Raw genomic sequence first — 72089 nt, 5'->3', positions numbered from 1 at the left:
TATTTTTGTATAGCTGCCATCGTTGAGTAGTTCTTGAAGTTTGTTGTTATATTCTGTTTTGTCCATGATGACAGTGGCATTGCCCTTGTCGGCTGAGAGGACGACAATATCATCCCTCTTTTTTAATTGAGATAATTCAAAACGTTCGTCTTTGCTGATGTTGCTGGGTGGCAACTTAGCGTTTTTGAGGGTTGCAGCGATTTCAGATCTTGCTACGTCTGCAGAGATGTGACTCAAACCCTTGAGTGCAACGTCGACATGGGCAATGATATCATTAACCGGTAAGTGTCTTGGTGTGACTGCAAATTTCAGACATTTAGCTAAAACGGATTTCAGACCATCAGAAATGGAACTGTTACTGCGATTAATTACGACTTTGTTGACGTCTATCTTTTCGGTGTGTGGATCCAATTTTTTGCTGGAGAGGTGATTGAATTTGGAAATCAAATTGTCCCTACATTTGGTCGACATAGTGGCAGCCGAAGAGGTAGTCATATTGTCTACATGTTCCGAATCCGATGTAGACATTGTTGCTGTCAATTTTAAGTGTGATTTGTAGAGTGTCTTGTCTAACTGATCGAGTTCGGTGCGTGTAAGTCTGATTTTTTCCGAGATAAGAGCGAAGCTAGTTCTAGCTAGAATTCGTTTTGCATTGAGAGAAGTGCAACAGCAGAGGTTAGTGTAAATGCGGTTGGTATTACCTTAGAGTCGCGGCATCTCTTCAGAAAGGTGAGAGACTCGATTAGTTGAGCCTTCTTATCCCAGAGTCTGTTGAATGATCTTAAGGATGTGTGGAATCCCTCCCCGTAGAGGCGGTTAAATTTCGATTTAAAGCTTTCGTGACTGCAATATTTCATCTTCTTTGGTTCTTTCGGTAAAGTCACGTAGAATGAGAATAAAATAATAAATTGATAAAATAAAATAACACAATAATATTCTCACGACGTTTCGGCTACAACACAAACGGCCTTCATCAGGTGAAGGGACGAGACTGTCTGGTAGGACAGCGCTGGAGTGAAAGAGCCACGTTCAGATCACGACCTTTAAGCTGTATGAGAGGAAACAAAGCGCCTTGACAAAGGAATTAGCATATAATTTAGCATTGAAATGGCTGAGTGATTAGCTTGTGACTGGTCACAGAAATAGCTATGTTAAAAGTTAAAGCATACACATCCGCAGAGGCACCCCTTGATGAAGGAATTAGCATAGAATTTAGCATTGAAATAGCTAAATTAAAGCATACACATCCGCAGAGGCACCCCTTGACAAAGGAATTAGCATATAATTTAGCATTGAAATAGCTGAGTGATTAGCTTGTAACTGGTCACAGAAATAGCTACGTTAAAGTCAGAGCATACACATTCACCGAGGCACTTATTACAAATCAAACAGGAGAATTTAGCATTGAAATAACTAGGCGAATTTAGCATTGAAACAACTGAGTGATTAGCTAGTGACTGGTTACAGAAATGACTATGTTGAAGTCAAGGCCTACACATCTGAGCTATTCACAGTACTATATAGTGAACCAATAAAAAACTAAAATATAAATTACCTTAATGTTATCAATAAACTCTATATTCTCCAATCAGCTAAGCTACCAACAATAAGGCGTTATTATTACGAGACCTCCTTTGCCAGAAACAAGATATAAGAATAGGTTTTACCCTTTTAACTGGCACAAAAACTGACACCTTTATTCAAGGCATCATGTTTGCAATAACCGCAACACAAGCAGTCAAAATGCAAACAAAAAAGACAACTCTGATAATATTATGCACTGTCCTTGAATTTGATTGGTCCACACCCGAGACAGCTTTTCTTAGAGCCTAGTCTCCATTGGTGTGGGACCAGAAGACGCCAAAAGGCGTACAACTCAAAAACAGCGCACTATCAGAGTATTGAGGGCTCGGGGTGAGCATTAACATTATGAGACCTCCTTTGCCAGAAACAAGATATAAGAATAGGTTTTACCCTTTTAACTGGCACAAAAACTGACACCTTTATTCAAGGCATCATGTTTGCAATAACCACAACACAAGCAGTCAAAATGCAAACAAAAAAGACAACTCTGATAATATTATGCACTGTCCTTGAATTTGATTGGTGCACACCCGAGACAGCTTTTCTTAGAGCCTAGTCTCCATTGGTGTTGGACCAGAAGACGCCAAAAGGCGTACAACTCAAAAACAGCGCACTATCAGAGTATTGAGGGCTCGGGGTGAGCATTAACATTATGAGACCTCCTTTGCCAGAAACAAGATATAAGAATAGGTTTTACCCTTTTAACTGGCACAAAAACTGACACCTTTATTCAAGGCATCATGTTTGCAATAACCACAACACAAGCAGTCAAAATGCAAACAAAAAAGACAACTCTGATAATATTATGCACTGTCCTTGAATTTGATTGGTCCACACCCGAGACAGCTTTTCTTAGAGCCTAGTCTCCATTGGTGTTGGACCAGAAGACGCCAAAAGGCATACAACTCAAAAACAGCGCACTATCAGAGTATTGAGGGCTCGGGGTGAGCATTAACATTATGAGACCTCCTTTGCCAGAAACAAGATATAAGAATAGGTTTTACCCTTTTAACTGGCACAAAAACTGACACCTTTATTCAAGGCATCATGTTTGCAATAACCACAACACAAGCAGTCAAAATGCAAACAAAAAAGACAACTCTGATAATATTATGCACTGTCCTTGAATTTGATTGGTCCACACCCGAGACAGCTTTTCTTAGAGCCTAGTCTCCATTGGTGTTGGACCAGAAGACGCCAAAAGGCGTACAACTCAAAAACAGCGCACTATCAGAGTATTGAGGGCTCGGGGTGAGCATTAACATTATGAGACCTCCTTTGCCAGAAACAAGATATAAGAATAGGTTTTACCCTTTTAACTGGCACAAAAACTGACACCTTTATTCAAGGCATCATGTTTGCAATAACCACAACACAAGCAGTCAAAATGCAAAGCAGGTCCCATAATGTTAATGCTCACCCCGAGCCCTCAATACTCTGATAGTGCGCTGATTTTGAGTTGTACGCGTTTGGCGTCTTCTGGTCCAACACCAATGGAGACTAGGCTCTAAGAAAAGCTGTCTCGGGTGTGGACCAATCAAATTCAAGGACAATGCATAATATTATCAGAGTTGTCTTTTTTGTTTGCATTTTGACTGCTTGTGTTGTGGTTATTGCAAACATGATGCCTTGAATAAAGGTGTCAGTTTTTGTGCCAGTTAAAAGGGTAAAACCTATTCTTATATCTTGTTTCTGGCAAAGGAGGTCTCATAATGTTAATGCTCACCCCGAGCCCTCAATACTCTGATAGTGCGCTGTTTTTGAGTTGTACGCCTTTTGGCGTCTTCTGGTCCAACACCAATGGAGACTAGGCTCTAAGAAAAGCTGTCTCGGGTGTGGACCAATCAAATTCAAGGACAGTGCATAATATTATCAGAGTTGTCTTTTTTGTTTGCATTTTGACTGCTTGTGTTGTGGTTATTGCAAACATGATGCCTTGAATAAAGGTGTCAGTTTTTGTGCAAGTTAAAAGGGTAAAACCTATTCTTATATCTTGTTTCTGGCAAAGGAGGTCTCATAATGTTAATGCTCACCCCGAGCCCTCAATACTCTGATAGTGCGCTGTTTTTTGAGTTGTACGCCTTTTGGCGTCTTCTGGTCCAACACCAATGGAGACTAATCTCTAAGAAAAGCTGTCTCGGGTGTGGACCAATCAAATTCAAGGACAGTGCATAATATTATCAGAGTTGTCTTTTTTGTTGGCATTTTGACTGCTTGTGTTGTGGTTAATGCAAACATGATGCCTTGAATAAAGGTGTCAGTTTTTGTGCCAGTTAAAAGGGTAAAACCTATTCTTATAATAAGTCGTTATATATCACAATGCTATATGTCGAAAATTGGGTGGATTCTTACCCTCAACTTTAGCACCACGGATAGCTACGGGCACCTTTCAGATGGACGAGTTCATCCATGGTCGGAACAGAGGAGGGGGACAGAGACAGCTGCGAGGCGCTATTATACTCCATGTTGTAAACCATACCATTAACCATGGTGTGAGAGGTATTAAGAGTCAATGCTGGCGAAAGAGCTGCGGTCTGAAGGTCATCGTAAAATACAATTAATTAAGAACAGAAATGGTTTAAAACATCTTTCCAATGGTTACTAAGTCAGAATCCATCTTCTCGGTTGAAATTGTCTCTGTGCTTGTATATGTGAATGGCCTCATGAACGAATCTCTCATGGTAGCCGGTTGGTTTGCAAAGAACCTCCGTCTTGGAGAAGTGAATGTCATTTTAGCCCATTGAATTATAACAGTGATCTGCCAAGGCAGAGGAGTTCGTCCTACCGTGTTTCAAGTCTGCTTTATGTTCGCGGATGCGGTCCGAGATATGTCGTTTGGTTTCTCCAATGTAGCTACTACCACAGAGGCACTTTAGTTTGTAATCGCCCGGGTACTGTATGTCTGGAACAGCATCTTTTACAGATGGAATTAAATCACGGATTTTATGTACTGTGTTGAATCGGACCTGGATCTTGTGTTTATTCAGGATTTTGGAGATCTTTTTAGTGACCCCTGCAATGTAGGGTAAGGTGATGGATTTGAGTGGCTCCACAAGAGGATCCTTCTTCATGACTGGAGTGATGGCTTTGCGGATTGTGTAGTCGGAGTAACCATTAGCCCTGAGAGCCTGGTGTACGTGCTTGGGTTCACTGATAACGTGTTCCTGGTCAGAAATGCATTGGGCTCTATGGTATAGAATCTTGATGAGCAACAATATCTACATCGGATTGGGAACCTGTAGACAATATGACTACCTCTTCGGCTGCCACTATGTCGACCAAATGTAGGGACAATTTGATTTCCAAATTCAATCACCTCTCCAGCAAAAAATCAGATCCACACACCGAAAAGATAGCCGTCAACAAAGTCGTAATTAATCGCAGTAACAGTTCCATTTCTGATGGTCTGAAATCCGTTTTAGCTAAAGGTCTAAACTTTGCTGTCACACCGAGACACTTACCGGTTAATGATATCATTGCCCATGTCGACGTTGCACTCAAGGGCTTGAGTCACATCTCTGCAGACGTAGCAAGATCTGAAATCGCTGCAACCCTCAAAACGCTAAGTTGCCACCTAGCAACATCAGCAAAGATGAACGTTTTGAATTATCTCAATTAAAAAAGAGGGATGATATTGTCGTCCTCTCAGCCGACAAGGGCAATGCCACTGTCATCATGGACAAAACAGAATATAACAACACAATTCAAGAACTACTCAACGATGGCAGCTATACAAAAATAAAAAGAGATCCCACCAACAGCCTGGTCACCAAAACGAACAAAATCATCTCTGATTCAACAGCATTAATTGATGAGATCAAACAGTTCTCGTTGAAACCCTCTGCTGCCAGACCACCAAGATTTTATGGCCTTCCAAAGATACACAAAGAAGAAACACCCCTTCGTCCCATCGTCTCTACTATCAACTCCCCCACCTACAAACTGGCACGTTTTCTTGCTGATATACTGCGACCTTTCACTGGAGAAACCACCTCTGCGGTACTAAATTCTACTCACCTGGTATCGACAATCAAAGGCATTTCCCTGTCCCCAGACAAACTGCTTGTCAGTGTTGATGTGGTGTCCTTGTTCACCAAAGTCCCGGTACCTGACATCATCGCTATCATTGAAGACCTGGTTCATCAAGGACTGCATACTGATGTACCCCCCCTGTTGAGACATTGCTTAACCAACACATACTTCACCTGGAATGGAACTTTATACAAACAAACTGAGGGCACCCCAATGGGCTCCCCCCTATCTCCGGTTGTAGCCAACGTATTCATGGAAAATTTTGAAACTGACGCCATCCAGACTGCCACTCTACGCCCGACCTTATGGAAGAGGTACCTTGATGACACCTTTGTCATCTGGCCACATGGCCAGCCTGCACTAGACCAATTCCGCGACCACATCAATTCCATACACCCAGCCATCAGATTTACCATGGAGGTCGAAAAAGATGGCAAACTACCCTTTTTTGATGTCTTAATTAAAAGGAAACATGATGGTTCAATGAGCCACTCTGTCTACAGGAAAGCTACCCATACACATGCTTACTTGAAACCGGATTCCCACCACCATCCATCCCAGAAGAACTCCCTCATCAAGACTCTATACCATAGAGCCCAATGCATTTCCGACCAGGAACACATTACGAGTGAACTCAAGCACGTACACCAGGCTCTCAGGGCTAATGGTTACTCCGACTACACAATCCGCAAAGCCATCACTCCAGTCATGAAGAAGGATCCTCTTGTGGAGCCACTCAAAACCATCACCTTACCCTACATTGCAGGGGTCACTAAAAAGATCTCCAAAATCCTGAATAAACACAAGATCCAGGTCCGATTCAACACAGTACATAAAATCCGTGATTTAGTTCCATCTGTAAAAGATGCTGTTCCAGACATACAGTACCCGGGCGTTTACAAACTAAAGTGCCTCTGTGGTAGTAGCTACATTGGAGAAACCAAACGACATATCTCGGACCGCATCCGCGAACATAAAGCAGACTTGAAACACTGTAGGACGAACTCCTCTGCCGTGGCAGATCACTGTCATAATTCAGTGGGCTCACATGACATTGACTTCTCCAAGACAGAGGTTCTTTGCAAACCAACCGGCTACCATGAGAGATTCGTTCATGAGGCCATTCACATATACAAGCACAGAGACAATTTCAACCGAGATGGATTCTGGCTTAGTAACCATTGGAAAGATGTTTTAAACCATTTCTGTTCTTAATTAATTGTATTTTACGATGACCTTCAGACCGCAGCTCTTTCGCCAGCATTGACTCTTAATACCTCTCACACCACGGTTAATGGTATGGTTTACAACATGGAGTATAATAGCGCCTCGCAGCTGTCTCTCTCCCCCTCCTCTGTTTCGACCATGGATGAACTCGTCCGTCTGAACGGGGCCCGTAGCTATCCGTGGTGCTAAAGTTGAGGGTAAGAATCCACCCATTTTTTCGCCATATAGCATTGTGATATATAACGACTTATTGTTGGTAGCTTAGCTGATTGGAGAATATATAGTTTATTGATAACATTAAGGTAATTTATATTTTAGTTTTTTATTGGTTCACTATATAGTACTGTGAATAGCTCAGATGTGTAGGCCTTGACTTTAACATAGTCATTTCTGTGACCAGTCACTAGCTAATCACTCAGTTATTTCAATGCTAAATTCGCCTAGTTATTTCAATGCTAAATTATCCTGTTTGATTTGTACTAAGTGCCTCGGTGAATGTGTATGCTCTGACTTTAACGTAGCTATTTCTGTGACCAGTTACAAGCTAATCACTCAGCTATTTCAATGCTAAATTCTATGCTAATTCCTTTGTCAAGGGGTGCCTCTGCGGATGTGTATGCTTTAACTTAGCTATTTCAATGCTAAATTCTATGCTAATTCCTTTATCAAGGGGTGCCTCTGCGGATGTGTATGCTTTTACTTTTAACATAGCTATTTCTGTGACCAGTCACAAGCTAATCACTCAGCCATTTCAATGCTAAATTATATGCTAATTCCTTTGTCAAGGCGCTTTGTTTCCTCTCACACAGCTTAAAGGTCGTGATCTGAACGTGGCTCTTTCACTCCAGCGCTGTCCTACCAGACAGTCTCGTCCCTTCACCTGATGAAGGCCGCTTGTGTTGTGGCCGAAACGTCGTGAGAATATTATTGTGTTATTTTATTTTATCAATTTATTATTTCATTCTCATTCTACGTGACTTTACCGAAAGAACCAAAGAAGATATTTTTCTCACTTATGCTCACACATGCCTTTGGGACAGCACAAGAGGGAGTCTTTCTCCATACAAGAACTGATGGCAAACTGTTCAATCTTGGCCATCTCAGATCCAAAACCATAGTTCGCAGAGTCCTCATCAGAGAACTCCAATTTGCCGATGATGCCGCACTGACAGCTCACACAAAACAAGGTCTGCAGATACACATGGACCACCTTGCCAATGCCTGCAACAACTTTAACTTGACAATCAGTCTGAAAAAGACCAATGTCATGGGCCAGGATGTCAAAGACACCACTTCCATAAACATTGGCAGCTACACCCTGGAAGTCGTTCAGGACTTCACTCACTTGGGTTCCACCATCACCTGCAATTTGTCCCTTGTCACAGAGATTGACAAGCGCATTGGGAAGGCGTCTACAGCTATGTTCAGGTTGACCAAAAGAATGTGGGAGAACAAATCTCGAACGCTCAACACCAAAGTAAAAGTGTATCGGGCCTGCGTCCTTAGCACCCTCCTCTATGGGTCTGAGTTCTGGACAACATACGCCCATCAAGAACATCGACTAAACACATTCCACCTCCGATGTCTCAAGACGCATCCTCGGTATCAGATGGCAAGATTGCATTGCCAACACCTCAGTCCTCAACTTGGCCAATATTCCCAGCATGTACTCTCTACTCAGTCATAGGCGCCTGAGATGGATTGGACACGTGCGCCACATGCAGGATGGCAGAATACCCAAGGATGTCTTGTATGGCGAGCTGGCATCAGGCACACGGGTCACTGGTCGCCCAGTCCTGCACTTCAAAGATGTCTGTAAACGGGACATGAAGAGCTGCGACATAAACCCAAATGACTGGGAAAAAACTGCCGTCGACCGACTCAGCTGGCAGCAGGCTATGAAAACAGGCCTCAGGAGAGGCAAGGAGAAAAGACACTGCTTGGCAGACCAAGAGAGAGCGACGTAAATAAAAAGCAACAAACACCTCTGGAGCTGCCACCGCCTTCACTCGCAATTGCTGTGGCAAGGATTGTAACTCAAGGATTGGCCTACTAAGTCATTATAGACGCTGCAAAACCTACAGCTGACCTCCTAAGGTGCAACCGAATTGTCTCTCGAAACACAAAGGCCGATGTATCTTTAAAAGTAGTTTGATGCTTACACACATCTCAAAAAGGTTTTTCGAGAAAATGTAACAATGAAAATTAAATCAAATGTATATATGCAGGTGATCACATATGCTAACAAAACACTTAAAAATGAGCAACATCTGCCGACTTATGTACAAGTGTGCATGATAAAATTAACCTGTCAGGCAAAAGTCTACATTTGATGGAAGGCACTGGCATATTTAAGATTCTATGAAAGTCACAATGCAAGCAAAAAGGGAAAAAAATCTGGATTGTTTCACAGCGGCCAGGGTAGAACATGTTGACACGTAATTACAAGGAGGAATGTATTGTAAAGGCAAGACTGGAGTGTGGAATCTATTTACGCAATCTTAACAAAACAGCTTTAAAAAAATAATAATGGCATTGTAGATTATAAGCATGGCAAATCTCAACAACAATTTAACGTGATTCGGGACAAACCACGAGATCTGAGACAGCACACGCACATCCATCCATTCGTTACTACTTTAGCAAATGATAACAAAATAGAAAACTGGTATGCATGCATGGTGGCACCCATTTGTATAGACTTAACAAAAACAACATTGTATAAAAGTAGGACTGATATTTTTTCAATATTATAAACCAAGCGTTCAGAAATATTTGAACATAAATACCCCCAATTGCCGCACATATGCAGATTCTGATTGACAGGCTGTGGTACAGACTTATTTTATTAATGTTGACATTTTTTTGCACCGTATGTAGCCAACCATGATAATCAGGGGTGGAAGCAGGGACGCTCCTCTTTAGGAGATAATTGTATGTTTTTAATCAGTCATGAAGGAATACGGGCAGTCCTCGGGTTACGAACATCATTCATTCTTGAGACCCATCCATAACTTGAACGGTTCGTGAATCGGAACACAATAATCCATTGTATTTAAATATGGTCAGTGTTAAGAAATATGCTAAGGTTCAACAGAAAGGGAAGCACTGTCCAACTCACAATTAAGAATATGGTACTTTTACATGTAACGCTATAAAACTACTGTATATTAAATAAAATAAAACATTAAATAAAGTGGCATTATTGGAAAAAAACACTATTTTCATGAACCTTGAGTCCTGATGCTCGTCAGAAGAGGGGCAATGAGTTACCACAATTGCAGACACCCACACACAGACAGAGACACACACACCACGACGACAATGATCCCCCGTGTAGCCTTAACAGACTATAGGGGCAAGTGCTGTTAGTAAGTAGAGCCGATGAAGGCCGGCACGGCACACGAGGAGGTGAGTAGCCAGCGCCACGTCCGACTGCCTTTGTCTCCCCAGTGGCGATGTTTACACACCACACCAGGTACTCATTTGACGATGAGCCGCCATGACGTCACCATGGCGCCTGTGCCAGGCTAGGTGCACTTTGAGGCTCTAAATGTGTGGTTGGCTGTCTTGCTTTCTTCTCAAACAGTGGGATGCTTTCCAAGCAAGAAAATCTCACGAAAATATAGATTTGAGACAAAAATAAAATCAGAAATGCTGGATATGATTAGCACTTCGAGACCAGTCTGTAGTTTGACTGCTTACAAATGCCGCTTGGTGATTGATGTTCGCCTGGAAAAATAAACGGTCGATGGACTATACTATTTTTCTAATTATATTTGGATAAAGAATGGAGTTCTTGCTTATTTGTCCTTTCGCCCATGATGCTCCACATATATGCAAAACAAGTTAGTGTATGATTTAAGTTTTAGTGCTTTGAGAGCCTTAGTATAATTTGGAAATTATATCTCATTGTCCGACTCCTCGATAGACTCCTTCATAAGCTATCCTCACTGCTGAGGCAACATGCTATGTTCAACAACTCAAAGGGCATACCCTCACAATCTTCATAAATCATCTTTAAAACTCCTGGCCTCGCCCCTGAAAGAAATGCATGTGATTGTGTGTGTGTGCGTGCGTGCGGTCTCGTAATCTGGTGTCATCCATTCGCCCGTACGTCATTGTGACTTTTATAGATTCTGAAATGGACAAGTGCCTTGAAGGCATTCGCTAGGAATGCAGTCCATAGTGTTTAGAGACCACACCTTTGCTCTTGTCGGCTTGAAACAGTCTGCCACTGCATTTTCAAGCTGTCATCATTCAATATCCCACTCAAAAACTCACCTTTCTAAAGTTATAAATGCTACATATATTTCTCACTTCAATTGCCGAACGACTCGTGATTAATTTGTTTGTTGCTTGTTCAGATAGCCCATGTAAAGGCACTCTATAAATTGTCATTATGTTTTAATATTATTGGGAGCCCTGAGATGATGGATTAGTGCAAACTCTAGAGGATAGAGTTGCAGTAGATCAGTCCAAATGTGATGACAACATGGGGGAAGGTCTTGAGTGACAGATCTGGCAAGGAATATTGGATGTGGGAAATTTTACTCAGGTGGAGATATAGGGCCCAGCAGAATTAAGATATGGGAAAAGTTTGTTCAGGTTTAATTATATAAATATTTTGCACACTGTCTAGCAGTGCAGTAAGACATGAGCATTTCCACACTTAATCTACAGTCTTGGCTGAGTGTGGTCTTTTTGGAGAAGTGAATTCGTTAATTTTTACATTTAACTTGAAAAGGTCAGTACCAATCCGGTTGGAGCACCATTGGGGTATGTCCTCAGGTCCTTCCTATTTTTAACAGAAGTCTCTCCGATCGTCGATGTCATCAAGTTACATCAATATGCTTATTTCCCGCTGCTGCATTCAGGCTCAGGTTAAAACAGATTTTGGGCGGACCAGGTGTGGTGGTTGCAGACGTCAGGATTCAGTTGTCTACTAATCTAAAGAGCCTCGGCACCTTTCTCGATACAAAATATGTTGTATGATCTCCACGTACGATATATAGTCAAGTCCTGCAAGTTTAATTCCATGGCTCTACAACTCATTCGACTACCATTGAGTCATGGCATAGCCAACATGGTGGCGTTTAGTATCGTAGCGATGAGGTTTGATAATTACAACTATACTCTACGAGACGATGGCAAAAACATGAAAAGCTGCAGCCTGTACAAAATTCGTTGGAACATGTCATGACGGGTACTGCAAGATCACACCACGTCCATCCAGTGCTCACCCAGCTCCATTGGCTTTCGGTTGCCAAACGAATGCATTAAAAGTTTGATGCCATTACACACAAAATTATTTCCACAAATGTGCAACGAAACCTTTCTGATCTCGTCAAAGATCATGAACCATCACGTGAACTCTGCTCATCCTTGCAGTGGATTTTGACTGACCATCGAACAAAGACGGTCACTGCATCGTATGCTTTCGATTTAAATCTTTCGTGACTGCAATGATTCATCTTCTTTGGTTCTTTCGGTAAAGTCACGTAGAATGAGAATAAAATAATAAATTGATAAAATAAAATAACACAATAATATTCTCACGACGTTTCGGCCACAACAAAAGCGGCCTTCATCAGGTGAAGGGACGAGACTGTCTGGTAGGACAGCGCTGTCCTACCAGACAGTCAGTCTCGTCCCTTCACCTGATGAAGGCCGCTTGCGTTGTGGCCGAAACGTCGTGAGAATATTATTGTGTTATTTTATTTTATCAATTTATTATTTTATTCTCATTCTACGTGACTTTACCGAAAGAACCAAAGAAGATGCATCGTATGCGTTCAGGAGCACGTCTTTGTCCATCAGGAACGCTCTTCCGTCCGACATGAGGAAGCTACTGGAACTATGCAATTTTAAATCAAGATGGGAAGCAAATTTCTTAAGAATTGCTTTGTGTTCAGTTTGTTGTCCTTCCCCCGAGCCTCTGATGAGTGTGGTTGGCTACATATGGTGCGAAACAAGTTTAACGATTTACAACTAGGGCTACAACAGCCCTTTGTTTATCTACAACTGTTGAATAATGCTTTAAAGTTAATTCTCAAAAATCAAATGTCGGTGCCCTGGCGACACAAATGCTGGTGAGGTGAACTGCGGTGGTGGACTTGCGCCCTCCGTGGCGCGCTTCCCTCCCCCACCTGCATCGTAAAGGCCACTGCTGACTTCCTCTTGGCGGAGTGACGCGTGCGCTAGGGACGGGTGAAGGCAGTTAGCAATGGTTTTAAACGGTTTGCCCTCCACTCTGTCCTTCATTCCTACAAAAGAACTCATCATAGCAAACTCTATATCACTTGGAATTTGACCATCCTTGACATCCTAAAACACTGCCACAGGGCAGTCTTCATTCTGAAAGCGCTTTTAAACAAATCCGCCCAATATCTACAGGACCTCTTGAAACAGTCACAGCATCAGATGTACATCCATATTCTTACTGTAATCCGAGCGATTCAAAGTAGAGTTTGTGACCTCTTTTCACCCTGCCGCCCCATGTTCCTGGGATGCCTTTGCTTCTCAACTTAGGATCGACTCCCTTCCCTCCCTCCACCACTTGAAATTATTCCTAGCTCAAAATGCACAATTCCGTTAACAAAATGCATAATTTGCATATATATTTTACACGTACTTTGACAAAATTAAAGGGTACAAAAGGTTGCTCAAGTTTTCAGAAAAGTTTAAACGATGATGAGTTAAAGGAAGCCGGTGTGAGTCAAGTGTTCAGTCATTCACGATATGCTGTCATACAGCCGAATACGCACATCAGGGAAACTGCAATGACTGTTTGTCTAGAGTCAAACAATATAAATCCCAATGTATATACGTGTGAAGATTAACGCGTTTTTACTTTCAAAGTAAGTAGTTCGATGCTTACACACATCTCAAAAGGGTTTTACGAGAAAATGTAACAATGAAAATTAAATCAAATGTACAAATGCAGGTGATCACATATGCGAACAAAACACTTTAAAATGAGCAACATCTGCCTACTTACGTACAAGAGTGTATGATAAAATGCACCTGTAAGGGAAAAGACTACAATCTGAGAGACATTTGATGGAAGGCACTGGCATATTTAAGATTCTATGAAAGTCACAATGCAAGCAAAAATGGAAAAAAAAAAACTGGATTGTTTAACAGCGGCCAGGGTAAAACATGTTGACACGTGATTACAAGGAGGAATGTATTGTAAAGGCAAGACTGGAGGAGTGGAATATTTTTACGCAATCTTAACAAAACAGCTATAAAAAATAATGGCATGGCAAATGTCAAGAACATTTTAACATGATTCGGGACAAACCACGAGTTCTGAGACAGCACACGCACATCCATACATACATTCGCTACCACTTCAGCAAATAACAAATGGAAAACTGGTATGCATGCATGGTGGCATCCATTTGTATAAACTTTAAAAAATAACATTTTATAAAAGTAGGACTGATATTTTTTCAATATTATAAACAAAGCGTTCAGGAATATTTGATACTGATTGACAGACTGTGGTACAGACTTATTTTATTAATGTTGAAAATATTTTTCACCGTATGAAGCCAACCATGATAATCAGGGGTGGAAGCAGGGATGCTGCTGTTTAGGAAATAATTGTATGTTTTTAATAAGTCATGAAGGAATACGGGCAGTCCTCGGGTTACGAACCACATTCATTCCTGAGACAAGTCCATAACTCGCACGGTTCGTGTGTCGGGACACAATAATCCACTGTATTTAAATGACCATATGGTCAGTGTTAAGAAATATGCTAAGGTTCAACAGAACGGGAAGCACTGTCCAACTCACAATTAAGAATATGGTACTTTTACATGTAACACAATAAAATACTGTATATTAAATCAAATAAATCATGAAATAAAGTAACATAAAACACTTTTATTTCCATAATACCTTGAGTCCTGATACTAGTCAAAAGGGGGGCAATGAGTTACCACAATTGTAGACACCCACACAGACACACAGAGATACCCACACACACACACACAGAGACACACAGACAGAGATACCCACGCACACACAGACAGAGATACCCACACACAGACAGAGACACACACAGAGACACACACCGCGACGACAATGATCCCCCGTGTAGCCTTAACAGGCTATAGGGGCAAGTGATGTTAGTGAGCAGCGCCTATGAAGGCCGGCACGGCACACGAGGGAGTGGGTGGCCAACACCACACCCGGCCCCCTATGTCTCCCCAGTGGCGATGTTTACACACCACACCCAGGCACTGATGTTAGCCGTGAGCAAAAATCGAACTCGGGTCGCCACCTTTGTAGCGCAGTGCGCTCACCGCTACACTACCGCTCCGCACACACCAATACCAATATCAGTCATTCGCCACAAAGTGACGGCGACGTCACCACGGCGCCTGTGCCAGGCAAGGTGCCCTTTCAGACTCTAAATGTGGTGTTGGCTGTCTTGCTTTCTTCTGAAACAGCGGGATGCTTTCCAAGCAAGAAAATCTCACGAAAATATAGATTTGAGACGAAAGAAAATCAGAAATACTGGATATGATTAGCACATCGAGACGAGTCTGTAGTTTGACTGCTTACAAATGCCGCTTGGTGATTGATGTTCGCCTGGAAAATAAACGGTCGATGGACTAAACTATTTTTCTATATACGTGGATAAAGAATGCAGTTCTGCTTATTTGTCCTTTCGCCCATGATGCTCCATATATATGTATAACAAGTTAGTGTATGATTTAAGTTTTAGTGCTTTGAGAGCCTTAGTATAATTTGGAAAATATATCTCATTGTCCGACTCCTCGATAGACTATTTATTCATACGCTATCCTCACTGCCTAGGTAACATGCAGTATTTAACAACTCAAAGGGCATACGCTCACAATCTTTCTTTCACGTCCACACACGCGTTGTCTCTCACACACAGGAAAACACGCATTCGTTATTATCAAGCACTGGGTGGAGTCTGGGAAGCTCCACCTTTTTGTGAATCTGAATATAAAGCCGGGGTGAATGCAGAGCAGAAGAGACGGAGCGAATTACTTGCGCCCTACGACTCTCCATCACCTGAACATCGTAAGTATTATAAGAGATGCAAGTCGGCTGCACATTGGCCAGTAATAGGCTAAAACTATTGAAATCAGTTATAGGTAAATTATATACGGCATAGATGTGAGAACGTACATTGTATAGACTATGTGTGGTCAATACATGATCGCTATTGTATATCAGATATTTTAACAGGCTACGTTTAAAAAAGAATACCATATTAAAATGCATGTTAATGTCTTATGGGTTAGTGATGTTAAATATGTTGAACAAATGGCCCTGTAATTTTGGACTGCATGCAAACACCACAATAGTGAAATATAGGTTATTACAATCTAGGCAAAAAAAAAAGTTTTGAAAATATGTCAGACATGAATCTTGCCTGAACACTTGCACTTATGCTAACCTTGATGTTGGTTTATAATACTATCCATAGCCCAAACACAACATTAGCAACTCCCTTAATAGTCTTCATTTATCAAGCGCATTATCTACTGATATGCCAATAACAGTGCATGCTACCTTCAATGACATTGCTCGGAGATATGGTCATTAACGAAAAATATAGAACAAAAACTCAGGGAAAAAGAAGAGATTTTATCCGTTCTGGCAATAAAAGAGGTGTTAAGATGTTAAAACACCTAACTGCATCCTTTGCAAGGCATCATGTCTGCATTAACCACGTGCACTTGTGGTGAACAAATAATGCTTAAGTTTAAACACAGGACACAATCTAACCACCAAAGTATGCAAGGGAGCATGGAGAGGTGTGTATGTGTACAAAGAATTGTACATACAAGTGACGCTGTGTAGACTAAGGTTGCCGCGAGTCAGTACAGGGTTTTCACTTTATGCGGGTCCGGTTTGTGTAATATGTATATTGGACGAATGCATTTCTACCCAAAATTCTCTATATGCTGTTTAAATTCACTCATATACAGCTTCGTGATCCGACGTGGGACACCATTGTGTGTGTGTACTGTTTGGCAGGTAAGCTGTCCTGTGTGGTTTAGGTTTGTGTGCCCTTTTTCTTGGACCACATCTACAACCACAAAGCGAGGGAAACCTGTATGTGTTGCACTTCAGGCCCTTTCCAATGAATGTGCAGTATCATACGGAAAATTCCATCGCACAACAGTGGCATAAAAAGGGCTGTATAAGACGACCACAACTAGGGTGCTCTTATTAAAACATTTCTATCACAACTAATTGCAACACTACAGGCGCAGTCCTTGGCTCGGAAAGCGGCCCAAAAACAAACGAAAAAAACGTAAGATAAGCCTTCTAGCGACACCGTGTGCCTCAGCAGGAATAAAGCTCTGTTGCCAGTCACGAGGGCAAGCCCCGCAGTCTGCCAGTGCAGAACCGACTAATATGATTGTGTGCTGTATATATAGGATTTCTAGCTCATGCGATTAATAACCTAATATACATTATGGCCCGACATTCTCCTCCCACCTTTGCACACGTGGTGCATCCATCGGGTCAGCCTGAGATCATTCCTGGTTCTCCGCAGACATCCTGGCGCTTGATGTCATAACCCTTATCAAACTCCTTTCTTCGGAGGTCATCCCACGATATGTGTGAGCACAGACCCACTCAATTTCCCCTACGTGTTGTGTGTCTGTAGCCATGTTTATTGTGAAACGGCTTTCCTCGTTAGGTCGACTCATCCTTAAAATTAATTCCTGCTGCAGCAAGCAATGACAGTCACTGGGAAGACAAAGGCGGTTGGCAGGCTCTGGTTATACCCCTGGATGACATGTTATTTTTGTCGTGGAGATTACGTATATTTTCTGAATTATCCTTTGGTTCAATACTTCACTATAAAACTTCCATACATCATTATCAACTTTATATGCTTAACCCAGATCTCATGTATTGATAAGTGGATGTTAATAGAACATGTAACTAGTCGTATTCACAACCCCCTGACTATGTGCTGTATTGTCACTTAACAACATATCATATCACCAAAGTTAATGTTTAATACCATGATTTTGATTTAAAGCTATCGTGACTGCAGGGATTCATATTCTTGGTCCTTTCGGTAAAGTCACGGAGAAGGAAAACAATAAAATAATAATATAAAACAATAAAATTCTCACAACGTTTCGACTGCAACACAAGCAATCATCATCAGGCGTGAAAACCACAGTAAAAAGAGGCCCGATGGTTCAATGAGCCACTCTGTCTACAGGAAAGCTACCCATATGGATGCTTACCTGAAACCGGATTTCCACCACCATCCATCCCAGAAGAATTCCCTCATCAAGACTCTGCACCCTAGAGCCCAATGCATATCCGACCAGGAACACATAGTCAGTGAACTCAAGCACGTACACCAAGCTCTTAAGGCTAATGGTTACTCCGACTACACAATCCGCAAAGCTATCACTCCAACCATGAAGAAGAACCCTCTTGAGGAGCCTTTCAAAACCATCACTTTACCCTACATTGCTGGGATCACAAAAAAGATCTCCAAAATCTTGAATGAACACAAGATCCAGGTCCGTTTCAACACATTACATAAAATCCGTGATCTGGTTCCGTCTGTAAAAGATGTGATTCCGGACATACAATACCCTGGTGTCTACAAACTAAGTTGCCTCTGTGGTAGTAGTTACATTGGAGAAACCAAACGCCATGTCTCGGACCGCATTCGTGAACACAAAGCAGACCTTAAACACGGTAGGACCAACACCTCGGCCGTGGCAGATCATTGTTCTAATTCAGTAGGCTCACATGCCATTGACTTTTCCAAGACAGAGGTTCTTTGTAAGCCATCTGGCTTCCATGAGAGATTCGTTCATGAGGCTATCCACATATACAAGCACAGAGACAATTTCAACCGAGAAGATGGATTCTATCTTAGCTATCATTGGAAAGATTTGATAAACCATTTCAGGTCTTAATTGATTGTTCACGCTTACAGTGGCTTTCAGACAGCATACATTATAAAAAATTTCGTCTCCCCCCTCCTCTTTTCAGAATATAGATGGACTAGTCCTAAATAAACTGCCAAATCGTTGCGCGTGGCGCTAACGTTTTTTATAAATAAATAAATGCGCCGTTTAAAAATACATTTATGCGAACCAACACACCTGAAGACGACCGTTTGAGTTATGGTCGAAACGTCGTGAGAATTTTTTATTGTTTTATATATATTTTATTATTTTGTTGTTTCTCTTCAACGTGACTTTACCGAAAAAATTAAGAATATGAATTACTGCAGTCACGAAAGCTTTAAATCAAAATTTTATCGCCTCTACGGGGAGGGTTTTCACATAACTTTAAGATCCTTCAACAAACTCCGGGATAAGAAAGCTCAGCTGATCGAGTCTCTCACCTTCCTGAAGAGATGCCGTGACTCTGGGGTAATACCAATCGCATTTACACTGACCTCTGCTGCTGTAACTTCTTCTAATGCGAAACGAATTCTTTTCAAAACTAGCTTAGCTCTTATCTCAGAAAAAATCAGACTTATACGCACCGAACTAGATCAGTTAGACAAGACACTCTACAAATCACACTTATCATTGACGGCAACAATGTCCACATCGGATTGGGAACATGTAGACAATATGACTGCCTCTTCAGCTGCTACTATGTCGACCAAATGTAAGGAAAACCTGATTTCCAAATTTAACCTCCTCTTCAACAAAAGACCGGACCCACAGAACAAAAAGTTAGACGTTAATAAAGTCGTAATTAATCGCAGTAACAGTTCTATTTCCGATGGTCTGAAATCCATTTTAGCTAAAGGTCTAAACTTTGCAGTCACACCTAAACACATACCAGTTAATGATACAATTGCCCAAGTAGACGTTGCTCTCAGGGGCCTGGGTCACATCGCTGCAGACGTAGCAAGATCTGAAATCGCTGCAACCCTCAAAAACGCTAAGATGCCAGCTAGCAACCTCAGCAAAGATGAGCGTTTTGAATTATATAAATTAAAAAAGAGGAATGATATTGTAGTCCTCTCAGCTGACAAAGGCAATGCTACTGTCATCATGGATAAAATAGAATACAACAACAACATTAAAGAATTACTCGACGATGGTAGTTATACAAAAATAAAAAGAGATCCCACCAACAGCCTCGTCACACAAACCAACAAAATAATTTCTGATTCAACCACATTAATTGATCAATCTAAACAGTTTTCGTTGAAACCTTCTGCTGCCAGGCCACCAAGATTATACGGCTTACCAAAAATACATAAAGTAGATACACCCCTTCGTCCCATAGTCTCTACTATCGGCTCCCCCACCTACAAACATGCTCGTTTTTTGTCTGAAATCCTGCGGCCTTTCACTGGAAAGACCACCTCTGCGGTACAAAATTCTACTCACCTGGTATCGACAATCAAGGGTATTTCCCTGTCCCCAGACGACCTGCTTGTCAGTTTTGATGTAGTTTCCTTATTCACCAAGGTTCCTGTACCTGACACCATTGCAATCATTGAAGACTTGGTTCATCAAGGATTAAACACTGAGGTACCCCCCTGGTGAGACACTGTTTAACCAATACATACTTTACTTGGAATGGAACTTTCTACAAACAAACTGAGGGCACCCCAATGGGCTCCCCCCTTTCTCCAGTTATAGCTAACATTTTCATGGAGAAATTTGAGACTGACGCCATCCAGACTGCCACTCTGCGCCCAACCTTATGGAAGAGGTACGTGGATGACACTTTTGTCATCTGGCCACATGGCCGGCCTGCTCTAGACCAATTCTTCGACCACATCAATTCCATACACCCAGCCATCAGATTTACCATGGAAGTCGAAATAGATGGCAAGATACATTTTTTGGATGTCCTAATTAAAAAGAGACCTGATGGTTCAATGAGCCACTCTGTCTACAGGAAAGGTACCCATACGGATGCTTATCTGAAACCGGATTCCCACCACCATCCATCACAGAAGAATTATCTCATCAAGACTCTGTATCATAGAGCCCAATGCATATCCGACCAGGAACACATAAGCAGTGAACTCAAGCACGTACACCAAGCTCTTAGGGCTAATGGTTACTCCGACTATACAATCCGCAAAGCTATCACTCAAACCATGAAGAAGAACCCTCTTGAGGAGCCTTTCAAAACCATCACTTTACCCTACATTGCTGGGATCACAAAAAAGATCTCCAAAATCTTGAATGAACACAAGATCCAGGTCCGTTTCAACACATTACATAAAATCCGTGATCTGGTTCCGTCTGTAAAAGATGTGATTCCGGACATACAATACCCTGGTGTCTACAAACTAAGTTGCCTCTGTGGTAGTAGTTACATTGGAGAAACCAAACGCCATGTCTCGGACCGCATTCGTGAACACAAAGCAGACCTTAAACACGGTAGGACCAACACCTCGGCCGTGGCAGATCATTGTTCTAATTCAGTAGGCTCACATGCCATTGACTTTTCCAAGACAGAGGTTCTTTGTAAGCCATCTGGCTTCCATGAGAGATTCGTTCATGAGGCTATCCACATATACAAGCACAGAGACAATTTCAACCGAGAAGATGGATTCTATCTTAGCTATCATTGGAAAGATTTGATAAACCATTTCAGGTCTTAATTGATTGTTCACGCTTACAGTGGCTTTCAGACAGCATACATTATAAAAAATTTCGTCTCCCCCCTCCTCTTTTCAGAATATAGATGGACTAGTCCTAAATAAACTGCCAAATCGTTGCACGTGGCGCTAACGTTTTTTATAAATAAATAAATGCGCCGTTTAAAAATACATTTATGCGAACCAACACACCTGAAGACGACCGTTTGAGTTATGGTCGAAACGTCGTGAGAATTTTTTATTGTTTTATATATATTTTATTATTTTGTTGTTTCTCTTCAACGTGACTTTACCGAAAAAATTAAGAATATGAATTACTGCAGTCACGAAAGCTTTAAATCAAAATTTAATCGCCTCTACGGGGAGGGTTTTCACATAACTTTAAGATCCTTCAACAAACTCCGGGATAAGAAAGCTCAGCTGATCGAGTCTCTCACCTTCCTGAAGAGATGCCGTGACTCTGGGGTAATACCAATCGCATTTACACTGACCTCTGCTGCTGTAATTTCTTCTAATGCGAAACGAATTCTTTTCAAAACTAGCTTAGCTCTTATCTCAGAAAAAATCAGACTTATACGCACCGAACTAGATCAGTTAGACAAGACACTCTACAAATCACACTTATCATTGACGGCAACAATGTCCACATCGGATTGGGAACATGTAGACAATATGACTGCCTCTTCAGCTGCTACTATGTCGACCAAATGTAAGGAAAACCTGATTTCCAAATTTAACCTCCTCTTCAACAAAAGACCGGACCCACAGAACAAAAAGTTAGACGTTAATAAAGTCGTAATTAATCGCAGTAACAGTTCTATTTCCGATGGTCTGAAATCCATTTTAGCTAAAGGTCTAAACTTTGCAGTCACACCTAAACACATACCAGTTAATGATACAATTGCCCAAGTAGACGTTGCTCTCAGGGGCCTGGGTCACATCGCTGCAGACGTAGCAAGATCTGAAATCGCTGCAACCCTCAAAAACGCTAAGATGCCAGCTAGCAACCTCAGCAAAGATGAGCGTTTTGAATTATATAAATTAAAAAAGAGGAATGATATTGTAGTCCTCTCAGCTGACAAAGGCAATGCTACTGTCATCATGGATAAAATAGAATACAACAACAACATTAAAGAATTACTCGACGATGGTAGTTATACAAAAATAAAAAGAGATCCCACCAACAGCCTCGTCACACAAACCAACAAAATAATTTCTGATTCAACCACATTAATTGATCAATCTAAACAGTTTTCGTTGAAACCTTCTGCTGCCAGGCCACCAAGATTATACGGCTTACCAAAAATACATAAAGTAGATACACCCCTTCGTCCCATAGTCTCTACTATCGGCTCCCCCACCTACAAACATGCTCGTTTTTTGTCTGAAATCCTGCGGCCTTTCACTGGAAAGACCACCTCTGCGGTACAAAATTCTACTCACCTGGTATCGACAATCAAGGGTATTTCCCTGTCCCCAGACGACCTGCTTGTCAGTTTTGATGTAGTTTCCTTATTCACCAAGGTTCCTGTACCTGACACCATTGCAATCATTGAAGACTTGGTTCATCAAGGATTAAACACTGAGGTACCCCCCTGGTGAGACACTGTTTAACCAATACATACTTTACTTGGAATGGAACTTTCTACAAACAAACTGAGGGCACCCCAATGGGCTCCCCCCTTTCTCCAGTTATAGCTAACATTTTCATGGAGAAATTTGAGACTGACGCCATCCAGACTGCCACTCTGCGCCCAACCTTATGGAAGAGGTACGTGGATGACACTTTTGTCATCTGGCCACATGGCCGGCCTGCTCTAGACCAATTCTTCGACCACATCAATTCCATACACCCAGCCATCAGATTTACCATGGAAGTCGAAATAGATGGCAAGATACCTTTTTTGGATGTCCTAATTAAAAAGAGACCTGATGGTTCAATGAGCCACTCTGTCTACAGGAAAGGTACCCATACGGATGCTTATCTGAAACCGGATTCCCACCACCATCCATCACAGAAGAATTATCTCATCAAGACTCTGTATCATAGAGCCCAATGCATATCCGACCAGGAACACATAAGCAGTGAACTCAAGCACGTACACCAAGCTCTTAGGGCTAATGGTTACTCCGACTATACAATCCGCAAAGCTATCACTCAAACCATGAAGAAGAACCCTCTTGAGGAGCCTTTCAAAACCATCACTTTACCCTACATTGCTGGGATCACAAAAAAGATCTCCAAAATCTTGAATAAACACAAGATCCAGGTCCGTTTCAACACATTACATAAAATCCGTGATCTGGTTCCGTCTGTAAAAGATGTGATTCCGGACATACAATACCCTGGTGTCTACAAACTAAGTTGCCTCTGTGGTAGTAGTTACATTGGAGAAACCAAACGCCATGTCTCGGACCGCATTCGTGAACACAAAGCAGACCTTAAACACGGTAGGACCAACACCTCGGCCGTGGCAGATCATTGTTCTAATTCAGTAGGCTCACATGCCATTGACTTTTCCAAGACAGAGGTTCTTTGTAAGCCATCTGGCTTCCATGAGAGATTCGTTCATGAGGCTATCCACATATACAAGCACAGAGACAATTTCAACCGAGAAGATGGATTCTATCTTAGCTATCATTGGAAAGATTTGATAAACCATTTCAGGTCTTAATTGATTGTTCACGCTTACAGTGGCTTTCAGACAGCATACATTATAAAAAATTTCGTCTCCCCCCTCCTCTTTTCAGAATATAGATGGACTAGTCCTAAATAAACTGCCAAATCGTTGCACGTGGCGCTAACGTTTTTTATAAATAAATAAATGCGCCGTTTAAAAATACATTTATGCGAACCAACACACCTGAAGACGACCGTTTGAGTTATGGTCGAAACGTCGTGAGAATTTTTTATTGTTTTATATATATTTTATTATTTTGTTGTTTCTCTTCAACGTGACTTTACCGAAAAAATTAAGAATATGAATTACTGCAGTCACGAAAGCTTTAAATCAAAATTTAATCGCCTCTACGGGGAGGGTTTTCACATAACTTTAAGATCCTTCAACAAACTCCGGGATAAGAAAGCTCAGCTGATCGAGTCTCTCACCTTCCTGAAGAGATGCCGTGACTCTGGGGTAATACCAATCGCATTTACACTGACCTCTGCTGCTGTAATTTCTTCTAATGCGAAACGAATTCTTTTCAAAACTAGCTTAGCTCTTATCTCAGAAAAAATCAGACTTATACGCACCGAACTAGATCAGTTAGACAAGACACTCTACAAATCACACTTATCATTGACGGCAACAATGTCCACATCGGATTGGGAACATGTAGACAATATGACTGCCTCTTCAGCTGCTACTATGTCGACCAAATGTAAGGAAAACCTGATTTCCAAATTTAACCTCCTCTTCAACAAAAGACCGGACCCACAGAACAAAAAGTTAGACGTTAATAAAGTCGTAATTAATCGCAGTAACAGTTCTATTTCCGATGGTCTGAAATCCGTTTTAGCTAAAGGTCTAAACTTTGCAGTCACACCTAAACACATACCAGTTAATGATACAATTGCCCAAGTAGACGTTGCTCTCAGGGGCCTGGGTCACATCGCTGCAGACGTAGCAAGATCTGAAATCGCTGCAACCCTCAAAAACGCTAAGATGCCAGCTAGCAACCTCAGCAAAGATGAGCGTTTTGAATTATATAAATTAAAAAAGAGGAATGATATTGTAGTCCTCTCAGCTGACAAAGGCAATGCTACTGTCATCATGGATAAAATAGAATACAACAACAACATTAAAGAATTACTCGACGATGGTAGTTATACAAAAATAAAAAGAGATCCCACCAACAGCCTCGTCACACAAACCAACAAAATAATTTCTGATTCAACCACATTAATTGATCAATCTAAACAGTTTTCGTTGAAACCTTCTGCTGCCAGGCCACCAAGATTATACGGCTTACCAAAAATACATAAAGTAGATACACCCCTTCGTCCCATAGTCTCTACTATCGGCTCCCCCACCTACAAACATGCTCGTTTTTTGTCTGAAATCCTGCGGCCTTTCACTGGAAAGACCACCTCTGCGGTACAAAATTCTACTCACCTGGTATCGACAATCAAGGGTATTTCCCTGTCCCCAGACGACCTGCTTGTCAGTTTTGATGTAGTTTCCTTATTCACCAAGGTTCCTGTACCTGACACCATTGCAATCATTGAAGACTTGGTTCATCAAGGATTAAACACTGAGGTACCCCCCTGGTGAGACACTGTTTAACCAATACATACTTTACTTGGAATGGAACTTTCTACAAACAAACTGAGGGCACCCCAATGGGCTCCCCCCTTTCTCCAGTTATAGCTAACATTTTCATGGAGAAATTTGAGACTGACGCCATCCAGACTGCCACTCTGCGCCCAACCTTATGGAAGAGGTACGTGGATGACACTTTTGTCATCTGGCCACATGGCCGGCCTGCTCTAGACCAATTCTTCGACCACATCAATTCCATACACCCAGCCATCAGATTTACCATGGAAGTCGAAATAGATGGCAAGATACCTTTTTTGGATGTCCTAATTAAAAAGAGACCTGATGGTTCAATGAGCCACTCTGTCTACAGGAAAGGTACCCATACGGATGCTTATCTGAAACCGGATTCCCACCACCATCCATCACAGAAGAATTATCTCATCAAGACTCTGTATCATAGAGCCCAATGCATATCCGACCAGGAACACATAAGCAGTGAACTCAAGCACGTACACCAAGCTCTTAGGGCTAATGGTTACTCCGACTATACAATCCGCAAAGCTATCACTCAAACCATGAAGAAGAACCCTCTTGAGGAGCCTTTCAAAACCATCACTTTACCCTACATTGCTGGGATCACAAAAAAGATCTCCAAAATCTTGAATAAACACAAGATCCAGGTCCGTTTCAACACATTACATAAAATCCGTGATCTGGTTCCGTCTGTAAAAGATGTGATTCCGGACATACAATACCCTGGTGTCTACAAACTAAGTTGCCTCTGTGGTAGTAGTTACATTGGAGAAACCAAACGCCATGTCTCGGACCGCATTCGTGAACACAAAGCAGACCTTAAACACGGTAGGACCAACACCTCGGCCGTGGCAGATTATTGTTCTAATTCAGTAGGCTCACATGCCATTGACTTTTCCAAGACAGAGGTTCTTTGTAAGCCATCTGGCTTCCATGAGAGATTCGTTCATGAGGCTATCCACATATACAAGCACAGAGACAATTTCAACCGAGAAGATGGATTCTATCTTAGCTATCATTGGAAAGATTTGATAAACCATTTCAGGTCTTAATTGATTGTTCACGCTTACAGTGGCTTTCAGACAGCATACATTATAAAAAATTTCGTCTCCCCCCTCCTCTTTTCAGAATATAGATGGACTAGTCCTAAATAAACTGCCAAATCGTTGCGCGTGGCGCTAACGTTTTTTTATAAATAAATAAATGCGCCGTTTAAAAATACATTTATGCGAACCAACACACCTGAAGACGACCGTTTGAGTTATGGTCGAAAGGTCGTGATAATTTTTTTATTGTTTTATATATATTTTATTATTTTGTTGTTTCTCTTCAACGTGACTTTACCGAAAAAACTAAGAATATGAATTACTGCAGTCACGAAAGCTTTAAATCAAAAAATAAAATGCTCTATATCTTCTAATGCAAGGATGAGAACTTAAAAGATTAATTGCTTCCATCATGTATTTATTAAAGTGTTTTAATTGAAATAGAACAAACATAGAACAATTGTTAAGTTACATTTATAAAGTTAGAATAATAAAAAATAAAACAATTCCAATGTAAAATAGAATTGTCAAGATGTGTATGCCTTAACTTAGCTATTTCAATGCTAAATTCTATGCTAATCCCTTTAACAATGGGTGCCTCTGCGGGTGTGTATGCTTTAACTTTTAACATAGCTATTTCTGTGACCAGTCACAAGCTAATCATTCAGCCATTTCAATGCTAAATTATATGCTAATTCCTTTGTCAAGGCGCTTTGTTCCTCTCACACAGCTTAAAGGCCGTATCTGAACGTGGCTCTTTCACTCCAGCGCTGTCCTACCAGACAGTCTCGCCCCCTTCACCTGATGAAGGCCGCTTGTGTTGTGGCCGAAACGTCGTGAGAATATTATTGTGTTATTTTATTTTATCAATTTATTATTTTATTATCATTCTACGTGACTTTACCGAAAGAACCAAAGAAGATGAAAGTAATAGGACTTTTCAAATCGAAAAAATCGTAGCCTTTGTGATTTGCTAATCGCATTGTTTCAAATAGCGATTTCGATTTGAAATCGACCCTTTCACATCGTGGGGGTTAGGGGAGCAGGCCCCCTCGATCTGGAAAAACCGAGTAAAATTTTTGGTCCCCTTGGTCCCCTTGGCGAGCGAAGCGAGCACTTCCAGCCCGGGGGGTTCGGGGGTGGGATGCTGTGAGATATCACGCGAGAGGCTACCGTAAATACGCTTGGCATCCTCCCAACCAACGTGCAAAGTAACTTTTTACAAAATGTAATGTAAAAAAATGGTGTATATTTATGGTATTAAAATAATAAAATACATTCATATCATACACATGTTGTGAGTCCAACTGAGTCACAGACTTTATTCTTCAGAGGCAACACGTTTATCATAACAGTATATACAAAGAGGTAACTGCCCCTTTACCAGATACAGCCTGGGGTGGTGACCACCCAGCTAACTACTCTATACATAAGAGTTATAGCTACGAAGGGTCGGACCCTCACTCGGGTCCCCGGCCACATGTTGATGCCTCGTAGGACGTAGAGCTTCCAGCATGTAGACGTAGAGCTTCCAGCGTGTAGACGTAGAGCTTCCAGCGTGTAGACGTAGAGCTTCCAGCGTGTAGACGTAGAGCTTCCAGCGTGTAGACGTAGAGCTTCCAGCGTGTAGACGTATAGCTTCCAAGCGTGTAGACGTAGAGCTTCCAGCATGTAGACGTAGAGCTTCCAGCATGTAGACGTAGAGCTTCCAGCTTGTAGAACGAAGTGACTCTGGTCCCTCTCAGGGACCCACCTTATATCCTCCCGGGTCGGGGTCGGCTCCACCCTCGGCCCCGCCCACTTTCTCGAGCATTCTAGCTCCTCTCTCAATCCCCCTCGAGAGCTCTCCCTGGACACGTGATCACTCCCTAGCCCCCCCCCCCCCCCCCCCCCCACCTGGGGCCTTCTCTGTGAACCCACCCGGTGCTGTCCGCAACGTAAGAACATCGCATGCTACGGTGACATTCCCGATGTCACTACACATATATTTGAAGCATTTGTGCAGTACTAAACGTTGTGTGTGTGTCATCTGCTGGCCTTCGTGTGTCGTATGCGGCTTTTGAAAAACTCCCAAAAACTTCCCCAAAAAATTCCCATTTTATTTCTCTTGCCGACCCCGCGATATATCAAAACCGCGATGTAGAAAGTCGTGATGGAGAAGGGTCGTCTGTATATACAATAAGGAACCAAGATGAGCTAGGTTTGTTGCCCATATAGACACGCAGTTAGGTATTGATCAGCATCATCCATATCACAAGGATTGTTTCGAGGCAAGGAATGGTCCTTGTGAGCTTCCACATCAAGTCCTTAATCTAGGCTGTTTTTTCGGCCAATGACAAGTCCACACATCCCGCTTGTTCTTCAGGGATCACTGATTCGAAGAAGGGGTTGATCCTCCGGAGGATGATGCGTTCTAGGAGTCTGTAGGTCGTTCACATGAGTAATATTGGCCCATAGCTTCCCAGGTCATCGGTTGGCTTGGCGGGTTTGAGTATTGCAATGACCAACACCTCCCACCATGATTTTGGGATTCGTCTGGTTTTAATGGTTTTGTTCAGATTAACTGATATTTAGATGCTGTATAAATGTGTATGTTGTTGTAATAACCCTTAAATGAAAGTCTATGCGAGTCAGTAAACCCATGCATAGTTCACAGCTATCTGAAATTGTGGTTGCTGTGTAGTGTACGGTGAAAATAATTAATCACGTGTTTGATTTTCTTTTCTTTTCAAGCTGGACACAATGCAACTCCACCTCACCCTGACACTTGTCTGTCGATAAAGAAGGTCAGGAAGAGAGTTCCAGCCTCCTTTGTGCTCCGAGCAAGCGAGAGGTGAGTCCATGAGACTGTCAACTCTGGAACTTGCATTGTGAACATGTAGGTTGCCGTTGGCATCACGATTATAATGTCTCTGTCATGTAAATGGCATGTTTAATTATGCAATTGTAGTAAACAAATAATTTAAATCGTATTTAATAGTCAGGAATAGATATTTATTTTCGTTGTCAAGTATTTTATGCATATAAAGATTGCTATTCACAGCTTCGAAGTGGATTACGCATTCGAAAAAAACACTTAATACAGAATTAGGGAGACTGCAGTCAAAAGATGTAAATTTTCATATGATACAGTAGTTATGATGAGCCTAAAAGCAGACGTACACATTTTTTTTATTCAACGAAGAGTATATAATTCTGTGTCAGCACGCGGATAGCAAGTTACAGAATAAATGGTGCTGCCATCTACCAACCTAAACATCGCCTCACCACCTGCATTAGGCAAGGCCTAAAGGGCCGAGCTCTCAAATCCAGCACAAGTGACGGCACATGAATAATAACAGTCATGGTTGGTAATGTGATGGTAATCAATGTATACAAGCCACGAAAAAGCAATGGCCATTACCACCTCAGCAGTCACTGCAATGGCTAATGTACTTTGCATTACATTATCGCATAGGGATAATGTAATGTACAATATAACATTGGGATAATGTAATATGATGCCCAACACATTATCCCTATGTGATCGACTGACTCCAGTGTAATTGTAGCTTTGAGCAAAGCCTAGAGCCACCCTTCTCTCGCGCAGGAGCGCACAGGGTATGCGTGTGTGGTCTTAGCTCAGCTCTTTCTACCACCACACCTTAGTACCACCACTTTTAACCTCTGCCAGATCCTGCAATTGCACAGTAGACACACGATCTCTAAGACCATACCTCATAATATCCCCCATCTGTAAACTCCAAGCGCCGCACCACTTTTTTCAATACATGACGTTGGCCCCACCCCAGTACATCCCTTACTACTGCCTCTAGGGGGGCCGGTGTAGTATTGGCTAAAGACCGACTTTTATCAACATTTGCATTGGGAAATGACATGCAGACAAAAACGTTCTCATGTGGCATGAGAACCATGTGTGGAGCTTGAGCACAGGAGATGGGCAGGATTGATCCATTAGCTATGGTGCCATGGCTGAAGTGCTGCTTGTTATAGCATGGTAAGTTAAAACACTTCCCATTAGTCTCTTGAGAATATTGGGCCCGTTGAAGGAATGAATTTCGTGCTGTTATATTCCAAATTTCAACCTGCAATGACTCAATCAATTGTTTAAATATTAAAATTGTATATTTATTTCATTTTTATTATTTAAAAAGTAGATAAGCGTGGTAGGTATTTGGAAATACTTAATTTAATATTTATCACAGATGTTTGACATTAAAATAGGTGATGAAATTCGGTTATTCGTCTGAATATTTGTTATGCTCATGATTAAAACAACATTCAATATTCAACTGAATTATAAATTGATTTGTATTATTGTTAAATGTTGTATTACTAATTAAGGACGGTCTATGTGTGTATTCAAGGCTATGTCTGAAGAGGAGGACCACGACATTAAAGCTCAAGATGAGCTTGCCAAAGTACTTACAGACTTAGGTCTTAATAAAACTTTTTGGATTACAAAACTACGAGATATTTTGGGTATCACCAATGTACAAGCATTGCAATATTGTGGCCCTGAGGAATTTGAAATCATAGAACCACATTGCCGGCATTCATGGGAGAAAAAGGCATTGTGTAAGTTAATTAAAATGTCTGGCAATGAAGTTATTTTAAAACAATCACAACAATGTGAGCCAATTGGAAATAAACAGGAGCAAGATACACCAACAAAGCAGCATCCAGAACAAATCCATCAGAAAATATTAACTCGCAGTGATAATTCTAACATAGAGACTGAGACAGAGCAGCGAATGGATTTGAAAGGAGCAAAAGAAAACCCATTGCGTGATGGCAACCATTCCACTGATATGGCAAACACTTATCTAAAGCAGTTAGATTTATCAGACATTTCAACTTTACGTGGAACAATATCACATATAAGTCTTTTACAATATGCATCTAAAGGACTTGTTTTGGAGGAGGTGTATCGAACTGGTCAAATAAACGATATGTTAAAGAAAAGAGGCAAACTCCTAAACATCCCAATGTCGTTTGATCTTGCTGGGCCAGTACATCAACCGATGATAAAGCAACAAGAGTTTTCATCCTCTGAAGAGGAAAACATATTTGAGACAGCAGTGGAAAAATTGGGATTCAATACCATAACGACAGAAGAAGGTTTCTTACAGGCATTGAATGAAGAAATCACCTCGTGGCATAGCAAGGCATTACACACTGAAAAAAAGCAACAAAAAAATCCCACGGATACCTGCATTCATAGCGTCAAATACCTGTACTTACCACTTGCCTCAGGAAGTCTGAACTTTGATCAACTCAAGCTGTCTGATGAGGCGTTGGAGGAATTACAAAGCATTGAAAACACTTTAAAAAACGTCAATGAGTCTTTTAAAACGCGCGTGCTAAGCAGCAGATTTGGAAGTTTTTTTGAGAACTTTGGCTCTCATGCCCATACAGGCCCTGTCCACTTTGGTGGGATATTTAAGTGGAAAGCATCAGCAGAGGGCATCAGCTCAGATGAGGAAAAGGAAGAAAGAAATATGCTATCGGAGGCAGTGGAAAGGTATTCCACTTCTGCCTACAACAGCAGTGGCTGTGGTGGTGGTGGTGAAAGCATGATGGCATCCGAATTTACAACGGAATTTTCCGAAAAATACAATGCTACACCTCTTAGTAAGGTGACAATTTCCGTAGGTACAATAGGTGGATCACCTGGCATTTGTTCTTTTCAACAATGGAAAACTGACATTGTCTCGAACACCAAGACGTGGACTGTCATTGATCTAGGCACATCATTGGTTCCAGTGTGGGACATTGTCACGTTTAACCACAAGGATTACTTTAAAAATACCTTGATAGCTAGCAGGCTCAAGGAGGCATACACACTTTTGACAAACCAAAATCCAAATTTTGGTCTTGAGGATAAATTGGTCTCTGCTAATGCTAAAGCCAGGTCAGTGATGCAAGATATTAAACAGTGGCAAGAATCCGACATGGAATATAATTTAGAAAAGATACTTGATTTGAAACAGACGTTATATGATGAAACGAAAAGCAATTTAATTTGGATAAACACCTGTTTGTCTCACCCAGCCTTTCAATCATTTTTGTCAAATCTTGTTACAGCACCTGCCAAAACGGTGAAAATCAAAAAGCTTATGCGCTCTATTATGGAGCCAAACAGTTGTGAAGTTAACAGCTTTCCACAATTCGCCTCCATTATGCAGTGGCTGAATGAGTATGAAAGAGTCCCTAATCATTTATCTGAATTTAAAGATCTTGTGAACATCTTAACAAAAGCATAAGAACATTTAAAAGTTGACTTTTCACCAACTTATTCAGAAATACATGAAAAAAACAAAGAAATCACACATTCATTTAATTCATTATGCCAATCACTGAGAACAACAAAACTCATCGAACAAGAGCTACTCATCATTTCAGTAGCTTCTGCTGTTGGCTACTGTGTAAAAGAAAAACGATTTCAGCATCCCCTGAATTACGACAACATTGATCATCTTCAACGTGCACTAGAGTCCGCTTACGGAGAGTACTCAAGACTGATGGAACAAGACAAATCCAGAGCTCAGGCATACGTGTTCCGGACAGGTTTGTCTAATGCACGAACTCCTGCCGAAAAGCAAAAACAGTTCGATTTCATGAGATCCCAGATCGAAGCAACAATGTGTGCTGAAGTTTCCCATGTAATTAAATGCAGTGAAATAAGGCCAACTGACTGGAATAAACTTGATATGATGCTGGAATCCATTATCGTTGGAACTTTAAGGCAAGAAGAATTACAAAATAAACCATCTATTCAACCACGAAAAAATAATGAAGAGTTATTGAATCTGCTTGAAAGACTCGCACTGATAAACTACTACCCTAAGAAATTACACACAAGTGATGTATGTGTTGTCAACAGGTCTCCAATTCAAACTAACCCTGATCGATGCACAGAACAAGAACTTGCTCTTTCTTATCTGCAAAAACTGATGATGATTGACTATCGAGCAAGATGTGTTAGTTTTCAGTGTAACAATCTAAACAAAGGTAAATTAAACAACTTATCTCAGTCCACGTATACAAATACAAGCCCTAATAGTGATAACTTCTTTTCTGATGATAAGAATGATGATGACATAATAAATAACAGGGATAGGCCTAGTACAAACACTGAAACCCACATTCACCCTATGGATTTACAAATGGCAATATTCCATTGTGGAGACAATTTTGTAAGGCAGTACATTTTCACCAAACTTTCATTCATCCAGTTCGCACTTCCGCTATTAGTTCCAAATCCTTGTTGTTCAGAAATAGAATTCCCTATCTGGTCATTCAGACAGATTAAAAAAAGCTGGAAATGCCGTGATGCATCTACCACAAAATGGAAATCTAAAAACTGTGCAATCAGTGATGCCAACACTGCACTCGTGTCCTTCGTAAGATTTGGTGAATCACCCACATCAAAATCTCAGATAATGAATTCTCTGCTCGGCAAGCAAAAGCATGAAGTTTTCTTTCATAGGCACTGCCGAGGCAGCAGCAGGAATGGTCAACTAATGAAAGGAGTTGCAGAGATCGCCTGGTATCTTCCAGGTGGCAAGGACGATGATGTATTTAATGACTGCATAGCATTCACTAATCTCCACGGAGATGCAAGAGAACACAAAACACAGGTGCAATTTTTACATGAGATATCGTCTATAAATGTGATATTACTGTCAGATGGTGATCGCAATGAAGAAGGTAAACGCATCTTAGACGAATGTTTGAGTTCCCCAAAGCCGCTAGTTTGCCTCTGTGCTTACAATAAGAGTTTCCAGTGGAGTATCTGGAACAAACGCGAAAATTGCTGTCGGGAATCGAAATGAGGCTGAGTTAATTGATGAATTGACGTCAATAATAAAATTATATTTAGACAATTCAAAAAGAAATATTAATATCGAAGCTTGCTCAGATATTGCAAGACAGTATGGCTTCATTGTTGATGAAGATGATAAACAATGTTTAGAGGGCAAGGATATGGCGAAAGTTTTGCTGAGTCTTATAAGTAACAAGCCGCTGTGTTCCATAAAGGAGATATTTTTGCCTCTTCAAGGAAAATTGTGGCAGTCGTGGTGCAAGAAAGACAAAGAATTGACTCGCATGAAGGTAAAGGGGGGCCTAAGTGTTGAGGAACACAAAAGTAATATTTCAATGGAAAAAACACTCATTAGGAAAGAACAGCTTGAAAAAGCATTTCCTCTTAACGATTTTATGAGATCATTGATCATAATTTTGACCAAGAAGTCATGCACAGTAAAAACATACTTTATGCATTGGCTACGCATATACTTAGAAAATATGTATGCAGATCGCTTATCACAACTTAATCTCACTTATCATCAGGTCTGGACAGCAATAATACAATTGAAAAAACAAGGTTCTAACACGACTACCATTGCTGCAAAACAATCAGAGTTGGATAAAATATCAGAAGAACTTGATGCCTCTTCCTTTGGAATTTATCACGTTTTTAGGGAAGTTGGTCAGATCTACGAAGCTTCACAGACAACGCCATCAGTTGAAAAACTCCCAGCTACTTTGTCAAAGATCGCAGCAGAAATGATGATCTCTGGATTTCCCCTTGAACTCATGGATGGTGATGCTGCACATGTCCCTCTCATTTGGATTAGCTCAATCTTGGATGGAATCATTAATGAAATTGGGAACGTGAGGCTGTTTGTAATCTCAATACTGGGAATACAGAGCAGTGGAAAGTCCACGCTACTTAATGCCATGTTTGGTCTCCAGTTTCCTGTTGGTAGTGGGAGATGCACCCAAGGAGCCTACATGCAGTTAGTGAAGGTGGAGGCAGAGTTCAGTAAACAGCTGGGATATGACTTTGTGCTGATAGTCGACACAGAAGGACTACGTTCTGTAGAGCTGTCAAATGCAACACATAGTCATGACAATGAGCTGGCAACGTTTGTGATTGGGCTGGGAAACATGACCGTGATCAACATTTTTGGAGAGAACCCTTCTGAAATGCAAGACATTCTACAAATTGCTGTGCAGGCATTTCTGAGAATGAGGCAGGTCAAGTTATCACCAAGCTGTGTGTTTGTCCATCAAAACGTAGGGGATGTGACTGCTCACAATAAGAACATGGAGGGAAGGAGACGCTTTCAGGAGAAACTTGATGAGATGACCCGCATGGCTGCAGCCCAGGAGCAGTGCGCTGTTGAATCATTTGATGCGGTTATCAGGTTTGACGTGAACTCTCAGATCCGTTACTTTGCTCATCTTTGGGAGGGCGACCCTCCGATGGCTCCGCCAAATCCAAGCTACTGCCAAAATATTAAAGACCTTAAAGAAATGTTACTTAGAAATGCGAAAAAAGAAAAAAACAGTCAACGTCTTGAAGATATCAGAATTCAAAGCACGCATTAAGGATCTATGGACGGCTTTGCTTGCAGAAAACTTCGTTTTCAGCTTTAAGAACACATTAGAGATTGCAGCTTATACCAAACTGGAAGAAATGTATGGAAAATGGACTTGGGAACTCAGGAGTGATGTTCTTCAGCAGGAAAACAAACTCTATAACAGCATTGATAACAATACAGATGCTATGACACGATCACAGATTGAACTAAGAATTTTGTCAAACTATCAGGATATTAAAAATAAAATGGAAGAACATTTCAATAGCGCAGATGATGCGGAAATGTTGGTTCAATGGAAAGTTAAATTTGAAAAAGGATTTGAAACAGTGAAAGAAGAGCTATTGTCTGATGCTTACAAAAACTACACAGCCCTGATGGCTCAAAAAGACAAAAAACGAAATCTCGATCTACAGAGATCAAGTTACGAAGATCAGCTTATTAGAAAGAGCAAGGATTTGGCTTCAAAATTGAGAGACAAAAATGTAAATGACGGACAATGGGACAGGGATTTTGATAAAATCTGGCAGGAGTGGATTAAAGTGATAAAAGACAGTATGACCAGCCCTGCAACACTTGATGTAAAAACACAAATTGAAAACCTTCTTTACGAAGGTAATGCGAATCAAATTAAACACCTACAAACAGCGATATGTCACTATCACATAGGGACAGAATTTTACGTTAATCAAAACGAACACATTATGATGGGCACGAAATGGCTTGGAAGTCGGAGTCACCATTTCAAAGATGAGGATATGGAGTCAATTAAAAAATTAATTACTGACATAAAATTCAATGTCAATAGATGCATTACCACCCAAGAGAAACATAAAACGAATTTCAATTCATCCTACATATATGAAATTTTAGAGGTAATTAATTCAGAAATACAATAATTTTCACAATCCAATAAAAGATTTATGCTCACAGATAAGTTCAAAATTAATTTATCTGTCCACATATTGGCAGCAGTTACAGGGCGATTTCAGAAAATGCATGAGAATTTCCAGAGGGAAAATGACCCATTAGTATACTTCGTCAGTAAAAAAGAAGAATACTTCAACAGCTTCAAAATTCGCTGCCAAGGCTCAACATCCACAGCTATTTTTGTGGATTTTTTGTGTAACAAACTAAAAACATCCATTCAACAGGCAGTTTATGATAAAGTTTGTGTTGACATTGCAGGCAGGATGAAGTCCACATTTCCGGCATTCAACGGAAATCGATCAAAATTAGAAAACTACATTCTCATAGATTTAGCGAAGAAGAAAGATTTTAATGCATTTGATGAATATATTCACCATCCAAAACACCACTTTGAGAAATACATTACGGAATGTGTAGAAGAGTATTGCAAGGAAAACGATAATGAAATAATTTATGAGATGTTAAAGTCAAGTCTTGGGGATTCCACAGCTGCAATTACTCGTGCAATTAATAAAGCAACTGAAATCGTACAAGAAAACGAGTATGATGCATCTTCATGGCTGGATGCATTTTGCACACAGCTTGATGACGCCATCAAGCTCCCAAGACAAACTTTGGACAAAGGCGACTACAAAGAAATAACGGATATTGAATTTCTTAAAGAAGAATTAACAAACGGACTAAAAACCGTGGTTCAAGGCTTAAAAGATACATTTTCTTCAGCATGCTTAAATGATTTACAAAACGTTCAGAACGAACCTCACGAAATACTATTTCGGCAGCTATGTGGGTGCTGGGTGCAGTGCCCGTTCTGTAAAGCCATCTGCACAAACACGATGTCCAATCATGAAGGAGACCACAGTGTTCCCATTCACCGCCCCAGGGCAGTACGTGGAGGACATTGGCATGAAACTGATCACTTTGTCACCGACATCTGCACTAGTTTAGTTGCCAGTAACTGCAGCATAGTGTTTCCAGACAGAAAAATACCATGGAAGGATTATCGTACAGCCGGGCCAAATTATGCTTGTTGGAGCATAACACCAGACTTAACCACACAGCCATATTGGAAATGGTTTGTCTGCAAGTTCAAGTCAAACTTAGAAAAGCGCTATAACCTAAAATTTGCAGCGCTGGGAAAAATTCCATCAGATTGGGAATGTATTAAAGAACATGATGTTATTGAGGATTTAGATAAACTGTAGGTTAATAAAACTACAAATGAGCATCCTATGTCACAGATGAACTTATGAATATGTGGCTCTGTTTCAAAGTCTGAAAGATTTTCATTTTTATGTTATTAATAATAACGAACAAAATTCATCATCAAACAGGAACATCTCTAAAATGGCATGTCATTTAACGGTCGTTACATGCATGCATATGGACATACATTTAACTTGAGACATTGTAGATGTTATAGTAAACTGATCATCTGCCTTAGACGTGAATATTTTCGCGCAAAATAAATATATGCATCTTTTTAAGTAATCCATAAAGAAATATCTACAATCATTTACAATGTGTGTATTCCTCTATACCCTTGTTTTGTTTAAACGTGCATTTTGTTTGTGATGCACTTCAAATGTAAATCCAAAATTAAGAATAGAAATGTCAATGAAAATGGTAAATTACACATCAGCTAACTGCGTGCTTAATATTAAATTGTGTTTCTACTTTAACATTTGTAATTGAAATCTAAAATCAATATTGCATGTTTTAATAGTAAATTTGTGCTTCTAGTTCCCACAAATACTCACCAGCCTTGCACTTTCTTCTTCATGTTGGTGTCGGACCCCTATTTCATGATGCAGAACCTTCTCCCCTGGGTGCTCTCTTCTAGAGCTTTAATCACCTGCCCATCCCCTCTCATGAATGCCCAAGACAGGTATTTTGCCTCTCACGATCGTTCTTTTCAGACTTTTATGTTCATCCAAAATTGCTTCATCATGAGCATAATACTATATTTCCATGGGATAGCATATGGCCAGTTGAAGTCAAATCCAAAGCTGAAAAGGTTCCAATATTATCAAGTATTCCGTTCTCAGCATGGATATCTGCCAAATGTAACATTTAAGTAAATGTTGAAACATCTTTACCAGTAACTTCTTCTTTGCTGCTTATTTCCCTTTGCAGCAGCAATTCTGTCTTGCTGAATGCTATTTTTTCCATTAAAATAATGATATCACCATTACGCACAATTAACTCGTTTGCTCTCCAATTATACGTTCAGACCCAACAATAACACATGTGAGTAAATACAACACAATTTCAGCAAACCTAAGGGTACTGTAATTCTATAATCGCAACAAATGCTTCCAATGACTGGAAAGGCACCAAATGAGACACAAAAATTAGCGGGGTTTACAAGGCTCTTAGAATTTACAAAATTAAACAACATTGTACTGATCAACACCATTCACCCCCACAAATAATCAAGAAGATCAACGTAGCACTCATGTTGTGGTGCATTTCACTACTGGACTGACGATACACGAATGTCAAACCATTTTTGGTCAAATAAAAAGAGTGGATATTTCTCTGGGGCAGACATTGGAAGTGATGACGGTGGCTTAATCATGATGATGGTCACAATAAAACTCAGAAAGAATTTCAGGGAAAAGAGCACGAGAGCGAGATATGACTTGGACAAACTCTACAGCCGACAGATAAAGGTAGAATATTAAGCAATGATTTCAATAAGGTTTGCGCCATGACTAATGTTAGTGCTACATTAAGTTACGGATGATTTCATGTAATATCACAATAAAGGGCCAAAATATGTTATTAACAAGGCTTGGGGGTTTAAACAGCAATGAGTGACTAAGGGGGGCATGTACCAAAGTGACTAGTCATGGAATTTGAAATCCAAGAGACCTGATGGAGAAGACGATACAATGATCAATCATCCACTAAACAATCCTGTCAGAACTGAAAAACTATTTTTTCTCGACAGAAACAGAAGAAAGCTCTTGAGACTGTTAGGAAACTCATCAAATGGAACCAGTCAATACAATCAGCAACATAACTATTTAGCAACTTATTTGCAAACAGTAACACACACTTACACGCTCTAACCCAAAAACCTCTATTTATGGATGATATTGCTCGCGAAAACCTCCGTGTTAAACTGAGTAACACAAACAGACAGCCAATGACTCCCTCCAATATCAATGTTGCTGAAATGATGTGCTTCCAAAATGTCGTGTCGCTAATGGGATGTGAAAAAATATTTGTTTAATGTTCATGTTGAGGTAAAGATATTGGAGAGATGTGCATTGTGACCCTATTGATTTTGGAACTTTTATTCGAATAATTATGTCATGATACAAAGTATCCAAGTCACAGTAAGGTTGGCAGCATACTGTGAAATATCTGTCGAAGCCCAGAGGAACTTTTTAACCACATTTTCTAGGGCACAGTCGAAGTTAAGAGAGGGTGGCCAATGATCAACATCGTGCCTTAGACGTAAATATCAAAGGCATACATGTAGATCACAAGAGACTGATAAAGGTGGAATCGGTTGATACATCACTGGCCACACCTACGACATTACAAGTTAAGTAAACAAAACTCACATTCGTAATCTTCAACTCTTATCCACTCTATATCTCTGGCCTCTGTTTATGTGCTATGAAAAAGGGCCATTGTCACGAATAATCTGTTATATATATAAATGAGTATTTATAGCAGTGCTATTGCTTTTTTAAGCCAAACGTCCAGTAACTTATGATAATGACGATACCAACATTTTCATACGTGGACATATAATCATACAGGTTGGTAAATGTGAAGAAATAGTAACAGTTTTGCATACAATTAATAACATTTCTAGGTTTGATGCATCGAAGTCAATAGGCTGTATGACTTGAGCATTATAATGTTTTAGGTGATTTTCAGATAAGCATAGGAGCAAATATTGTCCACGCTGCCTACTCATCTTCCTCTCTTCCAGATCCATTGTCAGTTATTGCAAAGTCTACATTATTTTTAACACCACAATTTGCATAGCATGAAGATGGAAAAAACTGCATATTAAGTGTAACACGATCAATATCAATGGACAAAAGCAAACAACTTTAAAATGTAAATGAGTGGAAGCTGGATCAAGAAAACGACAAATGCAGAGTTCTATTAAATATCAACGAATAGGCTGAGATAAATAAGTAGAACAACAGATTCATCCTCTGGGCATTGTTGGCAATACAGGCGGCAGGAAGACGTCACTTTGAAGGGACATGGAAGGCGATGAACAAGACGACAGAGATGGATTCATAAAAGCAACTAATAAAAGTGGCATCATTGCTGACAAATGCTTCAGAAGGGTGGACGAGTGGAAAGATCAAGTTCTACAACTGCCAACCGCTTCCAAAGACAACATAAATTGTTGACTTTTGATATAATTATTTTACACGAAGCTTCATATTTTACTTCATTAACAACTTTAAGTTAATTACATCTATTGTCAATTTGGTCATTGTAGATTGTGTTGTATATGAGCCTTTTCCAAAATTGATATTAACAATAATATTTGCCGTTATATATATCATATTTTTTTAACAAACGAAACAATATAATTAATAAAACCCGTAAGCCAGGCACACAAAAAAACCAGGTGTCGGTCATAAACAGGCCATTAATAAATAAAGAAATAATAAAACTCTCGAGGCGAGGATGTTAGCAGCTATCTGCGAAGATCTCCAGATGAACAAGAGTTTGATGTGCCCTAAGGGAGGTCAAGCAGAGGGAAGCCCTCCCGCAAGCCAGAAATGAGGACGCCCACGGGTTAAACTATTTTTTTTTTAAAACAACGGTTCAAATTTAAAATGCAATAACAAGAATGAGCTAAAGTTAGCGGTCCTCGCGCTCACTCCAATCAAGACCAGGCCACCAGATACATCAGTGAATTATTATCCAATAATTAATTCGCTATCAAATGATTTTCACCTTTAATACTTTTACTGTTAAAACAAAGCTTGGAGACAAAATACCGAGTCACATCAAAGGTTATCGAGAAGGAATGAGGCGAACGGGCAAACTTACGAAAGAGTTTAAACAATATCCCAAGCAACCCCGACCACCTTTGTCTCTCTCACAGCGCGGAGAAGCAGGAATTAAACCTTATCACAAGGGGCCATCTGGAAAAGCCAGCCGGGTTTGATGAGGAGACACACCCCACCCCACACACGGCAACCAGACAAACAAGTTTTAAAGAAATTGCAAAATAACATTAATAATAATGTGTTAACCTTAAACGATATTCCATTATAGAACCTTACAGAACCAAGGGATATGGATTCCAACAATCTGGAAACGGACCTCTTAAACTCAGGATGAAAATTATTTTTCTTTTTAATAATTCCATCATAACATTTCGAACCTCGGTAAACCGAGAGGTGTCGGGAGGACGTAGTTACAAACACGAGTCGTGGCGAACATGGGACCAAATGGTATTTGAGAAATATAAGTCGAAAGTATAAAGAGATAGGTGCTCCCGACCACCTTTGTCTCTCCCGAAGAGCGCGAGAGAGGAATTTCACGCCAGGGCAAACAGATCGTTATCGCAGGAGTCATCTGTACACACAAACACACGAACTCACACACAGACCCCGCCCCCCCCTTTTCCACTGCGCAGAGAGAATTGTCTTTGAATATAACGGTCAGCCGCATTTTTCAAACCCCAGTGAAGTTAAGTCAAGAGTCAAGACAGATCAGCGAGTCAAGACGTCCACAGGACGAGCAGTCGCATGGAGCGGCTGGCTCCGAGCCTCGCTGAGTAGCGAGGATCGCTGAGTAGCGATGTATCAACAAAAGTGAGTCATACAGCAGTGGAGGAAACCTGCTGTCAGCGAACCAGCACGGGCGCGTTCGCGCACTTCAACAGAGAGAGCACGTGCGACTCAACTCACTCAACTGAAGAAAAAGCTTGGCCAGCCGCCAACAAAGTATCAGCGAATCAGCGCTGAGAGCGCTCGAGCATCTCCACAAAGCAAGCACGTGCAACGTGGCTCAACCAGCAGCGGAAAAGCTTGGGCAGCCGCCAACAACTTCAGCAAACCAGTGACCAAGCGCGTGCGACTTGAGTCATACAGCAGTGGAGGAAACCTGCTGTCAGCGAATCAGCACGGGCGCGTTCGCGCATCTTCAAGAAGAAAGAGCGCGGCCAGCAACGCCAAGCAAGAGCGTGCAGCAGCTCAACCAGCAGTGGAGAGAAACTGCTGCCAGCGAACCGGCACGGGCGCGTTCGCGCACCTTCAAGGAGAAAGAGCGCGGCCAGCAACGCCAAGCAAGACCGTGCAGCAGCTCAACCAGCAGTGGAGAGAAACTGCTGCCAGCGAACCGGCACGGGCACGTTCGCGCACCTTCAAGGAGAAAGAGCGCGGCCAGCAACGCCAAGCAAGAGCGTGCAGCAGCTCAGCCAGCAGTGGAGAGAAACTGCTGTCAGCGAACCAGCACGGGCGCGTTCGTGCATCTTCAAGGAGAGGGAGCGCGCGCCACCAGCGTGCCACCAGCACCAGCGCGTGCCAACAGCGTGCCACCAGCGTGCTACAGCGCGCAACTTCGCGTCACCAGCGCTGAGAGGGCAGCGGCCCCGCACTCAACACCCATCGGCGCGACGACGGCGAGCGTCGTGCTGACTCATCCAGCCAGCGGTGGACAGAAACTGGCAGCCGGTCGTATGCAACCCCTCCTCCACACTCTCCCCCTCACTCCCCCACCGCGCCGCAACACACAGGAAACACATTTTGGACACAAGAGATGCTAACCTCGGCGTCTGCTTTACGCAAAGAATTGAACCAGTGATAAAGAAGACACACGATACGCATATCGGGATAATCAAGAAGGGTGCCACTCCAAGGTGGTGCATTAAAAATCAATTCATAAAGGAAAATACTGCTGTCATTGAGTTGCATAATAACCAATCGTCCTGTTAACAACGTGATAAGAATTGACTTGAAGGTCTATGAATGGATGTGGTACTGTGTGGGCAATGTTTAAACACGAATTTACATATTATAAGGTTAAGGTTTTGATAGAATAGTTGCATGTTTTTAATCTCTCTCTCAACAACCGATTGATTGTGTTACGCGTCGGGAATTAACCACCGCGCCGCAACACACAGGAAACACATTTTGGACACAAGAGATGCTAACCTCGGCGTCTGCTTTACGCAAAGAATTGAACCAGTGATAAAGAAGACACACGATACGCATATCGGGATAATCAAGAAGGGTGCCACTCCAAGGTGGTGCATTAAAAATCAATTCATAAAGGAAAATACTGCTGTCATTGAGTTGCATAATAACCAATCGTCCTGTTAACAACGTGATACGAATTGACTTGAAGGTCTATGAATGTATGTGGTTCTGTGTGGGCAATGTTTAAACACGAATTTACATATTATAAGGTTAAGGTTTTGATAGAATAGTTGCATGTTTTAATATCTCTCTCAACAACCGATTGATTGTGTTACGCGTCGGGAATTAACCACAGGTGCCGCTATCGAGGTGAAACAACGCAATCGTGATGGTATCATGTTAACGCTGTGTTGAAATTCCAAAATCCCGAGATTGAGTTTTCATATTATCCAAAAATTAAAGTTAGCTAGAAATAAAATTGATTAAAGCAGAAGGTTTGTGTGTGATTCTTCCTGAAATTCTGCATAATATTGTTCTGCGTATGAGATCTGAATCCTGGGGACCTATCATAAGCACACTATCACCACACATAATCCATAACACACATAATCCGTAATGTTCAATCGAGAGTAATCGTATTCTTATCGATAATACGGAATTAAAGAGCAGAGTCGAATCGACTCTCTCTCATTCACGCTCACAACGCCTGCGTCACTGCATACGATTAATTGCGTTATTCCAATTCATAACACAATCCTCGTCACCGAGGCTCGACCTGATAATCCATAACGACCTGCATTATCATAACCACGCCCACTCGCATAAATTAATACGATTATCTCTCGAATCAACATAATTTATGCGCATAATTACATCGATTAACATAATTTCGGATAAATTATGCAAATTTTAAATTTCATTTAATTTTCATTATTTTCATCAATTTTCATAACACCTATATATACAACATATTGGGCGCGTCGTCCGGGATCTCTCGCAGACAGTTTATGCTTGAATTAAGGAACAAATCACTGTTGTATTAACCAAGGTTTTATGATCTAACGTTACCCTGTGACTGTAACGGGTGTAAAACAAAAAAAACGCACTCTGAAGGGAAATTCCAGAGTAGCAGGGTATAACAAAGACAGTTGAAGTAAGATTATTTGCTCGAGTCAAACTGACCACATCCTGTGATACAAGTGTTTTTATACGTGCTCTGAAGGGAATACCAGAGTCACACGAGTCGAACTGATGCATTCTGGATACAACTGTTTTGATATGCACTCTGAAGTGAAATTCCAGAGATGCTCGTATTAAGAGTAATTTTTGAGTGGATTGCGGGATATTGGGAACTTGTACCAAAAAGGTCAGGCCGATCTGCTACAGAGCAAACAAATCAGGGAGACACATGGAAGGGGAGCTGTATTGATGACATTGGGACACTGCTTAAGAACTGGATAAAATGGGAGAAAAGCGAACACGATGTAAAAACATCAGGAATAGCTACGCTGAACTCAGACCCTCTCGCACAGACAGACAAACAGAGATTATGGGATGAAGAAAATTTCGGAAAAGAAACAGGTGGGACTGATAACCCCGAAGTCAGAGTGAGACAGAATATTAAAACTAAATCACCAGGAGATTATGTACTAATAACGCGAGAAAGGGCGGAGCCGAAGCTCCGAGGCAACTCTCCAGGAAAACGCACCCCACGCACAGACGGCCGACACAAACATCGCGACAGGCACGACGCACCAGACAAATATAAATCAAACTCCCCACAAAAACCACATAAGTATGAGCCATGGGACAAACATGAGTCACCGAGCAAAGTTGACCCACGTTACAGGCGCAAAATACACTACAAAAATCATGTTAAGCAACGCCACCGTGATGTTAATGACTCATCCGAATCTGACTCGGATGACAATGATCAACTTTCCGAATACTCGTTCAGTAGTAACACTCTGAAATTGATGGACAAAGCTCTCGTCAGAATTCCCTATTTTGATCCACACAATAAGAACAGGGACATTCACACTCACATCGCAACGGTAGAAGCAGAAGCAATGATCAGGGGTCTGAGGAAAACGGATGAAAAAGCGAGTTTGCTGAAACGCAGCTTGCATGGACAGTCCATATCATGGGTAAAATCGCTACCATACGAGGTTCGGAACGATTTTAAAAAGCTGAGCCTGGCAGTGATTCGGAAGTTTGGAGAATATTCAACACTGTCTGAGGGATTTAACGCTGCAAAATCTATGACCCAGTGTGCAGACGAGGATCCTCGGGATTACCTCATGCGATTTAAAAGAGCGTACTATGCGGGCGATGTGGATCAGTATCACGAAGGTGACAAAAGGTTCAAAATTATGTTTTTTGGATCTTTAAGTCCAGAGATTACAGAAATTGTGGGAATGGTCTTGAATCCAGAGACAGCCTCCTTAGACCACATAGTGGATCGGGCACACATGGCTTGGCTGTACCGGGCTAAAAACAATGATTTCACAGCACACAGTGAACGGGACAAGGCAACCAGCCTATTAGAGGAAAATAAAAAACATGTGAGGCATTTGATGCACGCAGGCCCACAGTGCAGAAAACAAAAAGCACCCACGGATTACCAACATAATTACATACACGGGTGGTCAAATAACAATTACACGAGACAATGGCACACAGACCAGGAGCGATCGCAGCATGCACGGACGCGTATTTGCGAGAATCGCAATGCGTGGAGACCACGAGCAAAGTCAGACCAGTTCCAAATTCCACGGCACACAGGCCAGGAGCGTTCGCAGCGTGCAGAGACGCGTATTTGCGACAATCGCCACGGGTGGAAGCAAAGAGCAGGACCACATCTTCACCCAATGCAACGGCACACAGCCGGCCAAAATTACCCACACAGATGGCGAGATAACAATTACGGTCGACAGTGGCACATAGAGAATGAGCGGCCACGACACACAAAGACACATAATCGCGAGAATCACGGCGTGTATAGGCCAAGAGCAGAATCACGCCGATTCCCCATTCCACGATACACAAGGGGCACACATGGCTTGGCTGTAACAAAGAGGGTGACATGGGCACGTGATAAATCGCTCACACTGGTTGAGAGGAAAATGACAGGGAAAGAGGTGTCCGCTGATCTGAAAAAAAAATCACAGCCCTTTGAAAAGATCAAGCAGGTTGGAGGTTACAAACAGAACCAGGAGGGGAACCATGATTGTGGAAAACTAAATGCGCCATGCACACGCTTTGATGTGGTGGGGAACGCGAGAGTCGCTTCCGTGGTGAACCCACCTATTCAACAAGGAAAATTAACCATGAAGCGTGATCTAACAGGAAATGATAACCAACAGGATCGGGGGGAGGAACATGCTTGTTTGGTAAGTGGAAACGCGATCAATTGTGTCGCAAAATTGCGTGAGAGTACTGTAAAAGTGCCAGGGAAACGCGTTACGGAGACAAAAATCCATGATGGATCGGGGAATGTGTGGAAATCCAGCACACACAAAAACATGGAATCGAATCGAGGCACGGAATCGAATCGTGGTACGGAGTCAGCAAATCTGCACATGGCTGCGGAGAAGGCAAATGACCCCAACAGTCGAGCACGGAAACTCGTGTTGTGTACTAATCCTGGTGGCGGACGACATGGCTTCACGCCACATAAACCCACAGGGAAGGCGAGGGATAAAAAAAAATACCGATACGAACCAAGGAACCGTGCTCATTTGGCTAAAGCCATACCGACGATGGACCAAAACGACGATGTGATGATGTTGCATGGAAAGGTCACAGGTTACTCTAAAATACCTGGTCATGAGAAAAATTATTCTGTACTTTTGACCAAACGTGGCAGTAAGGTTGCCAATAACTTGGTAAACAGAAAACAAAGAGGTGAATGGAAGGAAACGGTGTACCACCGGGCTCGAAACCGCTATCCAGTGTTTCCCAGGAACTGAAACAAAAATCAAAGTATCAATAATTGATAACAACCGATGTAACATGTTGCCTTTATTTTTTCTTTTTCCTGTTCTTTTATTTTCTTATTTCAAATGTAATCATGCTGTGACACGTACGCGCGCGTTGTAAGGAAAAATCAGTCAACTCGAGGAATGTCGATGGTTCTAGATGGAAAAGGCATTTTTCTTTTATTTTTAAAAATAATCCGTGGCAGACCACCGATCATTTTTTAAAGGGCGGTGTGTTGTATATGAGCCTTTTCCAAAATTGATATTAACAATAATATTTGCCGTTATATATATCATATTTTTTTAACAAACGAAACAATATAATTAATAAAACCCGTAAGCCAGGCACACAAAAAAACCAGGTGTCGGTCATAAACAGGCCATTAATAAATAAAGAAATAATAAAACTCTCGAGGCGAGGATGTTAGCAGCTATCTGCGAAGATCTCCAGATGAACAAGAGTTTGATGTGCCCTAAGGGAGGTCAAGCAGAGGGAAGCCCTCCCGCAAGCCAGAAATGAGGACGCCCACGGGTTAAACTATTTTTTTTTAAAACAACGGTTCAAATTTAAAATGCAATAACAAGAATGAGCTAAAGTTAGCGGTCCTCGCGCTCACTCCAATCAAGACCAGGCCACCAGATACATCAGTGAATTATTATCCAATAATTAATTCGCTATCAAATGATTTTCACCTTTAATACTTTTACTGTTAAAACAAAGCTTGGAGACAAAATACCGAGTCACATCAAAGGTTATCGAGAAGGAATGAGGCGAACGGGCAAACTTACGAAAGAGTTTAAACAATATCCCAAGCAACCCCGACCACCTTTGTCTCTCTCACAGCGCGGAGAAGCAGGAATTAAACCTTATCACAAGGGGCCATCTGGAAAAGCCAGCCGGGTTTGATGAGGAGACACACCCCACCCCACACACGGCAACCAGACAAACAAGTTTTAAAGAAATTGCAAAATAACATTAATAATAATGTGTTAACCTTAAACGATATTCCATTATAGAACCTTACAGAACCAAGGGATATGGATTCCAACAATCTGGAAACGGACCTCTTAAACTCAGGATGAAAATTATTTTTTTTTTTAATAATTCCATCATAACATTTCGAACCTCGGTAAACCGAGAGGTGTCGGGAGGACGTAGTTACAAACACGAGTCGTGGCGAACATGGGACCAAATGGTATTTGAGAAATATAAGTCGAAAGTATAAAGAGATAGGTGCTCCCGACCACCTTTGTCTCTCCCGAAGAGCGCGAGAGAGGAATTTCACGCCAGGGCAAACAGATCGTTATCGCAGGAGTCATCTGTACACACAAACACACGAACTCACACACAGACCCCGCCCCCCCCTTTTCCACTGCGCAGAGAGAATTGTCTTTGAATATAACGGTCAGCCGCATTTTTCAAACCCCAGTGAAGTTAAGTCAAGAGTCAAGACAGATCAGCGAGTCAAGACGTCCACAGGACGAGCAGTCGCATGGAGCGGCTGGCTCCGAGCCTCGCTGAGTAGCGAGGATCGCTGAGTAGCGATGTATCAACAAAAGTGAGTCATACAGCAGTGGAGGAAACCTGCTGTCAGCGAACCAGCACGGGCGCGTTCGCGCACTTCAACAGAGAGAGCACGTGCGACTCAACTCACTCAACTGAAGAAAAAGCTTGGCCAGCCACCAACAAAGTATCAGCGAATCAGCGCTGAGAGCGCTCGAGCATCTCCACAAAGCAAGCACGTGCAACGTGGCTCAACCAGCAGCGGAAAAGCTTGGGCAGCCGCCAACAACTTCAGCAAACCAGTGACCAAGCGCGTGCGACTTGAGTCATACAGCAGTGGAGGAAACCTGCTGTCAGCGAATCAGCACGGGCGCGTTCGCGCATCTTCAAGAAGAAAGAGCGCGGCCAGCAACGCCAAGCAAGAGCGTGCAGCAGCTCAACCAGCAGTGGAGAGAAACTGCTGCCAGCGAACCGGCACGGGCGCGTTCGCGCACCTTCAAGGAGAAAGAGCGCGGCCAGCAACGCCAAGCAAGACCGTGCAGCAGCTCAACCAGCAGTGGAGAGAAACTGCTGCCAGCGAACCGGCACGGGCACGTTCGCGCACCTTCAAGGAGAAAGAGCGCGGCCAGCAACGCCAAGCAAGAGCGTGCAGCAGCTCAGCCAGCAGTGGAGAGAAACTGCTGTCAGCGAACCAGCACGGGCGCGTTCGTGCATCTTCAAGGAGAGGGAGCGCGCGCCACCAGCGTGCCACCAGCACCAGCGCGTGCCAACAGCGTGCCACCAGCGTGCTACAGCGCGCAACTTCGCGTCACCAGCGCTGAGAGGGCAGCGGCCCCGCACTCAACACCCATCGGCGCGACGACGGCGAGCGTCGTGCTGACTCATCCAGCCAGCGGTGGACAGAAACTGGCAGCCGGTCGTATGCAACCCCTCCTCCACACTCTCCCCCTCACTCCCCCACCGCGCCGCAACACACAGGAAACACATTTTGGACACAAGAGATGCTAACCTCGGCGTCTGCTTTACGCAAAGAATTGAACCAGTGATAAAGAAGACACACGATACGCATATTGGGATAATCAAGAAGGGTGCCACTCCAAGGTGGTGCATTAAAAATCAATTCATAAAGGAAAATACTGCTGTCATTGAGTTGCATAATAACCAATCGTCCTGTTAACAACGTGATAAGAATTGACTTGAAGGTCTATGAATGGATGTGGTACTGTGTGGGCAATGTTTAAACACGAATTTACATATTATAAGGTTAAGGTTTTGATAGAATAGTTGCATGTTTTTAATCTCTCTCTCAACAACCGATTGATTGTGTTACGCGTCGGGAATTAACCACCGCGCCGCAACACACAGGAAACACATTTTGGACACAAGAGATGCTAACCTCGGCGTCTGCTTTACGCAAAGAATTGAACCAGTGATAAAGAAGACACACGATACGCATATCGGGATAATCAAGAAGGGTGCCACTCCAAGGTGGTGCATTAAAAATCAATTCATAAAGGAAAATACTGCTGTCATTGAGTTGCATAATAACCAATCGTCCTGTTAAAAACGTGATACGAATTGACTTGAAGGTCTATGAATGTATGTGGTTCTGTGTGGGCAATGTTTAAACACGAATTTACATATTATAAGGTTAAGGTTTTGATAGAATAGTTGCATGTTTTAATATCTCTCTCAACAACCGATTGATTGTGTTACGCGTCGGGAATTAACCACAGGTGCCGCTATCGAGGTGAAACAACGCAATCGTGATGGTATCATGTTAACGCTGTGTTGAAATTCCAAAATCCCGAGATTGAGTTTTCATATTATCCAAAAATTAAAGTTAGCTAGAAATAAAATTGATTAAAGCAGAAGGTTTGTGTGTGATTCTTCCTGAAATTCTGCATAATATTGTTCTGCGTATGAGATCTGAATCCTGGGGACCTATCATAAGCACACTATCACCACACATAATCCATAACACACATAATCCGTAATGTTCAATCGAGAGTAATCGTATTCTTATCGATAATACGGAATTAAAGAGCAGAGTCGAATCGACTCTCTCTCATTCACGCTCACAACGCCTGCGTCACTGCATACGATTAATTGCGTTATTCCAATTCATAACACAATCCTCGTCACCGAGGCTCGACCTGATAATCCATAACGACCTGCATTATCATAACCACGCCCACTCGCATAAATTAATACGATTATCTCTCGAATCAACATAATTTATGCGCATAATTACATCGATTAACATAATTTCGGATAAATTATGCAAATTTTAAATTTCATTTAATTTTCATTATTTTCATCAATTTTCATAACACCTATATATACAACAATAAGGTGCGTGAGCAATTGGGAGGTGTTCTGGAATTTGAGTTATTTTCGATCGCATGCAACTTTATATATACATAGAGTAAGATGATACTATCTGAATACAATACAGGAATATATATGTACATCTTTACGTCATATTTACGAAGTGGAGTGTTGGCATAGTGCTTTGCTATCTGCCATATGATATTTGCCATCTGTGCATCTTATATTTTGTGGCAATAAGAATCTGATTTCAATAATATGGTTGGTATTGCAACAACCAATGAACTAAGGATTGTTTGGATGTCGCATTTTTTTTGTTTAGCTAATCTTGATTGTATAATGCTGAAGAGGTCAGTTATTTTATGAATTAATACCTGTTTGTATGTTTCGGAGCATGAACATGATATAGTGGTTGTGCAAATAGATACAAAACATATAAGTTTAACATAATATGTTTTCAAAGTCACAATTCAATGTTTTATTGGGGCCATAACTATCGGTTTTAATCAATACATTTATAAGCATACAAATATTAACATATTTTGTGTTTTAATGAAAGCAGCATTTCAAAGTGGTGAACAAGACAAACACGAAATACAAAACACACCAAGGGACAATTGAAAAAATGTAAAAAATTAGACGATCAAAATATTCTTAGTTTTTTCGGTAAAGTCACGTTCAACGTGACTTTACCGAAAAAACTAAGAATATGAATTACTGCAGTCACGAAAGCTTTAAATCAAAATTTACGATCAAAATAGTGAAGATATGCCAAGGAATGTGGGGAACGTTGGGTTCTGTTTTGGAAAAAAAAGGTTCCAAAGAGAGTTGTATTCTATTTGCATAGTTCTTCGAGCTCAATTGCCTTGCTTTTTAAATAATCCACAGCATCAGGTTTAAGAATCTGCATTACTTGTAAGTCTAAATCAAGGATTGTGTATTTATTAGAACAATTCTTCAAGGAGTAGATTTTACCTCTCCCTCTACCAGCCACTAAGGCCCACTGGTGGTTGTTGTGAAGAAGCCCGATGGTTCACTGAGGTTTTGCTTAGTTCTTAGCCACCTAAATCAGGTGACTTTTGATGGTACTTATCCCCTGCCGAGTATTAACGACTCATTGGAGGCATAAGCAGGGTCAATTTGTATTCGTTCGTTCGTTTCTCAATCCGCTAGTCCTGGTGAGGGTCATGGCGGCAGCATGTTGCGTAGGGTAGTCCAGACCTCCCTTTCCCTGGCAATGGACTCCAGCACTACTATACACTACACTATCATGCGCCACTATACACTACACTGTACTCTACACTATACACTGCTATACACTACACTACACACTGCTATACACTACACTTATATGCAATACAATACACTATTATACACTACTATACTAGACGCTACACAATACACTACATTACTATATACTACTAGACACGTACTCTAGCTCGACAGTCCCGCCAGCGTGTCCGGGGACATGCTGGCGGGACTCCGATAGGGAGTCTATCGGAGGGCATCCTAACCAGGTGCCCGAACCACCTCAACTGGCTCCTGTTAATCCGGAGGAGCAGCAGCTTGACTCTGAGGCTCTCCCAGATTACCGAGCTCCTTACCCGATCACCGAGCTCCTTACCCAATCACGGAGAGTGAACCTGGCAACCCTGGTGAGAAACCAATTACCCAAGGATCATGTTCCGGATCCATCGCTGAGTCTGAGCCAGTTCTGCAACAGACTCAAAACAGTGTTGTTTCAGAGAGCCTACTTCAATGTGTGATCAATGCACATTCGTGATGGACTGGACTCATAAGACTGCACAATATCAAATGCTCTTACTTACTTCTTACTTACTTACTCATGACCATAGGTTAGAGTGGGAATGTAGATCGACCTGTAAACCACTTCACTACCACAAAATGGTACAGTGCCCGCAACACAGCGGGCGCCACACCAATCCGCCAGCCAATATCACGCTCCCACTCACCATCACTCAACTTCTCCACTGAGGGCAGCTGTTCCCCCCTTCCCTGGGGAGAAAAATCCACCGTATCCCGTGAGTGAACCATGACCCAGATTTGGAGGTACTGATCCTCATCTCAGCTGCTTCACACTCGACTAGAGCAGAATTCCAATAACATCTCACCATTCGGGTTCAGATCAGGGGGGGCATTCCTCCCAATCATGCCTCTCCAGGTATCGCCATAATTTCCCACGTGAGCATTGAAGTCGCCCAGTAAGACTGTGGAACCGGTAGACGGCACTCTGTCTAGCAGTACACCCACCATCTCCAAAAAGGCCGAATACTATGAACCGCTGCTTGGCGCATAAGCACAGACAACAATCAGAGTTTTCCTTTCTGAGACCCGAAGTCTCATTGAGGGGACACTCTCATCCACTCGGGCAAACTCCAACTGAACAGCACCCAGCTGGGGGCTTGTGAGTATCCTTACACCCGCTCGGGTCCTCTCACCAGTGGTCACTCCGGAATAGGAGGCCACCCCGATCAAGAAGTTTGTTCCAGTGCCAATGCTGTGTGTGGAAGTGAGACCGGCTATATCTAGTCGGTACTTTTCCACGTCCTCCACCATTTCTGACCCGGTCCCAATAGCAAGTGTCCATCACTATGGTCCAGCCCATCTGAGACCATCCCTTTTCCTGCCAAACTGGCATCGCATCCACCCCTCACACTTTGTCCTGCGAATGGTGCGCCCACAGTACTGGGAATCGATAACAACCATGCTAAAAAAACGGAATCGATTCCCTGATATATGTACTGACGTCATCACAGGTGTGTGCAATCAATTCTCTGATATCCCGATCACACTCAATCGTATCAAATATTAAAAATGTGGGTATCGATTTCCCAAAGAGGAATGGACAACGACCACGCTATTAACCAGAATCGATTCACTTCACTGCTATAATATATAATGACGTCACTACAGGTAGGCAGAATCGATTCTCTTCGACTTCTATTTGCCGTATTGGAATCGAATTTTAACATTGTGGATATGGATCTCGCCAAGAAGAAACAATAACAGACGGGCTATAAACCGGAATCGATTTCCTGATATATGGAGTGAAGTCTTAATACGTGTGTGGAATTTATACTCTGCTATCCTGATCATGCTCAATCAAATCGAATATTAACATTGCCGGTATGGATCTCGCCAAGAGGAATCGACAATGCTATAAATAATAATAATTCAATGCATAATGTGCATTCCATACTAGGATCAGGAAACAAAAACAGAACCAGGGCAACCGACCAAACGAAAGAGGGAAGGCCACTTTAAAGAGATGGGTTTTCAAAGCAGACTTAAATATTTCAACCAACTCTGATTTCCAGACTTCAAGTGGCAAAGTTTTCCATAATTTGGGTGCCATGATAACAAAAGCCCGATCACCAAAAGAGCGCAACCTAGACCTGGGAGTGCCGAGCAGTTGGAGATCAGAAGATCTTCAGGATATTAATGGAATATATACATTCATTAGTTCCTGCAAGTAATGTGGGGTGAGTCTTTTAAAGCCATATAGGTTAATAGCAATATATTAAAATCTACTTGGAATTTGACTGGTAGCCAATGAAGAAATAAGAGGACTGGTGTGATGTGCTCACGTGTAAGCACTTGCGCAGCTGCATTCTGAACAAGCTGGAGTCTGCCAAGTACTTTGCTCGGTATCTCAACCAGTAAGGCGTTGCAGTAGTCGAGTCGGGATAACACAGAAGTATGGACCACTCTCCAACGCAGAAGGTGACACGATTACTCATGTTGTAAATACTCTTTGGTTCCTTCGGTAAAGTCACGTAGGTATAAAATAAAATAAATCACGACCTTTCGATCGCAACAGCAAGCAATCGTCTTCAGGTGAGAGAGAAACAAGCTGCTGTGACGATATATTATATAGGTCCAAGAGGCGGAGGGAGGGGGGTTGCCGCAACGGGCAAGAGGGTGGGGGTGAAATCCAAAGAGGGAACGTGTGGAAGAGAGTGAGGTGATCCAATCGTCTTAGGTGAGAGGGAGAAAAAGAAGCTGAGACATCAAATTTAGCAAACTTAGAAATGCAATTCAACTCAGAGAGTCGGCTAACACAAAAGTTAACACTTTACCTGGTTGATCACGTCCTCCCAATGATACATATCTTAGTTGGGTTGGTTCTGTCGATTTGTAAACGAATGTGGTTCGTGGTATAGTTTGCATATTTACTTATTTTTGATAGCATGGGGCCATGCAGCACTTCGTTTATAACTGCCTGCTCTGTTATTGACGTTGCTTTTACGTCCAGGCTCAAGCCTGCTTTTACATAGTTTATACGGCGCCTTAACCAATGAATGCAATGATGGAAATAAGGTAAATTCAATATATGATGGGAAGCATTGGGCAAATCTTTGATGCGTGAATTTGGTAAAATCCAAATAATTGACAGTAAATTATGATGAATTAAATTAATGAATGTGGGAATGAGTGATAGCCATGTCATGAGAATTTTGTCATGAGAATCTGCAGAGACCCCTCGCGGCTCTCAGGCCACGCGGTGTTCCCAGCCCACAGCGAGGAGGCGGTGGAGGTTCAGCCGCCCACGATTTTTCTTTCTCTAGTGTACAGACGCTATATTCCTTTTTATTTCATTCTATACATTTACCATACAATATGTATTTAACACGAGAAAATATTAATCAGAGTTTACATTCAAAATACTTAATGTTTAATGTCTGGGTTGATCCCATGAAAGGAAATGAGAGGGGTGTCGTTTTACGAACCATGAACCAATTGCCAGTGTTCCCATTGTCGTTGACTTTGCCTATCGCGGATTTACCGATAGCAGGTATATTTTTAAAGAACGTAACCTCCGCGACAGGCAATGCTTTGCTGTTCGTGGTGTTTCCACCAACCCATAACTCTGGGTACAAAGGTCAAAGTTCCTGGCTGATAAAACAAAAATGGGGGAAGCTCGTTGAGTTTATTGGTGTTTTACATCAACAATAAATGACGACCCTTTACAGTCTCGTGTAATATTTTACTTGCCAGTTTTCCCCTTCATCGCCAAATGTATTTTACTTGTTGCCCTCACGAACAACTCAGCCTAGTTCAGTCCTAATTGCGAAGCCTTCCATGTATTTCAGTACAGTAAATGTGGTAGACACCCATTGTGAACCTGTTAACTGTGTTGTATACAACATTTCAACTTGTTGGTTGGCATCTATTTATTCATTTTTTTTCTTTTCCAGTCATCTTCGTGAAGAATATAACCGCGCATGCAATACTAGTTTAACATTCTGTCGCAACGTTTAAATAGAGGGAAGATTGAGACATCATGCCACGATTGAGGCATTTCATGTCTGTAGAGCAGGCATGAGCAAAGTACGGCCCCCGGGCCGTATACGGCCCATTGGGCTTTTTAATCCGGCCCGCCGAACTTGTCCAAATATTGTTATTATTAAATTAAATTTTACTTTCTCCTGTAATGCCCCCATTTTCCCATTAGATGGCGCACTTTGACCGGGAGTGGCCCGGCCCCTCTGTCAAATTTTAGAACTCATTATGGCCCGCAAGTCAAAAAATTTGCCCACCCCTGCTGTAGACTCTTCATAAATTAAAAATCAGTGTATGCTCTTAGTTTAATTAATAATCGGACATGCTTAATTTGCTGCCGGATGTAGACCTATTTGATTTGGGGCCAACTCTCACAACACTTGCATTGTAATAATCCACCAAGCAGCTCTACACGAACTGATTTAATCGCTCCATCTCCTTAGTTATCTTTCTCTTGGATTTATGGCATCATAAATCCATGAACTAAACTATTTTTATTGTACCAGGTAAAGTCAACCGAGAGATGCAGCTCCTTAATGAGCCAGCCCTGGACCTCCTCTTGGTCAACTTAGCCTCAAATGACGACCTGTTGTGGTGCGTAAACATTATTATTGGGAAGACAAAGGCTGCCAGGCGTGGTGCTAGCCACCCAACCCCTGGTGTGTTGTGTCAGTCATCATAGGTACTCGCCAATACCACTCACTCAGGTTAAGAACCAGGCTACAGTCTACATTATAGACTCCCATTTTTGTTTAATCAGGCAGGAACTTTGACCTTTGTACCCAGAGTTATGGCTTGGTGGCAACACCGCGAACAGCAAAGCCTTGTCTATCGCAGAGCTTATGTTCTTAAAAAATATCTGCTATCGGTAAATCCGCGATAGGCAAACTCAACGACAATGGGAACACTCGGGATTGGTTCATGGTTCGTAAAATGACACCCCTCTCATTTCCTTTCATGGGATAAACCCAGACATTAAACATTAAGCATTTTGAATGTAAACTGATTAATATTTTTTCGTGTTAAATACATATTGTATGGTAAATGTATAGAATGAAATAAAAAGAAAGAATATAGCGTATACAATACTATACATGTATATAGTACTGTACGCTAGAGAAAGACATCTTGGGCGGCTGAACCTCCACCGCCTCCTCGCTGTGGGCTGGGAACACCGCGTGGCCTGAGAGCCACGATGGGTCTCTGCAGATTCTCTTGACAAAATTATCATGACATGGCTATCACTCATTCCCCCATTCATTCAATCAATTCATAATTTACTAGATTTGTGTGCGTGTCTCCCCATATGTCTCTGTGCTAACCCGTGATGCTTGGATGTCGATATATGTGTATGCAGTCTGTTTTCCAGCACTCTCTTGGATTTCACACTTAACTTAAAATTTAGCAATCTTTGAAATAACATATTCAACCAGACCATGCGTTAATTGTGTTTTGACCAACCGTTTGTGTTGCTTTATATAGTTTCTAAATTTTGCTAAACCCTCTTTGATTTAGTGTGCTCCTCCGTCTTTGTATCCCCTTGTGTATCTGTTAATTCCCTCTATTTGGGTGTCTGTATATATATCTGCGGTTATGTGTTTCCTCTCTCTCTTAAAGTTAGCTTTTCTGTACCTGATGAAGATTGATTGTGTTGCAATCGAAACGTCGTATAGTATTAGTATAGTATTATGTTATTTTACGTCTTATTTCTACGTGACTTTACCGAAAAAAACAAAGAGTATCATAATTTACTGTCAATAATTTGGATTTCACCAAATTCACGCATCAAAGATTTGCCCAATACTTCCCATCATATATTTCATTTACCCTATCCCCACCATTACATTCATTGGTTAAGGCGCTGTGTAAACTACAAAAAACCAGGCTTCAGCCTGGACGTAAAAGCAACGTCAATAACAAAGCAGGCAGTTATAAAAGAAGTGCTGCATGGCGCCACGCTATCAAAAATAAGTAAATATGCAAACTATACTACGAACCACATTCGCTTACAAATCAACAGAACCAACCCAACTAAGATATGTATTATTGGGAGGACGTGATCAACCAGGTAAAGTGTTAACTGTTGTGTTAGCCGACTCTCTGAGTTGCATCGCATTCCTAAGTTTGCTAAATTTGATGTCTCAGCTTCTTTTTCTCCCTCTCACCTAAGACGATTGCTTGCGTGGCAATAGGATCACCTCTCTCTCTTCCGCATTTTCCCATTGCGGTAACCCCCCTCCTTCCCCCTCTCGGACCTATATAATATCTCGTCACAGCAGCTTGTTTCTCTCTCTCTCACCTGAAGACGATTGCTTGTTGTTGCGATCGAAACACCATTTTTTTTATTTTATACCTACGTGACTTTACCGAAATAACCAAAAAGTATGGATTCCTGCAGTCACGAAAGCTTCAAATCAACATGTTGTAAATGTTGGAGATTTACTCTGCAACAACCGATGGCCTGACATAGAAAGTAATTGGCACGTTTTGTTTACGTGACAAATCTTATTGGTTGGTGGTGGCGGGTTACGACACATTTATATGTACATGATCTGACCCAAAAATCTTAATCATATCTCATAATACGCTTGGGGGCATTGTTCCTGTAACACTCTGCCCTCTGGTTGACTGGGTTGTTCGCGGTGACGCCACGCACTGCAACAAATCAGCGTGTGCAATGGGACTCCAGAAGATAATTTAAATTAGCACCATCGCACAGGTGAGACACCCTGTCCATGCAATAATTAATCATCCTGTGGTGCAAAATGCAACATTATTTGCAGCTCACCGTCATAACACTTTACGGTCATTCCCCGCTTTACGCACGGGTTCTGTTCCTGAGGATCGTTCATTGGTTCAACTGATCGTAAGTTGACACACTCATTGCACAAAATGAACCCTACTTGCATTGGCGAAATGAACTGCCGAACTATTTGGTTTGGTGGAGCAATCCTTCGCCAGCTGTAATGAGTCTTAAAATCACCACGGAGAGTGTGTGTGCGTGTTGAAAGTGTGTGTTGAGAGTGTGTGTGTGTTGAGAGTGCGTGTGTTGAGAGTGTGTGTGTTGAGAGTGCGTGTGTTGAGAGTGCGTGTTAGGAGAGTGTGTTGAGAGTGTGTGTTGAGAGTGTGTTTTGGGAGTGTGTGTGTTGAGAGTGTGTGCTGAGAGTGTGTGAGTTGAGTGTGTGTGTTGAGAGTGTGTGTTGAGAGTGCGTGTTTTGGGAGTGCGTGTGTTGAGAGTGCGTGTTTTGAGAGTGTGTGTGTTGAGTGTGTGTGTTGTGAGTGAGTGTGTGTGTGTTGGGAGTGTGTGTGTTGGGAGTGTGTTTGTTAAGAGTGTGTGTGTACGCACGTGCGTGTATGTTGTGGATACGGTAGTGTAGCGGTTAGCGCTACGTTGCGCTACGAACCTGGCGACCCGAGTTCGATTCCCACTCATGCGCAACCGAAGTGACGATTATCTAAACAAGTCCTGGGCCTCCCCGAGGTCGACTCAGCCTAAAATGAGTACCGAGTGTGGTGTGGAAACATCGCCACAAGGTAGACAAAGGCGGTCAGGCGTGGTGCAGGCCACCCACCATGTCGTGTGCCGTGCCGGCCTTCATCCGGTGTTCGCTAACTGCACTTGCCCCAATAGTCTATTACAGGCTATACGGGGGATCTTTGTTTTATTTTGCGTCAGGAGTGGCGCTGTAGCGATTAGCGATATAGTGCGTTAAAAACCTGCCGAGCTGAGTTCCCTTCCCGCACACGGCCACCACCAGTGACAATGATCTAAACCGATCTTGGGCCTCCCCAAGGTCGACTCAACCTTAAATAAGTACCTGATGCGGTGTGTAAACATCGCCACTGGGGAAACAAAGGCGGTCAGGCGTGGTGCTGACCACCCACCCTCGTTTGTAGTGCCGGCCTTCATAGGTGCTACTCGCTAACAGTTAAGGCGAGGCAGGGGATCTTTGTCTAAATGTGTATGCGTGTTAAATTGTAAGCGTTTACTGATAAGTAGCGATCTGATCCTCATCATGACATTCTCAAGGAACTTCCGCGGGTTACTGCTAGTTATGAATATCGGTCGCGAAAGCCGACTACGATGTGTCAAACTAACATCGACAAGATCGGCGATTCTATCGCAGTCGTTTCTATTGCACCATAGCACCCCCTGCCGCCGCGGGACGCATTTGATCGATCGGTATGCAGGATCAGGATCCTTGAGAATCTCCTCCGCTCGCGACGCGAACATTTGCAAATTTTGTGAACAAATTGGGTTACACTCAAATTGCTCGTTGTAGGGAAATATCGTCAAGAGAACGCTCGTTAAGCGAAACACACCTGTATACAGTGTACACACAGCACACTGTATATGAGCGTTTACACAATGTATGCACAGTTCACACCAGCGTATACACACACAGTACACCACACATTCTTTAGAATGTAAAGACAGCCAGTACATTCACTCTCACAATCCGATTCTATAAGAATAGGTGTTCCCCCAATGCACTCAGGACAATGAGAGCTCGGGGTGAGCAGCTACATCATGGGACCTCCTTTGCCAGTAGCAAAATGTGATAATAGCTTGTTAAACACCAAACATAAACCTTTTGCTTCGTGTTTAACAACTTAACCCCTGTTTTGTTGCTAGAAAAAAATGGAAAAACCTATTTTCATATTTTGGTACTGGCAAAGGAAGTCCCATGGTGAGTGAGTGGAGTATGTATGTTCTCCTCCTGTTATAAAGAGTGAGTGGCGTTTGGGTGATCTCTCCATGTTCTGCAGAATTTGAGCGAGTGGAGTTGGTATGTTCTCCCCCTGTTATAAAGTGTTATAGTGAGTGGAGTTTGCATGATCTCCCCTTGTTCTACAGAGTGAGTGCAGTTTTTATGTTCTTCCCCTGTTCTCCAGTGTCAGTGAGTAAGCGGAGTTTGTATGCTCTCCCCTTGTTATGTAGTGTGAGTGAGTGGAGTTTATATGTTCTCCCCCTGTTCTGTAAAGTGTGAGTGGAGTTTGTATGATTTCCGCCTGTTCTGTAGTAAGAGTGTGTAAGTTAGTTTGTATGATCTCCCCCTGTTCCACATAGTAATAGTGGAGTTCATATATTGTCCCCGTGTTATACAGTGAGTGTAGTTTGTATGATCTCCCCTTGTTCTACAGTGAGAGTAAGTGAGTGGAGTTTGTATGATGTCTCCCTGTTCTGTAGTGTTAGTGGAGTTTGCAAGTTTTACCCCAGTAGTGCAGAATATGATTTAGTGAGTGGAGTTTGTATGTTCCCCGCTGTTCTGCAGAATGTGAGTGGAAACTGTATGATCTCCGCCTGTTCCGTAGTGTGCGAGTGAGTGAAATTTGTATGATCATCACTTGTTTTACAGAGTGAGTGAGTGGAGTGTATATAATCTCCCCGTTCTAAAGAGTAAGAGTGAGTGAGTGGAGTATGTGCATTCTCCCGATGTTATAAAGGGTTAGTGAGTGGAGTTTGCATGATCCCCCCTTGTTCTACAGGGTGAGTGGAGTTTGTATGTTCTCCGCATGTTATGCAGAATGTGAGCGAGTGGGTTTGTATGTTTTCCCCATGTTATATAGAGTGAGGGGCGTTTGTATTATTTCACCCTGTTCTGCAGTGTGAGTGAGTGGAGTCTGTATGTTCTTCCCCTGTTCTTCAGTGAGATTGAGTGAAGTTTGTATGATTTCCCCCTATTACGGAGTGAGAGTGAATGAACGGAGTTTGTTGTATGTTTTCTCCATGTTCTCCAGTGTCAGTGAGTAAGTGAAGTTTGTATGATCTTCCTTTGTTCTACAGTGAGTGGAGTTTATATGATCTCCCCTTGTTCTGCAAACTGTGAGTGGATTTTGGACAATTCACCCCCGTTCCGAATAGCGTGAGTGTAGTTTGTATGATGCCTCCCTGTTCTGTAGTGTGAGTTCGTAGATTTACATGTTCTCTCCCCATTCTGCAGAATATGATTGAGTGAGTGGAGTTTGCATGATCTCCCCTTGTTCTACAGAGTGAGTGAGTGGAGTTTGTATTATTTCCCCCTGTTACGTAGTGTGAGTGAGTGGAGTTTGCATGTTCTCCCCTTGTTCCGTAGTGAGAGTTTGTATGTTCTCTCCATGTTTTTAAGAGTTAGAGTGAGTGTAGTTTGTATGATTTTCGGTTGTTCCACAGTGAAAGTGAGTGGAGTTTGTATGATCTCCCCCCGTTATAAAGTGTTATAGTGAGTGGAGTATGTATGTATGTTCTCCCCCTGTTATAAAGAGTAAGTGGAGTTTGCATGATCTCCACTTGTTCAACTTAGTGAGTGTAGTTCGTATGTTCTTCCCTTGTTCTCCAGTGAGATTGAGTGGAGTTTGAATTATTTCCCCCTGTTCTGTAGTGAGAGTGAATGAGCAGAGTTTGCATGTTCTCACCATGTTATAAAGAGTTAGAGTGAGTGTAGTTTGTATGATTTTCCCTTGTTCTACAGTGAAAATGAGTGGAGTTTGTATGATCTCCCCCTGTTATTAAGTTTTATAGTGAGTGGAGTTTGCATGATCTCCCCATGTTCTGTGAGTGGAGTGTGTATGTTCTCCCCTGTTATGTAGCGTGAGTGAGTGGAGTTTCTATGATGTCTCCTTGTTCTGTCGTGTGAGTGATTGGAGCTTGCATGTTCTCTCCCCTTCTGCAGCATATGATAAGAGTGAGTGGAATTTGTATGATCTCCCCTTGCTTGTAGTGTGAGTGAGCGAGTGAGTGGAGTTTACATGATCTCTCCCTGTTCTTAAGAGTAAGAGTGAGTGGAGTATGCATGTTCTACGCCTGTTCTGCAGTGTGAGTTAGTGGAGTTTGTATGTTCTCCCATTGGTATAAAGAGTTAGTAAGTGAAGTTTGTATGATCTCCCCTTGTTCTGTAGTGAGAGTGAATGAGCGGAGTTTGTATGTTCTAATCGTGTTATAAAGACTTCGAGTGAGTGCAGTTTGTATAATTTTCCGTTGTTCTACAGTGAGTGAGCGGGGTTTGTATGATCTCCCCCCGTTATAAAGTGTTATAGTGAGTGGCGTTTGCATGATCACCCCTTGTTCTACAGTGAGTGAGTTCAGTTTGTATGTTCTTAGCCTGTTCTCCAGTGTCAGTGAATAAGTGGAGTTTTTATGCTCTCCCCTTGTTACGTAGTGTGAGTGAGTGGCGTTTATATGTTCTCCCCCTGTTCTGCAAAGTGTGAGTGAGTGGATTTTGTACATCCCCCACCCCCATTCCGAATAGCGTGAGTGGAGTTTGTATGATGCCTCCCTTTTCTGTAGTGTGAGTTCGTGGATTTACATGTTCTCTCCCCATTCTGCAGAATATGACTGAGTGGAGTTTGTATGATTTCCCCCTGTTCTGTAGTAAGAGTGTGTGAGTTAAGTTTGTACGTTCTCCCTCTGGTATAAAGAGTTAGTGAGTGAAGTTTGTATGATCTCCCCTTGTTCTGTAGTGAGAGTGAATGAGCAGACTCTTTGGTTCTTTCGGTACTGCACGTAGGTATAAAACATTGTTGTTTTATACCTACGTGACTTTACCGAAATAACCAAAGAGTATGGATCCCTGCAGAGTTTGTATGTTCTAACCGTGTTATAAAGAATTAGAGTGAGTGCAGTTTGTATAATTTTCTGTTGTTCTACAGTGAGAATGGATTTAAAGCTTTCGTGACTGCAGGGATTCATATTCTTGGTTCTTTCGGAGAAATTTGAGACTGACGCCATCCAGACTGCCACTCTGCGCCCAACCTTATGGAAGAGGTACGTGGATGACACTTGGCCGGCCTGCTCTAGACCAATTCTTCGACCACATCAATTCCATACACCCAGCCATCAGATTTACCATGGAAGTCGAAAAAGATGGCAAGCTACCTTTTTTGGATGTCCTAATAAAAAAGAGACCTGATGGTTCAATGAGCCACTCTGTCTACAGCAGGGGTCTCAAACTCGCGGCCCACAGGTCAATTGCGGCCCGCAGAACGATATTTTGTGGCTCCCTAATTGACATAAATTTTTTTATTTTATTTTTAATTTTTACCATAGCTCAGGCTCGTGACAGCTTCCGGTGTTTGTTGACAAGTTAGCCAACGCGAATTAGCAACGTTAGTCACTTGGTTGAAACGTGATTCCGGAGTGACACCAAGTTGAAGGAAAATATATCCTGTCACCCAGTGCAAGGTACAGAGGACTTAGGAAATGGGATATGGGATATTTACACAGAAAGATGTTTTTTTTTTACTTTTAATTAAATAGTACCGGTAACATACACAAATACATACTGTAAATGTTTTTTTCTGAACAGTAGCCAACCAGGAACTGATCTGAAGAATTTAGTGTGAGTGCATTTGATTGGTCCACTGTGGCCTGTTCGGTAATTTAATTGGTCTGAAGTGACGGTAAATGTTTTGGCTGCATGAAGCTTGTGTAAAAAAAACATAAATTAGCCGCATCATTGTTTAAGCCGCAGTGTTCAAAGCGTGTAAAAAAGTAGCGGCTTATAGTCTGGAAATTATGGTCGTTTTTTATTAACTTTTTTTCTATTATTATTAAATGTGTTTTGGGTTTTTTTTGTCACCCAGCCCCAGTCATGTCTTTCTCAAAGTCTGCCGTGAAGAGAAAGGTTGGCGAAGAGCACAGACAATTTCAGGAAAAGTGGGAGACGGAATATGTTTTTGTTGAGAACAAGGGCACCCCGACGTGTCTTATATGCACAGAGAAAGTTGTGGTGCACAAGGAATACAACATCAGATGTCATTACTTAACTAGACATACTGAGGAGTATGCAAAATACCAGGGAGATGAGAGGACCAGGTCGCCAATCTTAAAACATGTCTACTGAGGAAACATGATTTTTTCAAGAAAGCAAGCAAAGACAGTGATGCAGCAGTCGAAGCTAGCTACGTGGTGAGTGAGATGATTGCTAAGGCGGGAAAGCCATTCAAAGACAGCGAGTTCATCAAAAAGTGCATGTTATAGGCTGAAAGTATAGTCTGTCCGGAAAAGAAGGGTCAGTTTAGCAACATCAGCCTTTCAGCCAACACAGTGGCAGAGCGCATTTCTGACCTGTCAGGTAACATATACGATCAACTGCGTGAGAAAGCCAAACATTTCCGTGCATACTCAGTCGCTCTTGATGAGAGCACAGACATCACTGACACTGCGCAGCTCGCAATGTATGTCCGTGGTGTTGACGACAATTTTGAAGTGACAGAGGAGTTGCTCACAGTGAATCCAATGCATGGCCAGACCACCGCTCAGGTGATATTCCGCCAGCTGTATGATGCCATTGTGGATGCCGGTTTACCATGGAAGAGGTCTCCTGGAATAACAACCGACGGAGCACCATCGATGACAGGGAGGAGAAATGGACTGGTGGCAATTGTTCAAAGAAAACTGGAAGAGGAGGGTGTGGAGGAGGCCATTGCTCTGCACTGCATTATCCATCAGCAGGCCCTTTGCAGCAAATGCATGAAGTTTGACAATGTGATGTCTGTCGTTGTGAAATGCATCAACCATATCAGATCCAGGGGCTTAAAGCATCAGCAGTTTCGCGCCTTTTTAGAGGAAATAGAGTCAGCATATGAGGATGTGCTCTACTTCACCGAGGTACGTTGGCTCAGCAGGGGAAACGTCTTGAAGAGTTTTTTTGAGTTGAGAGCAGAAGTGAAAGCCTACATGGAGAAGGATGGGATGGCTGTTCCTGTGCTAAGTGATCCCAAATGGCTCATGGACTTAGCTTTTCTTGTTGACATCACACAGGAGCTGAATGTACTGAACAAGAAGTTACAAGGCCAGGGGCAGCTTGTCAGTGCTGCCTATGACAACAAAGTCAGAGCATTCTCCACAAAACTTGTGTTATGGAAAGCCCAGCTCTCTCAGACAAACCTCTGCCATTTCCCAGCAGGCAAGGCACTCATGGATGCGGGCACACCATTCAGTGGTGAGAAGTATGCTGATGCCATTGTAAAGCTACAGGAGGAATTTGATCACAGGTTTGCAGACTTCAAGACACACAGAGCCACTTTTCAAATTTTTGCTGACCCCTTCTCCTTCGATGTGCAAGATGCCCCTCCTGTGCTTCAAATGGAGTTAATTGACCTGCAGTGCAATTCTGAACTCAAGGCCAAGTTCAGGGAGGTGAGTGCAAAAGCAGACAAGCTTGGACAATTTTTGAGAGAATTGCCCCCCACCTTCCCTGAGCTTTCCAGGATGTTCAAGCGGACCATGTGCCTTTTTGGGAGCACATATCTGTGTGAAAAGCTCTTCTTCACCATGAACTTTAATAAGTCAAAGTACAGGTCCAAAGTTATTGATGAGCATCTTCAAGCAATACTGAGGTTCTCAATTGCTTCCTCCCTCAAGCCAAATGTGGCTCAGCTGTGTAAGAAGAGGAAGCGCTGCCAGGTCTCTGGCAGCAAGGAGTAGGTAAGAGAAGCCGATGTTCTGAAGAACCGTTCATGTTCTGAACTGTTATTAATAAAGATTGAGAAGATTGGATCAGTTGTACTTTTTTTAATACTTGATGCGGCCCAGCCCCGCCCAGACTCTACCTCCAGCAGCCCCCAGGTAAGTTGAGTTTGAGACCCCTGGTCTACAGGAAAGCTACCCATACAGATGCTTACCTGAAACCGGATTCCCACCACTATCCATCCCAGAAGAATTCCCTCATCAAGACTCTGTATCATAGAGCCCAATGCATATCCGACCAGGAACATATAGCCAGTGAACTCAAGCACGTACACCAAACTCTTAAGGCTAATGGTTATTCCAACTACACAATACGCAAAGCTATCACTCCAACCATGAAGAAGGACCCTCTTGAGGAGCCTTTTAAAACTATCACTTTACCCTACATTGCGGGGATCACAAAAAAGATCTCCAAAATCTTGAACAAGCACAAGATCCAGGTCCGATTCAACACATTACTTAAAATCTGTGATCTGGTTCCATCTGTAAAATATGTGATTCCGGACATACAGTACCCTGGCGTCTACAAACTAAGTTGCCTCTGTGGTAGTAGTTACATTGGAAAAACCAAACGACATGTCTCGGACCGCATTCGTGAACACAAAGCAGACCTGAAACACGGTAGGACCAACACCTCGGCTGTGGCAGATCACTGTTATAATTCAGTAGGTTCACATGACATTGACGTCTCCAAGACAGAGGTTCTTTGCAAACCATCTGGCTACCATGAGAGATTCGTTCATGAGGCTATCCACATATTCATAATAAAGGTTTTTGGGTTAGATCGCGTTATTTATGTGTCGTAACCCTCCACCACCCGACATGGCCAATCAGCAAAAAAAGTGTCACGTTGACAAAAGACAAATAGTTCACTACTTTAGCCCACCGGTGTGTTGAAGAGTGAATCCACAACATTTACAGTTTGAGTACGACGTTTCGATGGTAATTACATCCAGCATCATCGGGCAATTCTCCAGAATGGTAAAGCCCTCGCTTGCTCCCGGAATTATGAATAATATTGGTCGCAAAAGCCTACGTGTTTAAACCGCTATCCACATATACAAACACAGAGACAATTTGAACCGAGAAGATGGATTCTGGCTTAGCAATCATTGGAAGGATCTGATAAACCATTTCGGGTCTTAATTGATTGATCACGTTTAAGGTGGCTTTCAGACCGCATCCATTTTTTTCGTCTCCCCCTTCCTCTTTTCTGAACATAGATGGACTTGTCCATCTAAACAAACTGTCAAATCTCTCTCCGTGGTGCTAACGTTAAAAATAACCGCCAATTTTTTCAAATTTTCTTGTTGTGGTTTTCACACCTGATGATGATTGCTTGTGTTCCAGTCGAAACGTCGTGAGAATTTTATTGTTTTATTTTTTGATTATTTTATTGTTTCCCTTCTACGTGACTTTACCGAAAGAACCAAGAATATAGTGAGAATGGAATTTGTATGAGTGAGTGGAGGTTGTATGTTTTCCCCTTGTTCTGCAGAATGTGAGTGAGTGGAGTTTGTATGTTCTCCCCCAGGTAAAGAGTTAGTGAGTGGAGTTTTCATGAACTCCCCTTGTTCTAGAGAGTGAGTGGAGTTTGTACATTTCCTCCCTGTTCAGAAAAGCCTGAGTGAGTGGAGTTTGTATGATGTCTCTGGAGTGTGAGTGAGTGGGGTTTGCATGTTCTCCCCCTGTTCTGCAGTGAGTGCAGTGTGTATGATCTCCCCTTGTTCAACAGTGAGAGTGAGTGGAGTTAGTATGTCTCCCTGTTCTGTAGTGTGAGTGGCGTTTGGAAGTTTTCCCCCAGTAATGCAGAATGTGATTGAGTGAGTGAAGTTTGTATGACTTCCCCATATTCTATAAAGTGAGAGTTTGAGTATAGCTTGTATGATCTCCCCTGGTCTGTAGTGTGAGTGAGTGGAGTTTGAATGATCTCCCACTGTTTTGCAGAGTGAGTGGAGTGTGTATGTTCTCCCCATGGTATGAAGTGTTATAGTGAGTCAATTTGTCTGATCTCCCCCTGTTCTATAGAGTTAGTGAGTGGAGCTCGTATGATCTCCCTCTGTTTTGCACAGTAAGTAGGAGTTTTATTCCTGCTCATGATCGATAAAAGTGTTGAATATTTAAACCGGTCCTGGGCATCCCCTAGGCCAAAAATAATCTCGAATGAGGACCTGGTGCAAAATGTAAACATCGTCCTGGGGAAGACAAAGGCGGCCGGGCTTGGTGTTACCCACACACCTCCTTCTGCGCCGTGCCGGCCCTCATTGGTGCTGCTCATGAACAGCACTTGCCCCAAAACATGTTAGGGCTATATGGGAGTATTTTTCTTCGTGTGTTTGTGTCAGTGAGTACTTGTTTTATATTCTTGGGTCTATCGGTAAATTCACGTAGATAGGTTCAAAGAAAAAACTAATATTTTCTTTACCGAAAGACCCAAGAATATAAATTCCTGTAGTCACGAAAGCTTTAAATCAAGATTTAGTGCTTGTTTTTGTTTGTGTGAGTCTGGTTCATGTGTGTTTGTCTTCGTCTTTTTGCGTGTGTTGGTATTTGCGTGTATGTGTTCGTGTGTTTGTGAGTCTGAGTGTGTGTTGAGTTTGAAACATCCAGGCAAAACTGCCAGTTATGCAGTGTGAGTGTGCAAGTGAGTGCGAGTGCGCTAGTGAGTGCGTTAGCGATGTGCTAATGAGTATGTTAGTGAGTATGCTCAGTGAGTGTGTTATTGAGTGTGCAAGTAAGTGAGAGTGTTTACGTGAGTAAGAGTGAGTGTGTGAGTGTAAATAGTATGGGTCAAACATCATTTCAATACTGAAAAATCAGCTGCAGAACACTCACCCGGGATCACACAACAGCAACATCGCCCCTTACTTGGCAGGAACCTCCTGACACGAGTCTTGATACTTTGACAGGATCTCCTGGATGAATAAACATGATAATAACAATAATAAATACATAATACTCTAATGCATTTATGTTAAAGTATAAAGTGGTTGAAAATAACAGGTACTGTATATGAAATATCACAATCGAATACTGCAGTGCTGCTTAATAATAAGATTATATAAAATATTCTTAATCCAGGGAGATGTTTCTCCAATTAACAGATGAATGCACATTTGAGTTACAAACTCCTGAAAACCTTGAACTTTACACACAGAGCATTACAGTGTACATAACTAGTGAGTAGGCTGGGATTAGTAATAATAATAAGAGGTAACTCACTGACAGCGGCAGTTGAAACAATGGGGCACGTTTATTACATCTCCCCCCTCCACCGCCTCTGACCACCCAGCAATGTGCCAGGTGCAGTGGAGTAAAGTGTGTGGTACTCCCGCCTCTTACCCCACACTGGTGTGCCGAGATGTTAACTACCTTGCCTGGTGTACAGGAGGTCGTGGGATTGATCCCAAACTTCATGAAGCCTGCTGTATATTTGAAGTTTGCATGTCTCCCTCTCACCGTGGTCATGTGAATTTTTCTCCGGATCCTCCAGTTCCCCCTCCACATGTAGAAACATGCGTTTAGAGTATTTGGCTGCTATACCTTTCCACGCAGTCAGCTACTTTGCTGAGCTATCATTTGTGGCCAAGTCGCTTCGAAGAAAGAGCTATATAGCCCAGTGGGCCTTGTCTGGTAAAATATAAATAAATGTTTAAACAGTTTAAGACGATCTGGCCACGGTGTAAGATTTTGACAAGATAGCCTCTAGAGGAGCGCTCTCTACTCTAAGTAGGTCGTCCCACCAGCAGTGGAGTGAGCAAGCAATTGCAGGGCTGCTCCTACAGTTGCTGCATTATCAACTATTTTGTATTGTACCAGGTAATTCATATTCTTTGGGTCTATCGGTAAAGCCACGTAGATAGAAAAAAATAATCAAAATAATAACAATATCACGACGTTTCGATCGCAACACAAGCAATCGTCTTCATATGAAAAAAAGAGGGGGGAATCTGCCGAGGCAGGCTGTTTGTAAAGGTTTAGAGATGGGCGGGGTAGCTAATGGAGAGATCTCCGACACCTCCAGTAGGTCTACACCAACCACAGAGCTGTTTACAAATGGTTTGGAGATGGGCGTGGTAGCTAATGTTAATGTGGGGGAGGTCTCCCATCAACTGCAGCTCTACACCAATCACAGAGCTGTTTACAAATAGTTTATAGATGGGCGGGGTAGCTAATGTTAATGTTGGGGAGGTCTCTCGTCAACTGCAGCTCTACACCAATCACAGAGCTGTTTGTAAAGGTTTAGAGATGG

General features: G+C 42.1%; 3 protein-coding genes across 3 annotated transcripts; all 3 read left to right on the top strand.

The window, feature by feature from the left end:
- Window positions 1–12868: 12868 nt before the first annotated feature.
- Window positions 12869–34777, top strand: LOC142922952 (interferon-induced very large GTPase 1-like). Its single transcript, XM_076063893.1, has 3 exons — window positions 12869–15912; window positions 29544–29643; window positions 31178–34777. Exon 3 carries the CDS (start codon window positions 33335–33337, stop codon window positions 34646–34648), a length of 1314 nt encoding a protein of 437 aa, XP_075920008.1. The 5' UTR covers window positions 12869–15912; window positions 29544–29643; window positions 31178–33334; the 3' UTR covers window positions 34649–34777.
- Window positions 34700–36340, top strand: LOC142922951 (interferon-induced very large GTPase 1-like). Its single transcript, XM_076063892.1, has one exon. The coding sequence runs from the start codon at window positions 34800–34802 to the stop codon at window positions 36207–36209; it is 1410 nt and encodes a 469-aa protein (XP_075920007.1). The 5' UTR covers window positions 34700–34799; the 3' UTR covers window positions 36210–36340.
- A 759-nt stretch (window positions 36341–37099) lies between these two features.
- Window positions 37100–52613, top strand: LOC142922953 (interferon-induced very large GTPase 1-like). Its single transcript, XM_076063894.1, has one exon. The coding sequence runs from the start codon at window positions 37123–37125 to the stop codon at window positions 38332–38334; it is 1212 nt and encodes a 403-aa protein (XP_075920009.1). The 5' UTR covers window positions 37100–37122; the 3' UTR covers window positions 38335–52613.
- Window positions 52614–72089: the final 19476 nt, after the last annotated feature.

Source organism: Petromyzon marinus, unplaced genomic scaffold (assembly GCF_048934315.1).
Source record: "Petromyzon marinus isolate PM22_M1 ecotype Great Lakes invasive population unplaced genomic scaffold, UKy_Petmar_22M1.pri1.0 PM_Scaffold_23, whole genome shotgun sequence".
Lineage (NCBI taxonomy): Eukaryota > Metazoa > Chordata > Hyperoartia > Petromyzontiformes > Petromyzontidae > Petromyzon > Petromyzon marinus.
Note: the sequence above shows the minus strand (reverse complement) of the source record. Positions and strands in the feature narration are given on the sequence as shown.

Bases quoted from the DNA above. Each gene is read 5' to 3' on its own strand.
- LOC142922952 (XM_076063893.1), top strand. From the start codon at position 33,335: ATGGAACAAGACAAATCCAGAGCTCAGGCATACGTGTTCCGGACAGGT.
- LOC142922951 (XM_076063892.1), top strand. From the start codon at position 34,800: ATGGCGAAAGTTTTGCTGAGTCTTATAAGTAACAAGCCGCTGTGTTCC.
- LOC142922953 (XM_076063894.1), top strand. From the start codon at position 37,123: ATGCTCACAGATAAGTTCAAAATTAATTTATCTGTCCACATATTGGCA.